The sequence below is a fragment of the Hemicordylus capensis genome, chromosome 12 (assembly GCF_027244095.1).
Source record: "Hemicordylus capensis ecotype Gifberg chromosome 12, rHemCap1.1.pri, whole genome shotgun sequence".
Classification (NCBI taxonomy): Eukaryota; Metazoa; Chordata; class Lepidosauria; order Squamata; family Cordylidae; genus Hemicordylus; species Hemicordylus capensis.
The window spans coordinates 3,146,351-3,216,483 of record NC_069668.1 but is presented as its reverse complement, the minus strand read 5'-3'; the positions used below and the strand labels follow the sequence as shown (position 1 = coordinate 3,216,483).

General features: G+C 51.1%; 4 protein-coding genes and 1 pseudogene across 4 annotated transcripts in view; 3 read left to right on the top strand and 2 right to left on the bottom strand.

The window, feature by feature from the left end:
• Positions 1–28,368: 28,368 nt before the first annotated feature.
• Positions 28,369–34,908, top strand: METTL27 (methyltransferase like 27). Its single transcript, XM_053275290.1, has 5 exons — positions 28,369–28,494; positions 31,359–31,487; positions 32,275–32,410; positions 33,343–33,435; positions 34,572–34,908. Exons 1-5 carry the CDS (start codon positions 28,369–28,371, stop codon positions 34,796–34,798), a joined length of 711 nt encoding a protein of 236 aa, XP_053131265.1. The 3' UTR covers positions 34,799–34,908.
• Positions 34,909–38,787: 3,879 nt separating this feature from the next.
• Positions 38,788–45,247, bottom strand: LOC128336117 (claudin-4-like; annotated as a pseudogene).
• A 1,111-nt stretch (positions 45,248–46,358) lies between these two features.
• LOC128336005 (claudin-4-like) lies at positions 46,359–46,988 on the bottom strand. Its single transcript, XM_053275044.1, has one exon. The coding sequence runs from the start codon at positions 46,986–46,988 to the stop codon at positions 46,359–46,361; it is 630 nt and encodes a 209-aa protein (XP_053131019.1).
• An 18,167-nt stretch (positions 46,989–65,155) lies between these two features.
• Positions 65,156–67,130, top strand: LOC128336004 (claudin-3-like). The gene has a single exon (XM_053275042.1). It carries the CDS (start codon positions 65,156–65,158, stop codon positions 65,798–65,800), a length of 645 nt encoding a protein of 214 aa, XP_053131017.1. The 3' UTR covers positions 65,801–67,130.
• Positions 67,131–69,847: 2,717 nt separating this feature from the next.
• The window catches only part of LOC128336116 (claudin-3-like), a 723-nt gene continuing 437 nt past the window's right edge, over positions 69,848–70,133 (top strand). Inside the window, exon 1 of the mRNA XM_053275289.1 lies at positions 69,848–70,133. This exon is cut by the window's right edge and continues 437 nt beyond it. Coding sequence (XP_053131264.1) covers positions 69,848–70,133 — 286 coding nt within the window.

Genomic DNA, 70,133 nt, shown 5'->3' with positions numbered 1-70,133 from the left:
GCTGGGATGGCCTGAAAAGCAGTTCCGGACACAGTTAAGAATTTAACACAACTTTCACAGTCGCCCATATTTTGAGCGTCGGAAAGCAGGGATGCTTTTGTGCCCGTGGAGGACCCATTAGGGATGGAACCCGAGCTCAGAGGCAGAGCATCTGCTTTGCATGCAGAAGGTCCCAGGTTCAATTTTTGGCAGCATCTCCAGGTAGAGCCAGGAAAGACTCCTGCCTGAAAGCTTGGAGTGCTGCTGCCAGTCAGCGCAGACAATCCTGAGCTCGGTGGACCAAGGGTCTGACTCAGTAGTCAGCAGCTTCCTCAAGAATGGGGCCATAACTCAGTAGTTGAGCATCTGCTTTGCAGGCAGAAGGTCCCAGGTTCAATCCCTGGCAGCATCTCCAGGTAGGGCTGAGCAGGGATGAGAGCCCCTGGTGGCGCAGTGGTAAAACTGCTGCCCTGTAACCAGAAGGTTACAAGTTCGATCCTGACCAGGGGCTCAAGGTTGACTCAGCCTTCCATCCTTCCGAGGTCGGTAAAATGAGTACCCAGAATGTTGGGGGGCAATATTCTAAATCATTGTAAACCGCTTAGAGAGCTTCCAGGTATAGAGCGGTATATAAATGTAAGTGCTATTGCTATTGCTAAGTGCTATTAAGGCACCAACAGGGGAGGAAAGGGCCCACCCTTTCACCGGAGCAGGTCTTGGGGACTGATCTGATAGGCAACATAGAATCATGGGAAGCTGCTTTCTACTGAGTCCACCTGGCTGAGTATTGTCTACCCTGACAGGCAGCAGCTCTCTGAGCTTTCAGTTAGGAATCACCAGCCCTAACTGGAGATGCTGCCAGGAATTGAATCTGGGACTTTCTGCGTGTCTAGCCAAATCTCTGCCACTCTATGGATGCTTTTGATGAAGATATGAAGCTGCCTTCCACTAAGTCAGACCCTTGGTCCATCCAGCTCAGGAATGTCTACCCTGACTGGCAGCAACTATCAAAGATTTCAGGCAGGGGTCTTTCCCAAGCCCTACCAGGAGATGCCTCCAAGGATTGAACCGAGGACCTTCTGCCTGCCAAGCAGGCCTGTTCTGCGTGGTGCACAACCAGCGCACCACTTCCCAGACGCTTGCCAGAGACATCGACAGTCCTCTGCGGCGGGAGCCAGACACTCCCGATGGCTGCCAGGCGCACACCATAAATCCACACCACACGTCTTCTCGGTCCGCACACATCCTCTGCGAAAGCCCCCGCCGTAGACACGCGGCGACCACTCAGCACGCCAGCCCCTGCCCACAAGAGACAGCCAGAGGGAAACACCTAGCTGTTCTGGCGTTTATCTGCCTGACACTTGGAGACTTGGTTGGGCCCGGCCCTCTCAAACACTGCAAAATCCACACGCACCCGCAATGATCTATGGGCTGAACAGTGGAGGACGCCCTGCCCTCGTATATCTGAAGAGGCACATGCTGATAGCCTGCCTGTAACGGAGAGAGCTGGGAGTCCTTTTGGTTTTTTGCAACCCTCTTTGGCAGCGTTGACCAAAGTTCCCCCCTCTCCCGCCTTCTGAAAAAGCCCCAGATGCTGTAGCCTAGCCACCTAAGGAAGGTGCTCCAGGCCCCTGATTGTCTAGGTTGCCCTCTTCAGCACCTTCTCCATTTCTGCAATGTCCTCCTTAAGATACGGTGACCAGAATGGTACACAATACTCCAAATGTGGCTGCACCATAGATCTGTATAAGGGCATTGTAATATTAGTATTTTTATTTTCAGACCCCTTCCTAATGATCCCTTGCATGGAATTGGCCTTTTTCACCGCTGCCGTGCACAGAGTCAACACTTCCAACAAACTGTCTACCACAAGAACCCCAAGATCTCTCTCCCAGTCAGACCCCATCAGTGTCTATGTGAAGTTGGGGTTTTTTGCCCCAAGATGCATCACTTCACACTTGCTTACATCGAACCACGTTTGCCATTTTGTTGCCCGCTGACCCATTCACTCTTTTCTCAGTTAGCTGCTGCCTGTCAGAGTCAACGGAGCTAGCTGGAGCAAGCGTCTGATTCCGTATACGGCAGCTTCTTATGTTTCTACAAAAGAGTAAGAGTAAAAAGATGAAATGCCCCTCTCTAAACACCCGACTCAGAATGTCACAAAACTCCACGATACGTTCCTTTCACTGCCGTCCCCCCCTCCAGAACAAAAAAGACTCCAGAAAGTTCTCTTCCAAGAAGCCATGACCGTCCATGACTGCGCAGCGGGAAAATGGCAGGGACCCAGGTTCAAATTGTGCTGATTGTGTGTCTGGGTTCACTTTCAGTGAGGTGTGGACGTAACGCCCTTCGCAGGCAGTGGAAAACTTACATCTCGGTCTCTCCCCTTGGCTGGGGAGACATAGGGCCTCTCTAATTGCTAAGGAAAGGGTGGTTATTTTCCACGTGTGTCCCCCCCCGCATGCCCCCCGAGAGTCTTAGACTTGCCCTTGTCTGCCTTGAGAGCAATCATGTCCAAGGCATTTGCCAAGAATTCCAGTCGAGACGATGATAAGTGGATGACGGGTGGGGATGGCCCATTCTTGCTGACCACAAACCCAGCTCGCCTGCAATACGATCCAGTTCGATCTGAGCCACAAGGCGAGGCGAGAAGAGGCAGTCTGGGGGGGAGGCCAGGGAAGAGGCTAGCCACAGTCTAGCCACCAACCGCAGAACGTGAGCTTTGGTTGATGCTTTTTCTCCCCAGGGAGAGGGGGCAAGGGGGAGGAGAAGCTGGTCCTCGGGTGGCAAGCACGAACCATCCTCTTTGCTAAGCATAGTCTGCCCTGGTTTGCATTTGAATGGGAGACTACCTCTGAGCACTGGAAGACATTCCCCTTAGGGGATAGGGCCACTCTTTGAAGAGCACCTGCCCGCTTGCATGCAGAAGGTTCACATTCCCTCCCTGGCAGCATCTCCAAGATCGGGCTAAGAGAGACTCCTGCCTGCAACCTGGGAGAAGCCGCTGCCAGTCTGTGCAGACAAGACTGAACTAGATGGACCAATGGTCTGACTCAGTAGGAGGCAGCTTCCTAGGTTCCTAAGAACGATCCAGTGCCACTATTATGTTTCTCCTCACAGGCACGAGGCGTTTTGCAGAGAGGGAGCGACCGTCTGGTGCATTGGGTCATGCAGACAGCTGGTTGTGTTCAGGGTCTGAACGGCAGGGCAGGAACTGGGAGCCCCCCCAAAGCTGCAGAGATGTCACTGCAGATGAGCTCTCCGCAGCCCGCCTTGGCCCGTCTCCCACCTCCCTTCATCTCCTTCCATCCTACACTGTTGCTCAAGATCCAAAATGACAGAGCTTTGGGTTCTTCTCCCGGACGTTCACTCTCCCCCTTCTCCTTGCTATTTGGACGATTTATTTGCAGGGCCTTAGAGATGGGGTCATAGTTCAGTGGCAGATCATCGGCTTTGCATACAGAAAGTCCCGGGTTCCTTCCATGGCAGCATCTCCAAGTAGGCCTGGGAGAGACTCCTGCCTGAAACCTGGAGAGCTGCTTCCAGTCAGGGTAGACAATACTAAGCTAGACAGACAAATAGTCTGACTCAGGGAAAGGCAGGTTCCTAAGTTCGTCGGGAGCATCCATGGTAGGAACATAGTAACAATAGGAACATAGGAAGCTGCCGTATACTGAGTCAGACCACTGGTCTATCTAGCTCAGTATTGCCTTCACAGACTGGCAGCAGCTTCTCCAAGGTTGCAGGCAGGAATCTCTCTCAGCCCTATCTTGAAGATGCTGCCAGGGAGTGAACTTGAAACCTTCTGCTCTTCCCAGAGTGCCTCCATCCCCTGAGGGGAATATCTTGCAGTGCTCACACATCAAGTCTCCCATTCGGATGCAACCAGGGCAGACCCTGCTTAGCTATGGGGACAAGTCATGCTTGTGACCACAAGACCAGCTCTCCTCTCAGATCAGATGCTCTGCACACAGATTCAGTTCCTGGCAGCATCTTCAGGTGGGGCTGGGAAAGATTCCTGCCTGAAACCCCAGAAAACTGCTGCCTTGAAGGTCTCTCAGTGGTGCATTCATTGCTGTTGTGATTGAGCCCATCCACCTTGATGCTGGTCGTCCTTTTCTTCTCTTTCCTTCCACGTTCCCCAGCATGATGGACTTCTCAAGGGAGCTGGGTCTTTGCAGAATGTGTCCAAAATATGATAGCTTGAACCTGGTCATTTGTGCCTTGAGTGAGAATTCTGGATTGATCTGTTCTGTGATCCATTGGTTTGTTTTCCTTTCTGTCCGGGCTCCCTGTCCACAAAGGGCTCCCAACTTAAAAAAAGAAACATAAGACACACACCAGCAACAGTCACTGGAAGGACGCTGTACTGGGGATGGAGAGGACCAGTTGCTCCCCCCGCTAAATAAAGAGAATCACCACTTTTAAAAGGTGCCTCTTTGCTCAGTCAGCAGGGGTTAGCAACCCACATTCCTCCTAGGTTCAAACGATTGTGTGGACAAACCCAGTACTTGTGAAGAGGAATAGGAACCTAGGAAGCTGCCATATACTGAGTCAGACCATTGGTCCGTCTAGCTCAATATTGTCTTCACAGACTGGCAGCGGCTTCTCCAAGGTTGCAGGCAGGTATCTCTGTCAGCCCTAGCTTGGAGATGCTGCCAGGGAAGGAATTTGGAACCTCGATGCTCTTCCCAGAACGGCTCCATCCCCTAAGGGGAATATCTGACAATGCTCACACGTAGTCGCCCATTCAAATGCAAACCAGAGCAGACCCTGCTCAGCTAAGAGGACAAGTCATGCTGGCTACCACAAGACCAGCTCTCCTCTCCTGTTTTGGTCCCAGTTTCTGAAGAAGTGTGAAAACAAAACCCACTTCTGCCCATCGGGGATCCCCGAACAAGTCAATTCAGACAATGGCCCCCATTTTTCTTCAGGGGCTGAGCTGGCAAATCTTGGCTGGCTGGCTGGGTGGGTGGGAGGCCTCGGCTTCCTGATGTCTGTCGACAGGGGCCAGAGCTGAGCTGTGCGGCTCCAGTCAAACCTCATTTAGCTGGAGGCCTCGGCCAGCCGAGAGCTTGTGTGGGGTGGCCGTTGGCCAAAGCAAACACATGACGGAGCCTCAAAGCCGCACGGCCAAGAAGGGAGTGGAGGGACAGACACCTGCCACTTTGAATCCACTTTGTACTCTGAAGACCTTTTGGCTGCTGGGGCAGTCACGCCTCTGGTACTCAGATTCCTGGGAGAGGAGAACCAAATGTCCGTTCCTCCAGCACTGGTGTGTCTGAGGAAGCTGCCATATACCAAGTCAAACCATCAGTCCATCTAGCTCAGTGTTGTTTACCCAAGCTGGCAGCGACTTCTCCAATGTTGCAGGCAGGAGTATCTCTCAGCCCTATCTTGGAGATGCTGCCAGGGTGGGAACTTGGAACCTTCTGCTCTTCCCAGAGCGGCTCCATCCCCATAAGGGGAATATCTGACAGTGCTCACACTTCTAGTCTCCCATTTAAATTCAAACCAGGGCAGACCCTTCTTAACAAAGGGCACCATTCATACTTGCTACCACAAATCCTGGCATATCAGTATCTATAAGGACTGGGATCTGGGAACTGAGATTATCAAGAAGCCGAATCAGGCAGCAGATAAGAACCCTGAAGATTTAGGAAAATAGGAAAGTGCTCAGTATTGTCTACCCAGGCTGGCAGCGGCTTCTCCAAGGTTGCAGGAAATAATTGCTCTCAGCCCCATCTTAGAGATGCTAGGAAGGGAACTTGGAGCCTTCTGCATGCAAGCAGGCAGGTGCTCTGCCAGCATGGCCCCATCCCCTAAAGGGAATATCTTACAGGGCTCACATGTCTCCCATTCAAATGCCAACCATGGTGGACCCTGCTTAGCAAAGGGGACAATTCATGCTTGCCCCCACAAGACCAGCTCTTCAACACTGTGTCTCACCAGACTGCCCCCCACCCACCACACCAGACTGTCCACACCCACACTGAACCCACACTGTTTGGTTCAGTTGCGACGTTGGCTTAAAACCATCGGCAATCACAAAATAAAGATAAATATATACAGTACCTATCCCTGTGGTTGATTTTAAAATACAATAAATTGAGGCAAACAAAAACAGACTGTGATCAAAGCGTCTCCAGGTCACAGGGGAGTATAAAGGGTGTGCACATGTTTCTGTCTGACCGTAAATGTGGCAAATATTGAAGTTTGATAGGAGGCATGTTTGTCCTGCTGCACAGAAGGAGACAGATTTTTTAGGTTTTCAAAGGATTGAGTTTGGAGCGAACTCATGAGTTATTCCCTCCAGCCTTGCACAGTTTGGGGCATTTTTGCAGCCCCTTTCTGAATGGTGGTCAGCATCCACTGCCTCTCGAACTCTGTGGATTTGCCATGTGAGGCGGGTGGGGGGGGCACATTCGCACATAACACGAAACCGCAGTGATGTGGGGCAGAGGTTGGAAATGGTGTACATCCGAATGCATGCAACCACAAGTTCACAGTGAAAACGACCTGCAGTTTTCCTCGCCGAACTCCACTTTGAATCTTCGGTTTGTAGTCAGTTCTGCCACCCCAGCTTGGGGGCGGCTGCGTTATGTCCGAACACGGACAGTGAGAGGGAAAGAGAGAGAGTTTTGCTGAGGGCGAGGTCTGTGCAGCCCAGCGCACCACAATAGCTAGAAGTATTGGTGTCCAGCCAGGGCTGATTTAATAGGCAAATCTGGGACATGGAGAAATATCGCCAAGAGACATTTATCTTCTCCTCGTGCAACGATGCAACATTTCTGGAGGCGGCCGGGGAGTGGGGGAGACATAAGTCTGTGTTCTCTTTTCTGGAAAGAAAGAGGAAAAAAGCAAAGCAAGTCTGATTTGCTTTCTGTAATATTCTTGTAAACATGCTCCGGGGTTGTGCAGAACGGGCTGCTCCGGGTTTGTATCATTGGCATTGGATGGTTCTGGCATTGGGGTTCTCAGGCCCTGATGGCCTTTGAGACTGTCCCGAGACACTGGGGTGTATTTCGCTCCGTACCTGTCTGCTTTTTCCAGCTTGGATAAGGGAGAAGCCTCCTCGTGCTGGCAATGATAGGTCTGAGCTTGCCAGACAGCCGAAAGCAATTCTAGGATACTGAAATATTTGGCTGATGTTTCTTAGGATTTCTACAACCTGTAGAGATGATACTGCTGAGGAACAGAGAAAGCTGCCGTTTACTGAGTCAGACCATTGGCCCATCTAGCTTAGTATTGCCTGCACTGACTGGCAGCAGCTCTCCCATGATGGACTGGGACAGGGGAGAACCGAGTTCCAATCCGCATTCAGCCATGAAACTTACTGGGGACTCTGGGCCAGTCACTTCTCTTTCAACCTAGCCTACCTCACAGGGTTGTTGCGGAGATCAACATTGCTACATACACTGCTCTGAGCCCTTTGGGGAAAGAGCGAGATATAATTGTAAAAATAAATAGATGCCTGGAGACGTTCCCAAGGAATGAACCTAGGACTTGCTGCATTCCAGCCGGCCGGCCCCTAAATCTCTACATTTCTCTATGCCTGCCTTCTTTAAATGATTTGCTTCTGCTGCATTTCTGTCATTTTAGAGGTTGTGTAATTCCCGCCCCCCTGTGTTTTTGAGTGAGTTTTGTAAGCTTCTGTGAATTCATTTATGAAGCATGGCAGCATAATAAACCTTTAAATAAATAGATACATATGTTCCAGATTGCCCCATATCCCAATGTTTCTCCATGAAGATGTGAAAAGGGATCCCGCTTTCCCAAAACCCCCGATTCGGCTTCCCCAAACATTGCATTTCCCGAGGCTTTGCATCTAGCTGAGAAGCCACATTCTCCATAATAAACCCGGATGTAAAATCGTAGCTGGCCTCTGCACTCCCAAAGTTCGGAACATAGGAAGCTGCCATATACTGAGTCAGACCCTTGGTCATTCTAGCTCAGTCTTGTCTACCCAGACTGGCAGCGGCTGCTCCCAGGTTGCAGGCAGGAGTCTCTCTCAGCCCTATCTTGGAGATGCTGCCAGGGAGGGACCTTGGAACTGGGATGCTCTTCCCAGAGCGGCCCCATCCCCTGAGGGGAATATCTTATGTTGCTCACATATGTAGTATCCCATTCAAATGCAAACCAGGGCAGACCCTGCTTAGCAGAGGGGACAATTCATGCTTGCCGCCACAAGACTAGCTCTCCTCTCCTGGGAGTGCTCTGCGCCTTCCAAGTGCCTGTTTCCCGTCCCCCGACGCGCCTACGTTTCCACAACGTACGAGGCTTGGCTTTCCCAAGAGAATGAAGGGACAACGAGTTACGGAAACGGTGCCTCCACGCCTTCGTGGTGTCAAAGGTTGCTGCCCGAGCCAAACTGCAGGATGGAAAAGCTGAGCAAACTCCTCTGGGATCAGGGGCTGGATTCCGGGTGCGATTCTAGCCGGGGATGCTGGTGGGGGAACAGGGCCCACGGTGGGACGGAGCACGTCCTGGTCGGCAACCTTTGGAAACGAAGCCCGTGTCGCCTTTGGGAAATTCGCTCATTGCTCAAGAGGGCATTTCCTCTTCCTTTCTCTCAATTGTTTCCCCGACCGTTGGGGCCACTTCCTCAGTACGTTGAAACTCAAAGGGTGGGGGAAGAGAAATGTGGCCTTCCCGGTTATTTTGCCCTTTGTTAATTCGTCAACATCATCGGTCGGGAGGGAAGGCAGTTCTTTTTCTTCTTCCAAATTTAAGCTGTTCTGGTGGATCCGGCCCAGGCCCCATTTAGTCCAGCATGCTGTTTTCCAGAGTGACCCACCAGATGCCCCAGGGGGAAGCCCACAGGGAAGCGGTCTCTGCATGCCTTCTCTCCTGCTGTGGCTCCCCTGGTATTTAGAGGCATTGTACCTCTGAGGCTGGAGGTGGCCTATAGCCATCAGGAATTGTAGCCACAGATGGACATGAGACCCATGAATATGGCTAAGCTGCTAACTGGGCAAAGAGGCACCTTTTTAATGTGGGGACTCTATTTAGCAGGGGGCGAGTAACTGGCCCTCTCCACCCCCAGCACAGCGTCCCTCCAGTGACTGTTGCTGGGGTCTATCTTGTGTTTCATTTGTGTTGCATTTGTCCCCTGGGATGGGGGGATCTGGGAGTCGATCCCCTACGCCCCTGCGGCCACCAGCACGCCGTCTCAATGCTATTTTCCCCGCAATCCAATTCTCTCTCAGCCCCTGGCTCCAGATCAGGAAATCCAGAGAAGAGGACAGAAATAACCCATGGGAGCACGGGAGGCGGGTGTCTCTTCAGGACACCGCCATGGGAGGGGGAGCCCCCAACTGCTGCAGAGGACCTTGGGAAAGCAGTACAAGTTATTTCTGCATGTCTCTTATTCCACATTTCTTTGGAGGATCATAGGAACAGAGGAAGCTGCCATATACTGAGTCAGATCCTTGGTCTATCTAGCTCAGTATTGCCTTCACAGACTGGCAGCGGTTTCTCCAGGGTTGCAGGCAGGAGTCTCTCTCTCAGCCCTATCTTGGAGATGCTGCCAGGGAGGGAACTTGGAACTTTCTGCTCTTCCCAGAGCAGCTCCATCCCAGTACTGAGCTAGATGGACCAACGGTCTGACTCGGTACAGAAGGCCGCTTCCTTTGTTCCCTGGGAGACAGCCAGGGGCCCAGATTTGTAAGCCGTTCTGACGAACCGTTCTGACAGCAAACAGGCTGAATGCTCCCAGGGGTAGATTAACCTCTTTGCTGCCCATAGGCAAGCAGGCTTTTGCCACTGCGGGGAAGGGGGCGCGAGGGGGAATCCCCCCCTTTGCCGCTGCCAGTGGTGGGATGGAGCGCAGTGTTGGCAGTGGGCTGCAGTGAGGGTGGGGTGGGGTGAGGAGGGAAGAGTGCCCCCGTTTTATTTGCCGTGCCTCACATTTTGCTGCCAAGGCAGCTGCCTCCTCTTGTCTCAATCCGCCCCACATTACGCTCCAGATCTCTCCAGCCGGCTCGGAATCGGCAGCCAATTCGGAGGCGTGGTTTCCTGTGCTCCCCCGAAGGCCACAGGGGTCTCAGCAGTCGCCAGGTGTATGGCACGGCTCCTGCCTCCACATTGCCTCCCGGCTTCCTGAGTTCCACCAGGGCAGGTGATGTCAGCTTTCCGACAGATTCAGAGCCTGGTTCGGGCCTGCCAGAAGTGGTGCCCAGGGCCTCGTTCATCAAGTAAACAGGTGCAGTTTCCATGGGGGCATTCTTCCAGGGGTAGCAAGCTGGCCACCGTCCAAGGCAGCCCCTGTCGCTGCTGGCTTCGGCCGCGTAGGGCATGATGAGTAGCCGTTTCCCCACCACCACAGCATGAGGGGGCTTCTGTGCAAGGCAAGGGCCAAGCTGGGCCCTTTCCCACGAAGCTGAGCTGGGCCAGGTTGGGATGGAAAGCGAGGGTGATAGCGAGTGTGAATTGCCCCCTTTGATAAGTTTGCATTTGGTCGGGAGACCCCATGGAACATAGGAACATAGGAAGCTGCCATATACTGAGTCAGACCCTGGGTCCATCTAGCTCAGTATTGTCTTCACAGACTGGCAGCGGCTTCCTCTAGGGAAGGAGTGGAGCTCAGCTTTGCGTGAAGAAGATCCCCCAGGTTCAGTCCCCAGCATCTCCAGATAATTTGGGGAAACTCCCTTCTCTGCCTGAAACCCTGGCGAACTGCTGCCAGTCTGAGCAGACGGGGCTAGCTGGAGCAAGGACCAGACTCCATGTGGCAGCTTCATCCAAGTACCAACTGCAGGATCCGGCCTCACTCGGGCTCTCATCCCCAGTGCCCCGCAGCTGCCCCCTCGAGCACGTGACCCACAGACTGGGCCCCAATGCATCGGGAGAGGGGGCCAGAGCGATAAATCTCCGCAAACGTGGGACCTGAGCTGGCCTGGGCTTGCAACTTTGGGCTGTTGCCGTGAAACGGCGGCCAGAGGGGCAGGCAAGTAAGGAGCTGGCTGGGTCCGCCGTGGACGCAATCTGTCTGCAATGTTGTTCCTGCGGCGGGAGGGGATATTTATAACCAGCTTTCTTCCCCTCTCCTCGGGACAAAAGGAAATGGTTGGAATACTTACATACCTGGCTGGGTTGCCAAGGTCCCCTCCATGCCAAGAACCATACACATTCTGCCGGGGCCAGCAGGCCTTCACATCACAGCTCTCTCCGGAGCCCGGCCAGCCGCACCCTGGCCCACCCCGTTCCCCTCCCCGGCGGGACGCTCGGAGAAGTACCCTGTTTATCTCTGCGGACCCCCTGTCGAAATCGGGAGCCCTGCCGGGGTCTCCAGCCAGGGGCGAGCTTCCTGCTTTCTGTCCGCAGCCGATATGTTATGTCCCAAGCAGAGGCGTAACTAGGGAAAACGGCGCCCGGGGCAAGCACTGAAATGGTGCCCCCCCGCCGCCCCCCCAACATACTACATTATACTTAGGTTTTTCCTCACAAGCGCCTGCCGCCGCCGCCAAGCCAGGCCACTGACTGGCCGCCAGGCGCCAGCAAAGCAATGGGGGGGGGTGCGGGCGGCGCGGAAGGGACCGCTCGTGGGGGAGGGGGCGCCGACGCGCTCCCTTGACTGCTGCAGCGCTGCTGCACTGAGCAGGAAACATTTGTATTAACAAAAAATTTTTAAAAAAATTAAAAGAAATTTTTTTGTCATGGCGGCGCCCCCCACGTGACCAGAAAAGATGGCGCCCGGGGCACGTGCCCCCCCTGCCCCCCTATAGTTACGCCTCTGGTCCCGAGCCTGCGAGGCGTTCCAAGCCGCGAGGGAAAAGGACATCGGGGCGTACCCTGAGTGACGGCGGGTTCAAGAGTTCTTCGCTGCCACAGGGAAGCTGGTTGTAGTGAAGTCTGAGAAGCCCCGCGGGGTACAGCTCAAGACGCAATGAGGGAGGATGTTACCTGGAGATGGGTCAGGCGAGGGGCAAAGAGGAGGATCAGGGTGGCCCTTTGATGAGTCCAGGCCATGTGGCTGCCTCAAGTGATGGATTAGTGGGGTGATGGCCGGGTTGGCAAAGTATCATAGGAAGATAGGAAGCTGCCATATACTGAGTCAGACCTTTGGTCCATCTAGCTCAGGATTGTCTACCCAGACTGGCAGCGGCTTCTCCAAGGTTGCAGGAAGGAATCTCTCTCAGCCCTATCTTGGAGATGCTGCCAGGGAGGGAACTGGGAACCTTCTAATCTTCCCAGAGCAGCTCCATCCCCTGAGGGGAATCTCTTCCAGGGCTCACACTTCTAGTCTCCCTTTCATATGCAACCAGGATGGACCCTTCTTAGCTAAGGGGACAAGTCATGCTGGCTACCACCAAACCAGATCTCCTCTGCACCAAATCCAGAAAGAGAAGGAAGCGGCCTTATACCAAGTCAGGCCCTTGGTCCACGTAGCTCAGTATTGTCTGCACTGACTGGCAGCAGCTTCCCCAAGGTTTCAGACAGGAATCTTTCCTGGCCCTACCTGCAGAAGCTGCCAGGGATTGAACCTGGGGCCGTCTGCATGCCAAGCAGATGCCCTACCCCTGAACTATGGCTTCTCACTGATGAACTCAAAAAACAGCTTTCTACTGAGTCAGACTTTTGGCCCATCTAGCGCAGGACTGGCAGCACTGACTGGCAGCATCTCTCCAAGGTTTCAAGCAAGAGCCTTTCCCAGCCCTACCTGGAGACATTGCCAGAGATCAATCGATCGGCTTTCATTTACAGTCTGAGACCCACAAAACAAGATGCAATAAGTACAGTACAACACCATGCTCTCAATGGTCCCAAAGACGGAATACATGGTTATTAGCATTATTGCTACAGGGTCCAACAGTTGACTGACATTCTCAAAACTTAATAGAACGTTACATTATCTCCAGCTGCCATGCAGAATTTAGCAACACTGTAAGTCAAGATTGGCTTCTGGTTGGCCCAAAGAGGATGTGCCCAGAAATCTTCCAAACGTCCTGGTATATTTGCTCAAATAGGATTAAACCTGGGACCTTCTGCAAGATAGAGCCCTTCCTTTAAGCACTGTTTTGGGGTAGAAAACAGCTCCCCAACAGTTTCAGGATACTTTGGAAAGGAGAGCTCGTCTTGTGGTAGCGAGCAAGAATGGTCCCTCTTGCTAAGCAAGGTCCATCTTGGTTTGCATTTGGATGGGAGACCACAACACAACAATTTACATACCATTTTTTAACAAAAGTGTCCAAAGCAGTTTACATAGAGAAATAACAAATAAATAAGATGGCTTCCTGTCCCTAAAGGGCTCACAGTCAAAAAGGAAATATAAGATAAACAGTTAGACACCAGCAACAGCCGCTAGAGGGATGCTGTGCTGGGGATGGATAGGGCCAGTTGCTCTCCTCCTGCTAAATGTAAGAGAATCGCCATGTTTAAAAGTTGCCACTTTGCCTAGTTAGCAGGGGGGCTGCAAGTTATTTCCCTTAGGGGATGGGGCCATAACTCAGTGGAAGAACATCTGCTTGGCATGCAGAAGCCCCCAGTTTCACTCCCTGGCAGCATTTCCAGGTAGGCCTGGGAAAGACTCCTGGCTGAAACCACGGAGAGCCACTGCCAGTCCGTGTCAATGACAATACTGAGCTAAATGGACCACTGGTCTGTCTCTGTATAAGGCAGCGTCCTCTGCAATAAATAAATCCATCAATCTGGAGGAAGCATGTAGGCTGCACATCTGGTTCAATTTTGCAAGGGTATTCAAACAAGGACAGGTTCCTTGCAAAGTCCATCCTAGCCCAACGCTAGAGCTAATCCCCGTTGGCAGCTCCACAGGCTGATGCACTCTGGATCTAAGCTTTCCGGGCGGCAGCCCAAAACAATCGCTGCTTGCCTGCGCTGTTGGGGATCGTGTTTTGCTTCGCACTTGCAAAAACGGTGCAAAGTACCACCTGGAGTCCTCCCTGGGTCTCCATGGTGCCAGGCGGAACCGTGGGCCGCATGGGATTCCTCATTAATCCTTGTTGTACCCAGGGGCGCACCTCGGGGTTTTGAGAGCCCGGACCTAAAGGACTTTGGAGGCCCCCTCAGCCATTTTAGGGAAAGCTGGGCTGGAGGGTGGGGGCGGATTTATTTGTTTGCAAAAAAAGGAAAGACACCTGCATTCACTCTCCTTTCCCGGGGGGTGGGGGCAGGCCTCAAGGTGTCCTGGGGGGCCTCTGCCAGTCTGTGTAGAAGAAGCCACTGCCAGTCAGTGTAGACAATACTGATGGAACAAGAGTCTGACTCAGTATATGGCAGCTTCCTCTGTTCCTATGAGATATGGCCCCATCCCCTAAGGGGAGCACAGTCTCTGACTATGCCCCCCCCCACGGTGCACTGATCTTTCCAGTTTTCACCACCATGTGCATGACTCCTGCCTGCAACCTTGGAGAAGCTGCTGCCAGTCAGGGTCGACCATCCTGAGCTTGATGGACCAAGGGTCGGACTCAGTATGAGGCAGCTCCCTATGTCAACCCTTTTGGAGCCATGATCCATTGATGGTGATTCATTCACACCGCAAGAATTGCCAAGCCTTGGGTGGCTGCCTCCCTGGCCCTGGCGATGTCTTCTGGCTGTGAAGATCATTGGCCAGACTCCTCTGCTCTCAGGTCGGCTTCCCCCGTAGCTGGGCCTGCAGCGCCCACAGCCTGGCTCCGCGAGGAAGGCCTGCCCTGGCCCTCAGGTGCCCCCGACCTCCGCTCAGCACCGCAAGCCCCCAGAGAGGGCTGGGCGGCCGCCCGGATTCCCAGCTCATCAATCCAGACATTCCTGCCCCTGCTCACAGCCAGCGCGGCTGTCACAGAAGCATCCGCACTGGCTTCCCACACCCTTGTGGCTGCCGACCAAGTAGCGAGTGGGACGAGGCTGTAAATCTGCCCGGAGCGGGGCTGCCTATGTAGCCAGCAGGACTAATGGCTCGCGCGCTCTCCGGCAGGCCAAGCCGAACCGAGGGCTGGCGACCAGATGTTCCAGGGGAGCATCCCACCCTCTCCTCCTCCGCTGCGCCAGCTCATGTCTTCAGGCGCCCCGCTGTGAACGGCGCACCTGCAACCGGCAGGTGACGCTTGGAACAGCCAGTCTCAGTCTGGTCCCTCCCTCTTGTTTGCAGGACTGGTGGTATTCGGAAGGTCAGAAGCTGCCTTCTACTGAGTCAGACCCTTGGGCCGTCCGGCTCAGGGCTGTCGACACTGACTGGCAGCCATCCCGTCACCACCCATTCAGGCTTTAATGACATAGAGACATCAGAACGGTGGAAGCTGGCAATGGAGTCAGGCCATGGGTCCGTCGAGTTCAGGATTGTCGGCACTGACTGGCTGCGGCTCTCCAAAGTTTTAGTGAGGGGTCTCTCCCAGGCCTACCTTGAGATGCTTCCAGGGATTGAACCTGGAGCATTCTGCGTGCAAAGCAGATGCTCTACCATTGAGCCATGGCTTCATCCCCTAAGGAGAATATTGCAGCGATCATATGTCATCTCCCATCCAAATGCAAACCAAGGTAGACCCTGATTGGCAAATAAGGAGGGAGGGCACAGGTCAAAGCCAGCTGGGAAGGGGAAGCTGGAAATTGTGATCGCTCAGTGGAAGAGTATCTGCTTGCATGCAGAAGGCCCCAATTTCAATCCCTAGGGCCAGGAGAGACTCCGGCCTGAAACCTTGAAGAAACCGCTGCCAGTCAGTGTCGACATTACTGCGCTAAATGGACCAATGGTCTGACTCAGTATATGGCAGCTCCCTATGTTCCCAGTATTAAAAATCCAGTTGGAAAGGACAGGGATTGTACAAGAGTATGTTCGCCGCTGAGTCCCCTGCTAACTGAGCAAAGAGGCACCTCTTTAACATGGTGATTCTCTTTATTTAGCAGGGGGAGAACAATTGGCCCTATCCACCCCCAGCACAGTACCTCCAGTGACTGTCACTGGTGTGTGTCTTGTGTTTCTTTTTAGAATGTGAGCCCTTTGGGGACAGGGAGCCATCTTATTTATTTATTTTTTATTTCTCTATGTAAAACTTTTGTTGAAAAGCGGCATATAAATATTTGTTGTTGTTGACGTCACAGGCACTATCCAATGGGTGCCTTCCACGATAGCACTCTTATGCAGTTGATCTCAGCGAGGCTCACACAAGACAGCATCCTAGGGGGTTGTGCCCTGAAATGTCCCTTTCTCTCTCTCTCTCTCTCTCTCTCTCTCTCTCTCTCTCTCTCTCTCCACCAAGCTCCGCTTCCCCTCTCAAGCCTTGGATGGCTCTTGATAATGCTCTTGGAATGCCTGCTGTGAGTTATTTCTGGGCCTGGAAGAACATGAGGTCATCCGCGAGGCTCCAGCGCCAGATCTTATTATATTCCTGCCCTATAAAAGACTCCGTGGGGCAATAAACACCGCAGCCAGGCCAGGCCTTGGGATAAAAAGGACTCCAGAGATCCCTTATTAGATGTCCCAAAGCCTCCTCCGAGGAGACTTAACAAAGCCGTTGTTGATGCTAATGAGACGGACATGTTCCCAGCTGAGCGTGGAGGCTGGCGAGGAACCAACAGGATTGGAAGTGGTTTGTGAGGGGATTGACTTCTTGTCATGCATGTGTACACACACACACACACACACACACACACACTACTTCTGCTCCCTTGCGGCGTGCAAAAGCCTGTTTGTCGTAGGCCAAAGTGGCACACACCTAGGAATGTAGAAAGCTGTCGCATACTGAGTCAAGCCATTGGTCCATTGAGTTCAGGATTGTCTGCACTGACTGGCAGCAGCTCTCCAGGCAGGAGTCTTTCCTGGAGATGCTGCCAGGGGATGAACCTGGGACTTTCTGCATGTTAATCAGACGCTCTTCCACTTTGCTACAGCCCCATCCCCTAAGATGAGTATCCTAAAATGCTCACATGCCATGATCCCTCTAACTGGGCTCCCCAGATGTTGTTGACTACAACTCCCAGAATCCCCAGCTGCAATCGTGTTTGCTTGGGGATTCTGGGAGTTGTAGTCCACAATGTCTGGGAATCCCTGTTCGAAGGAATACTACTCATGTGTTGTTGACTACAACTCCTAGAATCCCCAGCTGCAATGGCGTTTGCTTGAATGGGCAACTACATGTGAGCACTCTAAGCTATTCCCCTTAGGGGCTGGGGCCATTACTCAGTGGAAAAACAACTGCTTGCACGCAAGTGGTCCCTGGCAGCATCTCCAGGTAGGGGTGGGAGAGACTCTCCGACCCTGAAACTTTGGCGAGCTGCTGCTAGTCCGTGCAGACAATCCTGAACCAGTCGGAACAATATCTCTCTCAGGATATGGCAGCTGCCAATGCTCCCTTTGTGAAGGAGAGCGAGTCTTGTGGTAGCAAGTACGAATCGTCCCCTTTGCTCAACAGGGCTCTGTGTCAGTTTGCATTTGGATGGATGACTACGGGGGAGCACCGTAAGATAGTCCCTTTCGGGGATGTGGCTGCAGCTCAGTGCTAGAGTGTCTACTTTTTGCATGCAGAACCTCACTGGTGCAGTCCCTGGCAGCATCTCCAGCTAAGCCTGGGCACAGCTGCTGTCGGAAGCCTTGGGCAGCTGCTGCAAGTCAGTGTAGGGAAATACTGAGCTAGATGGACCAATGGTCTGACTCCGTTTAAGGCAGCGTCCGATGCTCCTAAGCCTGGAATGTTAACGAAGCCACAAAAGCTCCTCTTCCGGAGCCTTTCACTTCCCGCCTCGGATCGCCTTCTGGCCGTGTCGCTGGTTCCGTGGCGATCTTGTTTTGCTGCCGTGTACCTGAGCCGTCCCTTGCAGGTGCTGCTGTGGCTGAGAACGGAGGCACCCGCCAGCCCCTCACCGGGGCATCTGGGCTGCACGCCCTGGCTTCCCCTCCGGCCCTCCTCTCGATTCGGACCGAGTCTCCAGCCAGTTGGCGTGGCGGAGCTGAGCCGAGCTATTTGCACAGCTGTGGCTGCCCGAGCCGAGCGCCAACTCAGGAACATGATGTCGGAGTGAGTGCCAGCTAATCTGAGAATTTCTCAGCAAAGGCCCAGCCTGTCGGAGGGACCGGCCCAGGAATGTTTAGCCGGCGAGGCGAGCCAGGAGTCCAGGCTGTGTCCAGCGGTGGAGGAGGAGGAGGCGGCGGCCGCTTGGATGGCGCGATCCTCGCGCTGTTGATCTTGTAAGAGGACCCGGGGACTCAATTAGCAATGGAAACAAACTCCCGACGTGCGAAGTAGGCCATTAAAGTAATGGTTTTCGAGGCCAGCCGGACAGCGAAACGGAGGCTCCGATTGCCATGAAAGAAGGCCGGGCAATCCGATACGCAGCGAGTCTATGTTTGAAGCCTGGACTGACCCCAGCGGGGTGGCAGGGCCTTTTCTCATCCCCCCGACAAACTCTTAACTATTATTGTATGTATTGAGCAAATTATTGTACGTATATTGATACTCTGTCATGAGCCACCCAGAGAAGAATTTGTTATGGGGTGGCTAACAAATGAAGAAGAAGAAGAAGAAGAAGAAGAAGAAGAAGAAGAAGAAGAAGAAGAAGAAGAAGAAGAAGAAGAAGAAGATTATAATGATGAACCACATGGGGCTGAAGCCTGCCATATAACCCTTCCCCAACGTACTTCCAAGCTCTGGAGCACAACTCTCTCTTTTTCCAGGGAGCGCCAATCCCACACCCAGAAAAGCACAAAGATGCCAGAGGGGCAACCTTCAATTCCGCCCCCTCCCCTTAAAAAAAAACCAAATTCCTTTCAAATGCAAAAGAGCTGGAACACACTGGTCTCCGGAAACCCTTCGCAAAATTTCCTCCGAAAACACGAATTGGGGGGTTGTTTTTCTGTTTGTCCCCCCCCCCCCCGGATGTGCGGATATTTGGTGAATGTTTTATTTTCAGGATCAGACTCGGGTTCCACTCGTAAGCGCCTGCAGTTTTGTTCTTTTTCTTTTCTGCAGTGTGTGTGTGTGTATGTGTTTAAGACAAAGAGCTTTTCAGGATGAGACCAATTGGTTCCATTCAATCGAGCATCCTGCTTCTCACAGTGGCTAACCCAATGCCCCCTGGGAAGTCCACAGACAGACCATGAAGGCTCTCTAACTATTGCTGCTCAGTAACCGGAATTCAATGATACACTGCTCTTAAATATGGAACTTCTATTCCTAACAGTTGTGGCTGATAAGCACTTAAGAGGAGCGAGCCCTTCTGAATCAGACCAAAATCCAGCATCCCCCCAGTGGCAAATGGATATGAAACGAGCATGCAAAAGTTCTTCCCAGTGACTTGTCCCCATTGGCTGGTCTCTAGAGGTAGGCTTAGAGGTATTGCTTGGATGGATGGACCAAAAATGGCCCACCTAGTCAAGACCCTTGTTTCTCACAGTGGCCCATCAAATCAGATTCCAGAGCATGGTCTAAGGCTGCACAATCTGATTGAATAGAGGCATGCTGTGTATAGTCAGATTGAATAGAGGCACGCTGGCCAGATGTTCCGATGGCCTCGTTCACAATCTGTGTTAGACAGGCAGAAAAACTGTGGGACTACTCTGCCCTCACAGGGGGTCATTAGTTGTTCAAAGGCTCTGGAGAATGATCCCAAATTATGGGTCGAGGGTGCCCTCTCCTGGCCAACAGGCAGACTGCTCCTCTCAGAGACCTACCTTTGGAGAAGGTAGACATTTGCAGAAATCTTTATTTCTGATGTTTCATTCTAGAGAAACTTGAGATAGCTGCATACCCCAGCTAACTTGGCAAAGAGACTCCTATTAACGTGGTGATTCCCTTTATTTAGCAGGGGGAGAGGAACTGGCCCTATCCACCATATATATATGAAAGATGCATATTTTTAAGCTGCACACAGAACTCCATGTTAGTATATTTTCTGGATTCCAGAAGGATGGTATTAAAAAGAATTGTCTAGATTTACAGCTGATTAACAAACAGAAAAATAATGTGCAAAACATTTTGGCTTCTGCCTTCTGCCGTTGCTCTGTTTCTTTAAACAAACATATTATCTCTGTTATGGCCAGGTTCTGTTATATTATTTGTAAAATACGTACTGGTTTATTGTAAACGTTTGCTGGTCAATGACCGAATAAACCTATCTCTCTCTGTTAAACAAACATCAGGGCCACTGAATATATATTATTTCCTCCCCACACTTTTCATCCAACATTCCAAAATGGCTTAGGGCATAAAACTCCAGACAACCATATTAAAAATGGTACAAAAACCAGAACGTACCAGGATAATTCACATGACCACCATCCAGGTGGGAGAAGCCCCCCGCCTGAATCGGATTGCTGGATGTGTCCGGCTGTGTGCTTACATTCAGGTAGGAGGCGCACTAAAATGACATCACAGTTGGCGCCATGACTTTCATCCAAGACTGCCTGGAGTTGTGAAGCCACCACCCGCTCAATCACCTTGGCCAACCTAGTGATACGTATAGAACAGTGTTTCTCAAACTTTTTGGAGTCAAGGACCGCTAAATTCTTCGTGCAGCGTTTCAAGGACCGCTACATTCTTCATGCGCAGTTTCCCGGACCAGCAGTTAGTAAAGGGGTTTCAAGTCTGTCTATCTGTCTGTCTGTCTGTCTATCTATCAGACTTCTATACTGCCCAAAACTTGCATCTCTGGGCAGTTTAGAATGAAAATAATATAAGCATTAAAATAATTAAATTTGGAATCTTTTGCAAACATTGGATATTAGGGGTTCTTAACCTTGGGTCCCTCAGTTAAACTCCCATAACCTCCAACAACAATGGCATTTGGCCATTATGGCTCGGGATTATGGGAGTAGAAGTCCACCAACGTCTGGGTACCCAAGGTTGAGAACCCCTGAATCTAAAAGCCTGGGTGAACAAATTTGTCTCCAGTATGTCTGGAGTGGAGGTGCTTGTGATTACTCAATGGAGAGGGGATGCTGGGCCATTGGAAAAATTCAAAAGCTACATGGGGCCAATGAAAACAACATACAAGCAAGCCCCACTGATGCAAGAGGGAAACAGCGTTCCCTCTCAAGGCGCCTTGACCACAACAGGCAGCTGGGTTTCAATCAACCAACCTTGGGCTGCAAACAATGAGCATGCAAGAACCAGCAGCCCTTCAAGTGGCGCCCACTGCCATACTTTTTCCTCCATGCCCCCGCATCGCATACAGTTTGAAGCTGTAAAGATAGGGAATAAGATAGCTGTAGGAAGATCTCAGCAGCACGTGGAGGCAAGGCACAAGAAGGGTCCCATGCCTCCGTGATACTCTTCCTCTTCCGTGCCATGTGCAAAATTGAGGAAGTGAGTGCCTTGATTTCAGTGGGGGGGGGGTGTTGACTCCCAGTCAGGGACCGGCACTCAACCCTTCGGGGACCGGCAGCGGTCCAGGGACCGGTGGTTGAGAAACACTGGTATAGAATCACTAGGCCGTATCGTATACATATCACTACACGTAGTGACATGTACACGTGGTGATATGTATAGTGATATGAGAGATCTTTCCTCGCCCTTTTTGAATCCGAGATGCTGGGGTTAAAGCCTGGGGTCTCCCCCCATGCCAAGCAGGGGCTCTTCCGCAGAGCTACAAGCCTGCCCAAGATACAAAGCACACAACCGAGACAACTTTCAGTGCAGTTTATTGCATGCCAGTTAGGTTCCTTGCTCTTGCCCAGGGAGAAGGGCTGGCTGTGATTGGCTCAGGGCCACAGCGGTCTCCTCTTTCTCTTCTCCTTCATCCTCTCCGGCTACACTGGCCACTTGCTCAAAGACAACCTCGAGGATCCGGGCAACATGGCAGATGGCCCAGATGAAGGAGCAAACCGGACCCCAGGCCACATGAGTCAGGAGACCCTCCAGGTAGCTTCCGCAGCTCCCCAGCCAAGAGATCCCCCGGGAGAACTGCGTCTCCAGAAACTGGCAAGAAAGAGCACCCATTTAATGACATCGAGACATAGGAATGTTGGGAGCTGCCAAACTGAGTCAGACTATGGGCCCATCTAGTTCAGGGTTGTCAACAGTGACTGGCAGCAGCTCTCCAAGGTTTCAGGCAGGGGTCTCTCTCGGCCCTACTTGGAGATGCTGCCAGGGACTGAACCTGGGACCTTCTGCAAGCAAAGCAGGTGATCTTCAACTGAGCTACGGCCCCATCCCCGAAGGGGAATATCTTACAGTGCTCACACATTGTGTCTCATCCAAATGCAAAAAAAAAGGCGGATCTTGCTTAGCATGGGGGGCAATTTATACTCCCTACCACAAGGCCAGCTCTCCTCCAAGAAAGGAACATAGGAAGCTGCCTTTTACTGAGTCAGACCCCTGGTCCATCCAGTACTGTCTACACTGACTGGCAGCAGCTTCTCCAAGGTTTTAGGCAGGGGTCTCTCCCAGCCCTACCTGGAGATGCTGCCAGGGATTGAACATGGGGGTCTCTGCATGCAGGTGCTCTTCAATGGAGTTATGGCCCCGTCCCGTCCTTTACAGAGAATATCTTACATCGCTCACGTGCCACCCATCCAAATGCAAACCAAGGTGGACCTGCTTAGCAAAGGGACCCAATTAATGTTTAAATGGAATCCTGGCGGGAGCATCTTGGAGTGGAACAGTGGGGAAAGGCCCCAGGTCCAATCCTGGCAGCATCTCCGGGTAGGGCTGTGAAGGACCCCTGCCTAAACCTTGGAGCACTGCTGCCGGTCAGTGTTGACAATGCTGAGCTAGATGGACCAAGGGTCTGACTCAGCGGACGGCAGCTTCCTGTGCTCTTCGATCCTCCTCTTCCTGCCCCTCAATTAACTGGTGGACCTTAGAAGGTTCTTAAAGAAACCACCCTGGGAGCCAATGCTGGTTCGTGACTCTCCCCTTCCAAGATGGTCCTTTTCCGTCGCCCCCTCACCATGCACCGAAACAGCTGTCTCCAGCCGCGCTGCTTGACACCATCGTAGACCTTCCAGGCCAACAGCAGGCTCATCAGACAAGTCACGAGGGGTGTTTTGCGCCCAGCGGAAAAAGAGATCCGTGGCCACCTCCAGGGAGACATGGATCCAGTGGAGTACGTCCCACTGGATGTGTTTGAGGCAGAAGTACCAGCTGAGCAATCCCACCCGCAAAGACAGCAAGTGCAGGTTGAGGGTGCCTAGACCCCCTTGAACAGCTCCCTGTAAGCTTTTGCCGACGGCTTCCAGAGAGTCGGGGACGATCTCTGGGGCTTTGCTAGAAGGACGCTGGATCTCTGGGTGGTCCTGGAGGATGTCGGACTCCATTGGGAGCCGCGTCGTGAGGGACGGTGTGGCGTTGCATGCTGAGACAGAAAGCTTGGACTGTGGGAATGGAAGGCGACAAATCGTTATATACCGCTTTTCAAACAAAGTTCCCAAAGCTCTCTCTCTGTGTGTGTGTGTGTGTGTGTGTGTGTGTGTGTGTGTAGGCTCCCTGTCCCCAAAGGGCTCCCAATCTAAAAAAAGAAACATTAGACACCACCAACAGCCACAGGAGGGATGCTGTGCTGGGGATGGACAGGCCCATTTGCTCACCCCCGGGAGCTTTTTCAGACGGCGACTTTACCACGACTTTACTTGGGGAGGGTGGGTGTGCGTTTACATATCAGCCAGATTGACCGCGAAGTCTTGAGTGATATTTCAGAGAGTGCTATCTCACAAATGATTGGGGTTTTCCCCTCCATATTGGAACCTCGCCTGATTTATGTCCAGGGTTTAAAAAAATCCTCTTTTTGTGTCTAAGTAGCCATTATGCCCCGAACTCACAAAAAACCCACAGTAAAGCCTCCTGCTAAATCAAGAGAATCACCACTTTTAAAAGGTACCTGTCTTGTTCAGTTAGCAGGATCCAGTGGATCCCACACAACGATTCCCATAAATATGGACATGCCACTTTTAAACAAAAATGTTCAAAGCCGTATACAAAGAACTAGCTTTCCCTCAATTCTTTCCCTAGATGGAGAATTGCTCACGCAGTTTACTAACTGCTGCTACTTTGGTCATAACAAGAAAATGGAAACTGACTCACGGGGAAAACAGTTGGTTAAAACGTGGGATCTTGTCATCACGGTTAAACCAACTATATCCAAATTCTAGAGGGTAGGCAGCGAGATCCTCATTTTATCCTGAACTTGAGTCTTTATTTATTTTTACTACTACAAATATAGGTAGCCATCTAATAGTGCAGCAGGGAAATGACTTGACTAGCCAGAGGTTGCCGTTTCAAATCCCTGCTGGTCTATTTCCCAGAATATGGGAAACTCCTTTATCAGGCAGCAGCAATACAGGAAGGTGCTGAAAGGCATCATCATCTCACACTGCGCGGGAGGAGGCAATGGTCAACTCCTCGTCTATTCTACCAAAGACAACCACAGGGCTCTGTGGGCACCAGGAGTCGATACCAACTCAACGGCACACTTTCCTCTCCTTTCCTTTAGTCTCCTCTACTCTACTCTACTTTACTTTACTACAAATATTCATTTTTATACTGATAATCCCATTCTCCCTCCAAGGAGCCCAGAGCATGCTTCTGTTTCTCTGCACAACAGTCATGTGAGGTAGGTCAGGCGGAGAGAGAAGTGGCTGGCCCAGAGTCACCCAGAGTGTTTAACGACTGGACGGGGATTTGAACTCAGTAGGCTTGTCCACATGGCTGTTAAGTTAAGCCTTGGAGTGCTGCTGCCAGTCAGTGCAAACAATACTGAACTAGCTGGACCAAGGGTCTGACTCAGTAGGCAGCAGTTTCTTATGGTTGTGTATCAGTAAGGAACAAGGTAAGTGGCAGGGAGCTTGATCATCTGCTCAACCTCCATGTCCACGCACTGTTAGAAACCAGTGGTGCATACTTTGGAATACTGACCTGTTGCTATTTGCAATGGGAACACGGTGAGCGAGGGTCCCGATCCAGGCATCAACGGGAGATCTTGGCCCGACACAGAAACCCCTTGGGAACGTCAGGGCGGGGCTGAAGTGGGCTTACCGGGTGGTGGTATATCCGCAACTTCCTTGGAGCTTCTCTCACAGGTGGGATGCCAAATGGTCTCATGAGGCTTAGTTGCAGGGGCCTGGCTCGCCCTTCTGTGACATCACGGTGACAACATCGCAGTGTGACATCACGGCTGACCAGGCCCATCCACATTGCTGCTGTGGTTTAATTGTGTTGTTGTTGTTGTTGTTGTTGTTGTTTTAATGGTGCTTTATCGTTTTTCTTTGAACTGTTGACGGATTTTCATGGCTTTCATGGTTTTGTTTTGAATTGCAAAACGCCCCGGGCCATTTTGGAAGGGCGGTATAGAAACGGAACAAGTCCATCAAAAGAAACTATAAACCAGCAAATGCCAGCCCAGCCCAGTTCAAATCTGGAGCCCTGCTCACTGGGCCGAGAGGGGGACTTTTTCAAGATGGCGGCTCTCTCATACTCAACAGGGGGAGAGTAACTGTCCCTATATAGAGCCAAGCATGGCAACCCTCCCTGTGGCTGGGAGCTTCCTTGGTTCCATGACCTCTGCAGTTAAGGAGCAACTAGAGAGATGGCTTTTTGGGCTGTGGCATCTCTCTCTCTCTCTCTCTCTCTCTCTCTCTCTCTCTCTCTCTCTCTCTCTCACATATTTGTATACCGCCCCAAAGGCAAGTCTCTTTAAAGCCCCCTCTTCCCTTCGGAAGGCTCACTAGGTACCATAAAGGTACACAGGAAGCTGCCATCTACTGAGTCAAGCATTGGTGCGCCTAGCTCAGGATTGTCAACCCTGACTGGCAGCAGCTCCCTAAACCTCCAGGCAGGAGTCTCCCTTCCCCGCCCCCACCCTACCTAGAGATGCCGCCAGGGACTGATCCTGAGACTTTTGCATGCAAAGCAGGTGCTCTGCCGTCGGCAGCCCCGTCTCCAACATTTTAAAAAATGAAGCTGGGCCTGATGTCTTGAGAGAGCATGATCAGGCAAATATTATTTCTTAGATGTCTTCATAAGGGCGGTGGTACTCATCTCTCACACCGCAAGCCCTTCTTAGAGTATTCTGCACCAATGCGTGGGCTCTTCAGTCTGTCTTTGGGCCCTTCCGATACTGCTTCTTCTGATTTCCCCAGCAAAAATCTCACAGGATGCAGACGTGCCACTCCAATACAGGGAAATGACTTTGCATTAAGCATCCTAACACACAACAGACCGTTTCACCTCCGTTTTTTATTCAGGGCCATGGGCTTCTCCCAGTCCCACCGAAAGCCCCCATTTCTCCCTTTCCACCCCCCGCCCCCATGCTTGGGCCATGGAAATGGACTTTGGAGGAGACCTTCCTGCTTGGATGAATGAGGTAGAAGCTAGAGAGCCGTTGCCACGGAGACGGGTACCCTGCTACCCTGGTTGCCATGGGAGCGGCCTGAGAGTTCCGTTATCCCAGCCTCCAAGGATGCTCATGGAAGCAACTCTTAAACAAGGGCTCCAACATGAACAGCCTTTCTGGGCAAAGAGAAGCCAAAGGCAAAGTCCACTTGCAGGAAAAATGGAGGGTTCAATCCTGCCCTGGAAGCCACATCACAGTCCTGAAGTTTTGCCCCCCTCAACATTTGGGAATCCTTCCTTCCTTCCTTCCTAGATCAGATCTTTCTCATTCTTTTCTTTCTTTTTCTTTTCCTCCCTCCCTAGATCAGATCTTTTCCTTTCTTTCTCTTCCTTCCTTCCTTCCTTTCCTTTCCTTTCCTTTCCTTCTCTCTAGATCAGATCTATTTATCGTTCCTTCCTTCCTTCCTTCCTTCTTTCTTTTTTCCCCTCCCTCCCTAGATCAGATCTTTCTTTCTTTCTTTCTTTCTTTCTTTCTTTCTTTCTTTCTTTCTTTTCCTCCCTCCCTTCCTAGATCAGATTTTAATTATTTATTTTTCTTCTCTCTCTCTCTTTTCCTTTCTTCCTTCCTAGATCAGATATTTCTTTCTTTCTCTCTCTTTCTTTCCTCCCCCCCTCCCTCCCTTCTTGCAGTCCAGTCCTATGCATGTTTACCCAGAAGTAAGCCCTGCTGTGTTCAATAGCGCTTCCTCTTAGGTAATGGTGCACAGGATTACCGTTTTAAGAGTATCTATTTCTCCTCTGCATGCCACAGCTTTTCCTAAAAGATCCTCTGGATGACTCTCGCCAGTTCCAACCATCAGACCTTCAATTTCGTACTCAGTTTTGACACACAAATACCTTCCTTTCAGATCCTTGCAAGGATCTACACTCTGGGTATAAAGGCTCAAATATTTGAGCACATAGGCTCCATACTGAGAGGAACACATCTCTTCTCCCCAGCAGGCAAAAGGAAAGTTCTCTGTAAAAGTGAGAATGAGAACCAAATATTGACTTCCGAATAGTCCGATTAAAATCAAATAGTCCAGGGAGTTCTCAAACTTGGTCTCCAGATTTTTTTTGGGGACTTCATCTCCCATCATCCCTTGCCAAAGGCCATTGGGGCAGGGGATGGTGGGAGTTGTAGTCAGGTGACAGCTGGGGATTCAAGTTTGTTGAAGCCCAGAGAGGTCCTTTAGTTTAGAGCTACTCCTGAGTAGGGCTCTCTTGAGTAACTTAGGCTGGATGCCAGCCATGCATTCTAGAAATCATCCCAGAGAAAAAGCATTTGGGTGTGTGTGTGTTTGCATTCTTAATAACAATCATCACCATCATTGCAAAACTGACCATGCTTAATAGATGCCTGAACCAAGCAGAATCCACTTCCTTTGGGGACAGATCGCAGCAGACCTTACATAGGAAGCCGCCGTTTACTGAGTCACACCCTTGGTCCATCTAGCTCAGTGTTGTCTACCCAGACTGGCAGCGGCTTCTCCAAGGGTGCAGGCAGGAGTCTCTCTCAGCCCTGTCTTGGAGATGCTGCCAGGGAGGGAACTTGGACCTTTGTGCATGCAAGCAGGCAGATCAGATGATCTTCCCAGAGCAGATTCCCAATCCCATCCCATCCCCTTAGGGCAGAGGCGTAACTATGGGGGGGCAGGGGGGGCACGTGCCCCGGGCGCCATCTTTTCTGGTCACATGGGGGGCGCCACCATGACCAAAATTTTTTAATTTTTTTAAAAATTTTTGTTAATACAAATGTTTCCTGCTCAGTGCAGCAGCGCTGCAGCAGTCAAGGGAGTGCATTGGTGCCCCCTCCCCCACGAGCGGTCCCTTCTGCGCCGCGTGCACCCCCCCCCATTGCTTTGCTGGTGCCTGGCGGCCAGTCAGTGGCCTGGCTTGGCGGCGGGCGCTTGTGAGGAAAAACCTAAGTATAATGTAGTATGTTGGGGGGGCGGCGGCGGGGGCGCAGTGGGGGGGCGCCATTTCAGTGCTTGCCCCTGGTGCCGTTTTCCCTAGTTACGCCTCTGCCTTAGGGAATCTCTGACAATGCTCACACGTGGAGTCAGGCAGGAAGAGGGAGGGGAGCCAGGCAGGCAATGGGGTGGAGGGGAGGGTTCAGCTGGGTGGGCAGGGCAGGGTCCGGCCCCAGTTAGCCATGGCCGCCCCCAGCAGAAGCAGGAACGTGGCTGAAGTGCAGCGTCGCGTGGCGCAAGTGCACCACTGGGCCGATCTGGAGCAGCAGTTCCGCTTCTACGATTCCTGGGCCTCCGACTACGAAGAGGTGCCTCCTTCCCTCCCCACACTTACTTCGGCGTTGCTACTGCTGGCGTGCATCGCATCCCCTCCCGGCCTCCCCAGCTCCCCGGAGCTTCTCTCCCTTTGAGCCTCGGTGTCCTTTTTCCAGCTCCTGGAAGGAAGGATCCAAAGCATGCACACGCCACCTAGTGGCGCCGCGGGGAAATGACTTAGCTAGCAAGCCAGAGCTTGCCGGTTCAAATCTCCGCTGGTCTGTTTCCCAGACTGTGGGAAACTCCTATATTGGGAAACAGCGATATAGGAAGGTGCAGAAAGGCATCATCTCAGACTATGCGGGAGGAGGCAATGGTCAACCCCTCCTGTATTCTACCAAAAACAGCCACAGGGCTCTGTGGGCGCCAAGGGTCGATATACCGACTCGACGGCACACTTTACCTGTACCTAGGCACATCGGGAGCTGCTTTTTACTGAGTCCGAGCCTTGGCCCATTTAGCTTAGGATCCTCTGTACGGACTGGCAGCGTCTCTCTAAGGTTTCAGGCGACCCCAAGGTTTCAGGAGTCTTTCCCAGCCTCCCTGGAGATACCCGTAGAAAACTGCCTGAGACCTGACAGAGGAAGCTGCATCTTACTGAGTCAGGCCCTTGGTCCCTCTGGCTCAGGAGTGCCTACACTGACTGGCAGCAGCAGTTCTCCAAGGTTTCAGGTAGCAGTCTTCTCCCCTCCCCCCAACCTGGAGATGCTGCCAGGGAGTGAACCTCGGCCTTTCTGCATACAAAGCAGGTGCCACAGCTCCTGAGCATAAGCACAGTTGCGTCCCCATGGAGGAATTCTTGCAGCCCTCCCTATGGTATAGCCCCACAAGGCACGGAGGACTTTTAGGTTAGCCTTTTTTTTTAAAGGGCAAATCTATCAGCTGGAATACCTAAAAAGAACCTCCATGTACAGAACAGTCTGCCTCTGAATACCAAATGCTGGGGACAAACGGGGCAGGGCCATGGCCTTCAGTTCCCAGTTGTGGGCTTCCTGTGGAGACCCCTCTGCCTGGCAACCTTTGGAAGCAGGAAACTAATATCCGTAATAATGAAATGGCGCCTCCAACTTCAGAGGCAATCTATTTCTGATGGGCCAAAGAGGGCCGATTTGGGGTCCACCTTCATCAGGGAGTGAGGGATGTCAAAGAGTTCATTAGCAAGAAAGTGCAATCTTTAATCCTGCTTCTGCCACCAGCTAAGGTGGCACCTAAGGAGTCCACACCCTTCTATATTGACCCTTTCATCCTGACCACTTAGTCCAGAGGAATCTGCAGCTCATTGGCAGGAGCTCCCGTTCTTTATGCAGAAGGCCACAAGATCAATCCCTGGCGTCTCCAGGTCGGGCCGAGCAAGACCTTTCTCCATCTGAGATCCTAGAGTGCTGCTGCCAGTCAGTGTTGAAAGCTCTGAGCAAGATGGACTACTGGTCTGACTCAGGATAAGGGAGCTTTGTATGTTCGTTTGGAGAAGGACTCCTGAGTCGAGCACATGCTTTGCACACAGGACCAGTCCCTGGCAGCATCTCCAGGTAGGGCTGGGGAACCCTGAAACCCTGAAGCGCTGCTGCCAGTCAGTGTTGGTAATATTCCCCTGGTCTGACTCTGCAGGAGGCAGCTTCCTTCCTAGATTCTTAGACTGGGAAAGCCAACTGATTACAGTTTTAGGATTATAGCCCTAATCTCAGCCAAGGCTCTCGGGATCAGGATCTGTTTTCCAACCTAGGACTCTGGTACATTTGAAGCAATAAAGTGTAAAGAATTCGGTTTAGACGTGGGAGAACAAAGTTCAACACCCCAGGCAGTCGTAAAAGTTCTGCGAATGACCTTGAGGAAGCCTCGCCTCTTTCTCTCAGACGGATATCCTTTTGTATTCCATGTACAGTAGTCTCTGGATGAAAATGACCAACCTGGCTCAGTGTACACAGGAACATAAAAACTGCTGCCTACTGAGTCTGACCTTTGGTCCAGCTAGTTCAGTATTGTCTGCACTGACTGGCAGCAGCTCTCAAAGGCTTCTTTCCCAGCCCTACCTGGAGATGCTGCCGCCAGGGATTGAACCTGGGACCTTCTGCATGCAAAGAAGATGCTCTTTCACTGTGGCCTCATCCCCTAAGAGGAATATCTTACAGCAGGCAGTGCTGACACGTACTAAGTGATATTTTCAAAATATTGCACCTTTCGTGGTATCTGTTTTCTGTGTGCTTGGTCACACAAGTCCAATTCTTGTTCCGGTAGATGTGGCAAATCCAATAATGTTAAAGCGGTCATTTCCCACCTGTTCTGGAGTTGCCCATTGACTGCAAAAATTGGCGGGCGATGAAAGAAAATTAAATTACAGGCTCTTCTCTTGATGAGTCTCTACTGTCTCTTTTCGCCTAAAAGACGAAGTCCCGGTTGATCATCTACGATTAGTACTTTCCCGTGTATCTGCAGCAAGGATATGAATCACAGCTCTCTGTTGCTGTAACAACTTTATTACGTTGAGAGAGAGACTGGGAATGATCTCGATCAAGACCATTCTTTATTACGGTCAATGACCAAAAAAGCCCAGTAAACGTTACAAAAGATTAACAAAACAATTTCGAGGAAAGAAATGTTTATTTACTCAGAATGGTGGATGTATTGATAATATTTACTCACCCATTCTCTTTGTTACATAGGAACCTAGGAAGCTGCCCTATACCGAGTCAGGCCATTGGTCTATCTAGCTCAGGGTTGTCTTCACAGACTGGCAGCGGCTTCTCCAAGGTTGCAGGCAGGAGTCTGCCTTTGGAATTTGTTGTCACTTGTGTGAAGGATTACCTTTTTCATAAGGAAAATAAAAGCATTGAATAACCAACCGGCTCTTTTTTTGTAGGATGTGACAGTGCTGCAGTACCGAGTGCCCAAGTTGGCTGCTGCCTGCCTAAGTTCTGCATTCCAGGGACTCCTCGGTGATCTTCTGGTGCTTGACGTCGCCTGTGGCATGGGACTTGTAGCCCAGGAGGTAACTGCACCATTCTGGTGACTGCATCTTAAAAAGGATGTTATTTATTTATTATTATTTAACATATTTCTGTACTGCCCAAAACTTGCATCTCTGGGCGGTTTATAGTATGTTGTGTATAGAGCTGGGAAAGGTGCAGAAAAGGGGCCCCAAAATGATCGCGGGGTTGGAGCGACTCCCCTATAAAGGAAAGGCGACCATGTCTGGACACTTTCAGTTTAGAAAGAAGGCAGGTAAAGCGGGGTGTGATAGAGGTGTATCAAATCATGCATGGTGCGGATCAAGTGGATAGAGAGAAGTTTTCCTCCCTTTCTCCTAATATTAGAACCCGGGGTCATCCGCTGAAGCTCAGGACACACCGAAAGGAAGCTCTTCTTGACACCATGTGTCGTTAAACTGCGGAACCCACTGCCACAGGATGTGGTGATGGCCACCGCTCTAGACTGCTTTAAAAGGGGATTAGACCCATTTGTGGATGGGGATGATGGGTGTTGTGGTCAACAAGGTCTGGGAATCCCAACGCCCAACATTCCCAGTTGACATGTCCTTTGGATGGGCATGATGGGTGTTGTAGTCAACAAGGTCTGGGAATCCCAACGCCCAACATTCCCAGTTGTCATGGCCGTTGGATGGGCATGATGGGCGTTGTAGTCAACAAGGTCTGGGAATCCCAATGCCCAACATTGACATGGCCTTTGGATGGGGATGATGGGCATTGTAGTCAACATACAACTTGGAATCTCTGGGTCAGGGAAAGCTGGTCATCTGACCTATGCTGCCTTCTCAGCAGCAGGCAAAGGGCTTCCGTTGCCTGCACGGCCTGGACGGCAGCCCCGGCATGCTGGAACACGCACGCTGGAAGGGGCTGTACCAGGACTTGAAGCAGTGCATGCTGGGCCAGGACGCCTTGCCAGACCCAGCAGGTAACGCAACTGGATTTGGCCCCAGAAAGAACCTGAAAGTGAGGCTGGGAGGGCTGGTACCCCACCCTGCAGGATTTCAAAGGGAGTAGGGGGCTGTCATCCCTGCTCCTCTCTAGGGAAGTAGAGCTGGTCTGGTGGGAGCATGCCTGAGTTGCCCCCTTTGCTAAGCAGGGCCCACCCTCGTTTGTATTTGGGTGGGTGACTACACCCATCAATCCATCTTTATTTCGGGCTGAGGCCAGCATAAGAACCATTTTAAAAAGAGAAGGGGAAAAGACATACGAATGAACTCAAGCAGAGGACTCTAGATTGTAATGAGAATCACTGCAATTGCTTTGTTGGATTCAGTCTTTTCCTTTCCTTTCTTTTTTCTGCCTCTTTTTTAGTCTTCCTTTTCTCCTTTCTATTTTTTTTCTTAAGTTTTTCTGTTTGTACTATAGATAAAAATAATACAAATATTATTTTTTAAAAAGACATAAGATACCGGCGAGGAGTGGGTGAGCCATACAATGTAAAATATAAAATATAAAACTCCTGTTACGGAGATAGAAAGCATTGGGTAGTAGTGAAGTGGAAACAAATTTTAAATTTTAAAATATATAGTATATAAATTACTAAGGCGGTCTATGAGAGAGAAGTCTTGAGACTAATAAGCAGTAGGCCAGGGGTGTCTACATGTGAACACTGTTGTAAGATATCCCCCCCACACACACACCTTAGACAATGGGGCTTTGCATTTAGAAGGTCCCAGATTCAATCCCTGGCAGCACCTCCAGCTAAAGCTGGGAGAGACGCCTGCCGAAAACCTTGGAGAGCTGCTGCCAGCCCGTGCAGACAGTCCTGAGCTAGATGGAGCAAGGGTCTGACTCCATAGGCAGCAGCTTCCGATGTTCTTCAGTATGTACCAATCCCTGTGTGCTCATCCTGCCCAGGTTGCTACGACGCTGTTCTGATTGTGGGTGCGCTCAGCGAAGGACAGGTGCCTGCCGAGGTGGTCCCCGAACTGCTTTGCGTTGCCAAACCAGGTGGGGCTTTGGCAGGAGAACAGAATCTTTTCCGCCCAAAATGTAACGATACTGAGCCTTGGTTGGCCTCGGATAGCCAGGCCAGCTGGCCCGGTGCAGAGAGCCGTCCGCCTTAGGAGAAGTACGCAGCTGGAAGGGGGCCGCCTCTTGCTCGTAAGACACCGCACAAACCTGGTGCTAAATCATCCGTAGAAAGGGATTGCCTTCCCCGGTGTGGGTGCCCAGCAGCTGGCCGCCTAAGGTAGACTGCTCCTGACCAGGGAGGCTCCATGCCAGACCCTGGTTCGTATGGTACATACTTGAGCTGTTTAGGAGGGTAGCACCCTCAAGTATATGAGGTCATTTAGAAAATAATGTGTGTGTTCGTGGTGGGGGCGGGGGGAGGACACACACTCTACTCTCCCTGGCACTGTATTCCTGAGCTTTAGATTGCTGTACTTGATGTATTTAATTTTAGAGTTAGAAGGGAGCTGGGAGAAGCTGCTCAGGGCCAGAATCCAATCACCCAAGGGATGAAAATCTCTCAAGAAGGAGAGTCCTCCATTTCATGAGGCAGACTGTCTCACGGTCTAACAGTCACTAGAGGGCACTGCTGCCTTGAGATGGTTTCTAAGCAGGCCAGGGAGGGGAAGGTCTGCTTGGAAGGAGGGGCTGCAGAAAGAGTCAGCTACCATCTGGTGTTTGGAAATGTTTTCCTTGGCAGATTTCACACATGCCATTAAAAAAGCGTGGAGTGATCGAGTCGGAAGGGACCTGGGGTGGCTGGGGGCTAATCCAGCCCCCCACTTAGGGTGTCCCTGGCAGATAGCCACCACCCAGCCTCTGTTCGCAGACCTCTTCAGCAGGATCACCCACCTCTTCATGAAGCAGGCAGTTCCACGGCCAAACAGCCCTTGCAGTTACAAAATTCCTCCCCATCTCTAGCCTAAATCTTCTCCCTTGTAATTTCAACCCCCTGGTTCTGCCCCTGCCCTCAGGAGGGACAGAGGACAAATCTGAGAGAAGGTGTGTTGTTTCACCTTCCACCACAAGGCGCCCATTTGACAGAGACACTGACCCGGCTCCTGTGAAACTGGCGGGCCCCCTGCCCGCCCTCGGTCTCCTCAATTATATCCCACGACCTTCTTGCCTCGCAGGGGGCTACCTGTGCCTGACCACGCGGGAGAACCGGACCAACCTGCCGTACAAGGCCCGGCTGGAGCAGCTGATGGACGACCTGGAGCAGCGGGGATTGTGGGAGAAGGTTGTGATGCAGGAAGTGGGAAACTGGGAGAGGGCGAAGTCGGAGGAGGAAGCCGAGCAGGGCTTGGACTATATCTCTGGCGTGGTCTATCTGTATCGGAAGAAGGCCGACCCCAGCTAGCGAGAAGGAATCATGTCCTTCTGCTCCAGGGTTGACTGCAAGGGGTAGTGGGTGCCCCCCCTCCCCACAATATTTCCCGGTCTCCCTTCCACCCAACAAATTGTCTGACAATACAGAAAGGGAGGGAAATGTCTCTCCGTCCACTCCCTCCACGCCGTGCATAATTTTATACATCTCGATGTCGCTTTATGATGACATCTACCAATGCCTCCCAACAGTGGAACAGACCAAACTGAAATGCAAAAAGCTTGTTTACATTTTCCCCTCTGTGACCCTCCTCAAAATTATTATTATTATTGATCCGATTTCTCTACCGCCCTTCCAAAAATGGCTCAGGGTGGTTTACACAGAGAAATAACAAAAAAATCCAACCTTTCCCCTGACACCTTAGGCAAAGCCCTCTCTCAGGTTCCTATCCTGAAAGAATAATGGAAACCAGGCTGAGTGAATATTGGAGTCTTCTCTCCCCGGAGACGTTGACGGAAAGAGGGCCTGAAATCGGAGCGTTCTTGCCAAACGGCTTTGCTCTTTGGGTTGATGGCGGCTCAGCTCCAAGCTATAAAACTGGTTTGCTCAGCAAATAATGTGGTTTATGACTCTACACACATCTATGCCGGGGAGGAAGAGAGAGCTCTGAAGGGAAGGGTGCCCTCCATCAAGGGCTTAAAAATTGGTTGGCTTAGCCTACTGGAGAAAACTGGGCCCAAAGAACAAATCCTGGTGTTTTAATACAAAGCACACAAAACGGTTAGGCAGGATTGCCATGCAAGGGACGTGCCCTCTGGGGAAGAAGGGATAGGTTAGTGTTTAGAAAGAGACCGATTAGAGTAAAGCCCCAAATAAATATTAGGCTGGTTCTCCGTTATGGGGGGGAGAACTGGTCTTGCGGTAGCCAGCATGAGTTGTCCCCTTTGCTAAGCAGGGTATGCCCTGGTTTGCATTTGGATGGGAAATGTGTGAGAACAGTATAAGATCATCCCCTTAGGGGATGGGGCCGCTCGGGGAAGAGCCCCTGCCTGCTTGCATGCAGAAGGTTCCAATTTCCTTCCATGGCATCTCCAGATAGGGCTGAGAGAGACTCCTGCCTTGGAGAAGCTGCTGCCAGCCTGGGAAGGCAATACTGAACTGGATCGACCAAGGGTCTGGCTTGGTAAGAGGCAGCTTCCTATGTTCCTCATGACCAATAGCTGCGTTGAAGGAGCGTCAAGCCAGGCTCCAAACCCCATGTTTGTTCCTGAGAACAAGTGGGGAGTTCTGTGTTCCCTGATAGTTTGGTGTTCCCTGATAGGCTTCCTGGTAGCCGTGCCTCAAAGACAGCAGTGGCCAACCCGTATCAGGTACCCAGCACTGTACTGAGGGTGAAGGAAAAGTATGCCCTGCCCTGCCCTACCCAAATCCCGGCTAGCAAGTGATCACTTCCTCCTCCTCTCTTGATTTTTACTGACACACAGCTGGTTTGGGTGAGCATGCACTGAGCTTGGAGCCTGGCTGGCTGCTCCTTCTACCCAGATGTCGGTTGTGAGAACGAGCCTCTTGCCTCCCCAACTGAGGTTGCTTGCACAGCTGGGCAAAGTTCCCTTGAGGGAAATCCCTAGCCAGGGAGACTCCCTGATAGGGAGAGCTGAGTTTTGTGTTCTCCAAAGAGGCTCCCTGGTAGCCTTGTCTCAAGAGAAAGAGATGAGTTCTGTGTTCCCTGATAGGCTTCCTCTCAAGAGAAAGAGATGCGTTCCGTGTTCCCCCTGATAGGCTCTCTCTCAAGAGAAAGAGGTGCGTTCCATGTTCCCTGATAGGCTCCCTCTCAAGGAAAAGAGATGAGTTCGGTGTTCCCTGATAAGCTCCCTGGTAGCCTTGTCTCAAGAGAAAGAGATGAGTTCCATGTTCCGTGATAGGCTCCCTGGTAGCCTTGTCTCAAGAGAAAGAGATGAGTTCTGTGTTCCCTGATAGGCTCCCTCTCAAGAGAAAGAGATGCGTTCTGTGTTCCCCCTGATAGGCTCTCTCTCAAGAGAAAGAGATGCATTCCATGTTCCCTGATAGGCTCCCTCTCAAGGAAAAGAAATGAGTTCGGTGTTCCCTGATAAGCTCCCTGGTAGCCTTGTCTCAAGAGAAAGAGATGAGTTCCATGTTCCGTGATAGGCTCCCTTGGCCTTTTCTCAAGAGAAAGAGATGTGTTCCATGTTCCCTGATAGGCTCCCTCTCAAGGAAAAGAGATGAGTACCGTGTTCCCTGATAAGCTCCTCTCAAGGAAAAAAGATGAGTTCCATGTTTGCCCTGGCAAACAAGTTTCATTCACTTCATTTGCATTTGCCCCAGTTAATGATGCACTGCATGCAGGCTTCCTCGAGTTTTTTCGGTTTTTATGACAGGCTGAAATGTTTGTTTTAAAACACTAAAGCATACACCTCTAGAATATTTTATTTGCTGTAATATATCTGGGGTGTGCAAAAGTCCAACAACAGCCAGACCTCAGAACAAACTTTTACAGGCCCTCGCTGGACTGTAAAATAGGTGGATACGTGCAAAAACCAGATCCACACCAGGAAACGATACCGTTCTTCGGCAAGATAGAAGAACAGGCCCATGGGGGCAGATATTCTTTAAAATGCACATTTAATATAAAAGAAACAAATTCATGTAGGAAAGGAGCAGGGAGGCGGTCAGGAGGGCAGGCACTGTAAAGCTTTCCGATATTTATTGTGTACGCCCTCACAACAACCTTGTGAGGTAGGCCATAATGATCTCCATTTCACAGGTGGGGAACTGAAACGGAGAGAAAGCAACTTGCCCAAGGCCACACACCAGGTTAGTGGCTAGATTGAACTCGGGTCTCCAATTCTTACCTGACCGGGCAACAATTCTTCACTGGGGACGTTTGCTATTACTAATAGTCAGCTTGGTGGATGTAGCGTCTTGGGCAGGGGCGGGCAACCTTGACTGTTGCTGGACTAAAATCCCATCATCCACTAACCAGTGGTGGGTGGGTGATGGGGTTTGTAGTTCAGCAACCGCTGGAGAGTCAAGGCTGCCTATCCCTGTTTTTAGGGCATATCTGCCCTACAGGCTTAAATTGGTTTAATAACTGAGACGATTAGTTTAGATAGCTTTAATGATGGAGGAGGAAGAGAGCATTCTATCCATTGCTGCTAATCATGATGGCTATACAGAAACCCCATATTGGGGAGCAGTCTATCCAAGCTTGTGCTCTAAGAAGGGCTGGGTGAGTTGGCAGCATCATGCTTGCAATTTGTTATCTCCCTGCCTCGGTTGGAATTCTGGTGAAAGGATGAGCATCCTTCCTTTAATCTGTGGGACTCCCTGCAACAAGGTAGGCTGGCAGCCACCGGCACAGATTGCTTGAAAGACAAGTTCTTGGAGGCAGGCCTATCAACGGCTACTACTCTTGATGGCTTTGTGACACTTCCATGCAGGGTTGCCAACTGTCCCTCATTACGTGGGATGTCTCTCATTTCAGGGATGAAATGTTGGTCCCTATAGGGACAGCATCTGTCCCTCATTTTGGTGTGGGGTGAGCCGTGTCTTATTTTGAGATGTTTTTGGTTGAAAAGTGGTATAACTTGAAGATGTCCTAAATAATAACAATGCTGGCATTATTCAATATAATATAATTCCATTACATATATGTCAATGATACTCAGGCTTTTGATTACCCCTGCATACCCCTCCCGCCCCCCAAACTTGTGTCCCTCATTCTGGCAATGAAATGTGGGCAACTCTCCTTCCATGCTCATTCCAAGAACATCAGCTTTGCATGCAGGCGGCCTCCCAGCGGTTCAGTCCCAGGCAAATATCTCCAGGTAGGGCTGAGAAATCGCCACCCGGAGGGCTGCTGCCAGTCCGTGTTGGCAACAGTGAGCTTGTGGAATCAAGGGTCGGACTCAGCAGAAGGCCGCTTCCAATGTGTTCTTCTTCCGCGGCTTCTTCCGAAGATTTCTCCCCCGCAGTTAGCATCTCTTGAGACATGCCGCGAGCAGTCAGACGCAATCCTTGCAGGCATAGCTGCTTGGGTTGGAGGGTTTGCCTACCCAATATCTCACTGGGTAGGGCCCGTTGCCTTCCTGGGGCAGCAGGCAGCACAGCATGGCGCCCCCCCAGCCCCAGGAGGGCACTGGCCACCCAGCCCATGTAGAGCGAAATGCCCAGCTCCCACTTCAAGGCCTCGGGCACCAGGGGGTTGTAGAAATTGCTGACGATGGTGCTGACGGACCAGGAGACGGGGACCAGGAGGGCCAGGCCGGCCAAGATGAAGACCACACCGGCCACTGCTGAGATCTTGGCCTTGGCGCCTTGGTCATCCATGCAGCGGGTGTATTCGGCCCCGAAGATGGCGGCCAGGAGGGCCAGGAGAGAGGCGGCGATGGAGACCACCACCAGGGCCCGGGCAGCCTGGAGACTGGCCGGGAGCTCCAGCAGCGAGTCGTAGATCTTGTACTGCATCTGGCCCGTGCTCTTGTAGACGCAGCTCATCCACAGGCCCTCCCAGAAGACCTGGGCCACGGCGATGTTGGAGCCGACGAAGGCCGTCACCTTCCACATGGGCAAGGTGCAAGTCAAGATGGCGGCCAGGCAGCCCAGGATGGAGAGGGCCATTCCCCCCAGTGAGGCAGACTCAGCTTGGTCAAGAAATGGTTAATAGGTTTGCAAACTGCCTTAATTGCAAATTGCTGAACCCACCATAAATCTGTCTTCTGTTGGAATTTAGGCAAAGAGGCCCCTTTTGGTATCTCTAGATAGCTGGGCACTAGCTACGACACCTTCAAGGACACATCTGGCTAGGAAAGGAGTGAAATAGCTGGAACAAGATAAAGGGAGGGATGGATACTCAATTATAAGCTAGAGAAAATACTGCCTAATTGTAATAATAGCAATGATTACAATAATTGTAAGATGACGATTAAGTGATGCCAACCAATGAGGAATGTATCCACTGAATGTAATTAAGATGAGTATAAAAACTGGAATGTGATAAGGGGCTCAGCTTTTTGGGAGTTATCCCACTGAGTCTATTGCTGGCAATAAAGGTCTGTTTTCTCTCAACTGATGTCAATCCTTCACTTTGAACCCGGGAGGGAATTCTGCTACACCAGCTGTAGGGCCGGGACCACCATGGCGCACCACCTGCCGGGGAGGGGTGGGGGACACAGGGGCGGATTAGGGCACATCTCTGAAAGCTCAATGGCAGTGTGAAGAGCAATACAGGAATGTGGATATTTCCAGACCACTCTTCCATCAATGAGCCACCACATGGCGCAGTGGGGAAATGCATAGCTAACAAGTAGAAGGTTGCCGGTTCGAATCCCTGCTAGGAGACTATATTGGGTAGCAGCAATATAGGAAGATGCCGAAAGGCATTATCATCTCATACTGCGTGGGAGGAGGCAATGGTCAACCCCTCCTGTATTCTACCAAAAGAAAAGCACAGGGCTCTGTGGGCGCCAAATTGACTCGATGGCTCACTTTTACCTTTACCTTCAATCAAAGTTCCCACCGCGGTTTACATAGAAAAATAAATAATACATAAATAAGATGGCCCCCCTGTCTCCAAAGGGCTCACAATCAAAAAAGAAACATATGGTTGATACCGGCAACAGTCACTGGAGGAGTGCGGTGCTGGAGATGTCTTACCTGTTTACTATATTTACCTGAGTCCAAGACTCCTCCCCCCAAGTTTTTTTCTCCCCTTCCCAAGTTCTTTGCTACTAGAAATCAAGAGGTCATCTCAAATACATAGTCCTGTTCCTTTTGAGTAAATGCAGATGTAACCTGGATGCCACCTCTGCTTTTTCAGGGGGTCGTCTTAAATTCAGAACCGTCTTCGATAGGGGAGGAGAGCTGGTCTGGTCATAGCCAGCCTGACTTGTCCCCTTAGCTAAGCAGGGTCCGCCCTGGTTGCAGATGAATGGGAGACTAGAAGAGTGAGCACTGGAAGAGATTCCCCCTCAGGGGATGGAGCCGCTCTGGGAAGAGCATCTAGGCTCCAAGTTCCCTCCCTGGCAGCAACTCCAAGATAGGGCTGAGAGGGATTCCTGCTTGCAACCTTGGAGAAGCCGCTGCCAGTCTGTGAAGACAATACAGAGCTAGATGGACCAAGGGTCTGACTCAGTATATGGCAACTTCCTGTGTTCCTATGTGGCGGAGAGCTGGTCTTGTGGCAGCAAGCATGACTTGTCCCCTTTGCTAAGCAGGGTCCACCCTGGTTTGCATTTGAATGGGAGACTACATGTGAGCACTGTAAGATACTCCCCACAGGGAATAATGGGGCTGCTCTGGGAAGAGCATCGAGGTTCCATGTTCCCTCCCTGACAGCATCTCCAAGACTGGGCTGAGAGAGAGGGCCTGCCTTCATCTCCTGCTTGTGGGCTTCCCAGGAGGCAACTGGTGGGCCACTGTGTGGAATGGGATGCTGGGCTTGATGGGTCTTGGGCTTGATCCAGCTGGGCTGTTCTGATGCCCTTATGGCTTTATGTTTGTTAAACTTTGGTTAATAGAAACCAGGGTCCTGTATGTCTGAACCAGCCCATGTGGCCTCCAGGCTTAGCCCAAGGAATGGGGGGCAGAGCTTTTGATGGCTACCCAGGCAAACTAGCTCCATGGAGCATTGCATTTCACAGGACAAACAACCCGGCTATGCCTGGGAGTGGCTTTGGCTTTGATCTGCAAGCCAGGTGTCATCGGCAGAGGAGAAGCCGTCCTGCAAGAGGCTTTGATCTCCCAAGTGCAACTTGTGCAAGTTGTCAACTGCCTGGTGTGGTTAGCTTAAAGAGGAAAGGGCAGATCTTGGCTCTGTTCCTCGTAGATAATATTTTGAGATGGGGCTGCTCGCAGCTAGAACATCTGCTTTGCATGCAGAAGGTCCCAGGTTCCCTCCCTGGCAGCATCTCCAAGATAGGGCTGGGAGAGAGACTCCTGCCTGCAACCTTGGAGAAGCTGCTGCCAGTCTGGGTAGACAAGACTGAGCTAGATGGGCCGAGATCTGACTCAGTATGTGGCAGCTCTCTATGTTCCTAGAAGTTTAGGAAATGATAGCAAATCGAGGATGGGGCAGCACATCTGCTTTGCATGCAGAAAGTCCGAGATTCCATCCCTGACATCTCAAGGTACACTTTCTCAAGCCCTGGAGAGCTGCTGCCAGTCAGTGTAGACACTACTTGGATTGATGGACCAATGGTCTGGAGAAGGACTGTCGGTCAGTGGTAGAGCACCTGATTGCATGCAGAAGGTCCCAGGTTCAGGGAGAGACTCCTGCCTGAAATGCTGGAGAGATGCTGCCAGTCCGTGTAGACGACACTGAACTAGATGGGCCCATGTTCTGACTCAGTAGGCAGCAGCTTCCTGTGTTCCTGCGATTGCTTGGGCTCTGCTTGTGGACTTCTGAGAGGCATTGGGTTAGCCATGAACAGAAACAAAACTAGACCCTGCTCCTTGTTGCCTGAGCAGGTGTATTCCTAGTTAGGAACAATCCGAACGAAAGTGAAGCCTCCCCATGCAGACACAGTCTACCCCTGCACTCTGTGTGCTAAGCACAAATTGCGAGGGAGGGCTGTTCCTTCCGTGCCCTGCTGCAGAGAGAGAGGAGAGCTGGTCTGGATTTGTGAGCACTGTGAGATATTCCCCTTAGGGGATGGAGCCACTCTGGGAAGAGCAGAAGGTTCCAAGTTCCCTCCCTGGCAGCATCTCCAAGATAGGGCTGAGATAGAGTCCTGCCTGCAACCTTGGAGAAGCCGCTGCCAGTCTGGGTAGCCAATACTGAGCGAGATGGAGCAATGGCCTGACTCAGTAGATGGCAGCTTCCTCTGTTCCTATCGGAATAGCTGGTCTTGTGGTAGGAAGCATGACATTTCCTTTTGCTAAGCAGGGTCTGCCCTGGTATGTATTTGAATGGGAGACTACCTGTGTGAACACGGGAAGAGATTCCCCTTAGGGGATGGAGCCTGTCTGGAAAGAGCATCTAGGTTCCTGGTTTCCCTGCCTGGCAGCATCTCCAACGAGATAGGGCTGAGAGAGAGTCCTGCCTGCAACCTTGGAGAAGCCGCTGCCAGTCTGTGAAGACAATGCTGAGCTAGATAGACCAATGGCCTGACTTGGTATATGGCAGCTTCCTCTGTTTCTAGAGTATCCCAGAAGCATCTCAGAACAGAATGTCGGCCCTCCTGCATGACTACAACTCCCATCATACCTGACTATTGGCGACGGCAGCTGGGGGTGATGGGAGCTCAGTCCAAATACATTTGGAGGGCCAAAAGTTGTGCAACCCCAGAAACCGGAGAGTGTTTTTCGTCCTGAAGGGTTTCCTTTTCTTCTTGCTCAACCGCCCTCTCTCTGTTCCAGTCTCCCAAACCAGTTCCTCCAATTTCCCCCCACCCCAATCCACCTGCTGCAGGGCGCCTTCTTCTTGTGACAGAGAAACAAAAGGCAGGTGTGCCCATAAAATACAACCAGGGCAGACAGACTGGCTAGAAAAATATCCTACCACACACGTTTCTGCGGGAACTGGGAAGATGGGTGTCGCCAAAACTGGAATTAAGAACATCGGGAGCTGCTGTATGCTGAGTCAGACCCTTGCTCCATCTCACTCAGTAGCGCCCACACAGGCTGGCAGCTCTCTAAGGTTTCAGGGAGGAGTCTTTCCCAGCCCTACCTGGAGATGTTGCCATATATTGAGCCTGGGACCTTCTGCATGCAAAGCAAACACTCTCCTGCTACCTGAACAAAGAGGCACCTTTAAAAAGTGTCGAACTTCTCTATTGCACATGGGGAGAGCAACCGGCCCTATCTATCCCCAGCACAGCATCCCTTCAGTGGATGTTGCTCTCTTAGGTTTCTTTTTTAGATTGTGAGCCCTTTGGAAACAGGGAGCCATTGTATTGGTTGGTTGGTTTTGATGGATACAAACCGCTTTGGAAAGTTTTGTTGAAAAGCGGAATATGAATATACGCTGAGCAACAGTCCTTCCCTGAGTGTCATTACCCCATGAAACTGTTTGGCTGGTCAGCCAAGGGAAAGTACGTTGCCACAAAGTGGGTAATTAGCTTTTGGAACTCACTGCCACAAGGCATAGTTGTGGCTACTGGCTTAGAGTTTTAAAAAGGAATAAGACAAAATGAGCTGAAATAACTGATCTCACACACACACACACAGAGGCAAACACACACACGCAGATTAACAACACAGCCTTAGGCATGTTTACCCAGAAAGCAAGCCCCACTCGGTTCTGTTGGCTTCCTCCTTAGTAAGTGTGTTAAGGCTTTAAACTTTGCAGCAGCTGCCAGATGACAACGGATCTTATGATGTCACTTACTTACAAAATGGGGAAAATTTCATTGTTTCCCCTTGGCGCCAAACAGATTAAAAACAAAGATTTTTGCGTAGGCACACACAGAAAGGGAGAGAGAAAAGCACACACTAGAATACTTCAGGTCCTAGTATATACATATATTTATTTACTGCCACTTTCCTGGAAGCTCAAAGCAACTTACAAAAAGAGCAAATATCATGCGATTGCAAAAGAGATGGCTGTTCCTCCCACAACATCCCAGATTCAGAGAGACAGAGAATCACAAACTCCTGCCATGCAGAGGAGTGTATGGACGTTGCCGGCCAGTGCATGTCTGAAAACAGGATGCTGCCTGCCTGGGCATGTGTGCAAACACACCTGATGATGCTGCCGGCCTGGGAATGCATGCAAACAAGACCGGAGACCTCTGCATTTGTTGAATAAAAGGCACCAAGTGTTATGCCTCTGCCTGGAAAGCCTCCCTCCCCCCAAACCAGATACAACTCTAGGGTTTTTCAGTGCTTTGGAAATGACACTCTGTGCACAGAGGCCTTCCAGGTAAATTCCTGATATCCAGAATAGGTTGATTCTTCAAGAAAATATATCATTTCTAAAATGGCAGACCCACCTTGACAAGCACCAGGCTGGAACGCCCTGCCTTTCTAATCCCCAAATTGGGAGTGGGGCGCAGTCTGATGGAGTTTCCTTGGAGGCCGGGGGGGGGTAGGCACTCTGCACATGGCTAGAGACACGTCTCTGAAGCTCAGCAGCAAAGTCCTGGCAAACTGCTGCATTCTTATTCCTTTTGCTACACAAACCGCTTTGAGACCTTTCTTGCTCAAAAGTACATACCTACACACACACACACACACACACACACACACACACACACACACACACTTATTATTATTAGCAATAAAGAATTGACCTTTCTAATGGGCTATTTTGGAGTCATCACATTGGACAAAGGTTTCCATGCCTACACCCAGGATGAACCGGCACTGTGCAATCCTGTCAATTTCTTTCCCCCTTTCTTGCACAATTCGAATCCGTGGCTTCGGCTCCAAAAAGAGCAGCCTTTCCAAACATGGGCCTGAGTTGGCGATTGAATCGCAACTCTTTTTCGACCTGCCTTTCTTTTCTTCCAAGATGGGCACCATCAGCTAAGAGATGGAACTGAGCTGATCACTGAGCTGCCTACCCTCCAGGAACGTCACCAGGGGGTGACCCAGGGGCCCCGAAGGAATGGCTCAGAGAGCCCCGAATCTCAGCAGTTACCTCCCACCGCTGTGATTTCTTCCAGAAAGAAAGGACAGCAGTGGAGATACCTGAAAAGAGCATGTCGGAGAGGTCTCCATCTTTCTCATTGCTGTATTATAACAAGGACTTTAAAAAACACGCACACACAATCATTCTTGGCAGGGTACAGCTGGGTTTAATGATCAAAAGCAGGGTGGTGGGGTCCGCCTCTGGATCTTTTAGGAACCCAACCGCGCCTCTGCTTATGCCTGAGAAAAGCGTCTCCCAACACCACTTTCAAAAGACGACGGATCTCACTTTCCCCACCGGCCAGATTTCCGCCCGGCTCCCAATTCTCTGTATAGGTCTAACCCACCCCCAAAAAGACACATTGTCAGGCCAAACGCAATGTGCATGAGCAAGATCAGAAGATCGGAGACTGAGCAGGACAGGTCTGAAGGGCTTTTGCGTCTCTCCATCCGAAGACACAAGATAACACAAATATTCTTACGGGGTCCTGGCCTCTGTGTCGACGCTCCCGATTCTGCTGGGAAAGAAAGCCACGTGTCACCATTACTCAGCAATCAGGGAGCCATCTTCAAATGATCACTAAAAAATGCCCTGGTCCCCACACAGAATGCCTCCCAAGTTTGCCCCATTGCTTGCAGATTTTTCATCCAAAATGCAGTTCTCTGCCCTGTCTGCAGAACCGTGAACTTTGAACCTTGCTTGTCTTCCAGTGGCATCGGAGTTTATTCTTGGCCCTTTTGGGGGGCGGGGAGAAGAACCCCAGTCGGCCCACCCCGGGGGTATCCTTTGGGGCCTGGCGTTGGCATCTTCTCAAGGGGGTGAATAGGTAGGGTGAGGCTGCTTTCTGAGTGAAGGTGGAACCCGCCAGAACTCAGAGATCAGGGTTGAGTTTATGGGCTGGTACCCGAAGATCCATCGACTGGGAGGACATCTTTGGTCACCTAGGTACGCCTTGCAGGGCTGGCGTCGGGACATCCCCAGTCCGGCGGGGAGGGAGGGTCCTTAGACGTAGTTACTGTTCTGCACAGATCGGGCCGTGGTGTACTTGGCCGAATAGGGCTTCTCGTTCCTGGGGGGGCAGTTGCAACAGAGCAGGGAGCCTCCGATGAGGAGAAGACCGCAGGAGGCCCAGCCGATGTAGAGGGAAGGCCCCATCTCCCGCTTCCGGCTGTCCACCACCATGGGGCTGTAGAAATCCCGGATGATGGTGTTGGCCGTCCAGCAGAGGGGGATGAGCAGCATGAGGCTGGAGAGGAGGAAGATCACACCAGCCCCGATGACGATCTTGGCTTTGGTGGCCTCGTCCTCCACACAGTTGGTGCACTTCCCGCCGACGATGGTGCAGAAGATGCCCAGCATGGCCAGGAGGATGGAGATGATTACCATGGCCCGGGCGGCTTGGATGTCCTGCGGCATGGCCAGCATGGACTCGTAGGAGTTGCACTGCATCTGCCCGGTGCTCTGGACCACGCAGTCCATCCACAGGCCATCCCAGATGATCTGGGCCACCACGATGTTTTCGCCGATGTAGGCCGTGGTCTTCCACATGGGCAGCCCGCAGCACAGGATGGTGCCCAGCCAGCCGATAACGCAGAGGGCTGTGCCCAGGACCTGCATCCCCATGGAGCCCATGGCGCTGAGTTCCCCACCTCACCCCGGGCAAGGCCGGGTGTCGTTCCTGCGAGTGAAAACCGGAGAAAGTGGCAACAGGCGGAAAGAGGGCTGAGAGGACGACTCTGCGGCAGGTGGCAAATTTGGGGAAATTATACACCCCGGCTGTAGGCGGAGTTTTGCCGACCGACTCCTTCCAGTCTGAACTCAAACCAGTTCCCCGGGATTCCTCTCCTGACTGTCCTCCTCAGAGGCTGGGAACGTTTGGCAGGATCAACTGGGAGGGCCAGATTCTCCTCTCCACACAGAGGAAAAGAATTTGCCTCTTCGGCCAGGCTGTGATGGGGTGATGGCATGAGAAAAAGGCTCGGGTTTGGGCCAGGAATGGACGCGTTCCCCCCTCCTGTGCTTGGCCCCCCCTTTCAAAAGCAAAAACCAAGCAGCTAGTCCTCATGAGGGCAGAAGGACTGCTTGGCTGGAGTAGACTAGCGTTTAGCCTTGGCAGTGGTCAACTCTTTGGAAGCCCACGAACGGGGTTCTTCCTTCTTGGTGCTCCGAGAGGTAAGGGGAGGAAAGCTGATCTCGTGGTAGCGAGCACGAATTGCCCCCCTTTGCTAAGCAAGGCCCACTTTGGTTTGCATTTGGAGGGGTGACTACATGTCTAGGCTCTGTAAGGTCATCCCCTTAGGGGGTTGGGGCTGTCACCGGCTTTGCATGCCTGGGTTCAATCCCTGGTAGCATCTCCAAGGAGGGCTGGGAGAGACCCTCGCCTGAAACCTTGGAAAGCCGCTGCCAGTCAGTGTAGACAATTCTGAGTGAGGGTCTGACTCAGTAGAAGGCAGCTCCCCATGTTATTAGGTGGTCTGCCTCTGGCTGTGGCAGCTCCATTCCAGTGAGCTGGAAAAGAACCCACCACAGTAGAGCGGCCTAACAAATGATGATTTGAAATCAGCCGTCACGGAGTGGCCACACTCTCTTTCCAAGTTTCCGGCCCTGCAGTGGTGTGTCTTGTGGCAATGAGCTCCAGGGGCTTAAAGGCGCCTTGTGTAGGGAAAAGTCCCCCCCCCCTTCATGTTTCCTCCAGACACTTTCTTCTTCAGTGATCCAGAAAGGACTCCCAGCTCCACACAGGGCTCCTGACAGTATCTTCTGTGGGCGAATCGCTTCATCTTTGGAGGATGCAGTGTCCAGAGGCAGCCCAAACACGCCCTTGCCACTGAGTGGAGCAAACCTGTCGGTACAGTCACTGTTGCCACACCAAACATCCCTGTGCCTGAGAGGCTGGGGGAAGCAGGAGGTGGAGAGGTGGAGGTGATTTCCGACCATGCTGCATTTCTACCCGGCCCCCATGCAAATTTTCCGCCTTCTTAAAAGATGCAAGGGCTCATGTAAGCCTGGGCGGGAGCCGCAAAGGCATTGAGCCCGACAGAATCCTCACACTGGAGAGCTGGGGGGAACTCTTGAGATCTTCTAGACCAACCCTCTGCTCAGTGCAGAAATCGGCTTGGGGAGGAGAGCTGGGCCAGGGGTAGCAAGCAGGAGTGGTCCCCTTTGCTAAGACAAGCTCTCCTCCCATAAACTCCCCCATCTCGGTTGCTTCCCCAGCACCCATGCCAGCTTATCAGCATCCTTCGCAAACTACAGTGGGTACTGATCAGCCACAACAAGCTTTCAGGGGCGGCCGTTGGCTTCAGGACCGGAACTTCCTCGATATTTCGAACGGGCCTCTCGGCTGTCTTGTGACTCGCGTGCAGGACCATCAAGGGCTGGGCAGGGCAAGGCGCTCCAGTGCAGAGAAAAGGAGCCTGTCCTTTGGCACTGGCCAGCTTCCAGAGAGAGAGACACACACACACAACAGGATTCTGTTGGGCAAGCAAGGAAACGTCTGAACTCTCTGGGGAAAGATGTGCTCCCTTCTGCCAGCTGGGGTTCCAGTATTCCACCCCACACGCTGATTTTTTTAGAGCCAGCGTGGTGTAGTGGTTAGAGTGCTGGACCAGGACCAGCGAGACCCGAGTTCAAATCCCCATTCAGCCATGAGACTAGCTGGGTGACTCTGGGCCAGTCACTTCTCTCTCAGCCTAACCTACTTCACAGGGTGGTTGTGAGGAGAAACTCAAGTATGTAGTACACCGCTCTGGGCTCCTTGGAGGAAGAGCGGGATATAAAGTGTAAAAATAAATAATAATAATAATAATAATTTTTTGCTTTGCTTTCTGCCTTGCAGGAAGGGCCTGTCCACTTGAGAGACCTGGGTGGCTGTCTAGGACAGCAGTCCTTAGGGGGTGCATAAACAGTGCCAGAAGAGAGGCCTGCCAATTTCCCCCCCCCCTCGTGTGGCACAAGAAGGAAGGGAGAGAGCTGGCCTTGTGGTCGCAAGCATGGCGTGTCCCCTTAGCTAAGCACGGTCCACCCTGGTTTGCATTTGGATGGTGTTCAGTTTGTCCACAATGTGTAAAGATTAAAATTCTTTTTCTATTCCACCATCCATGGAGGAATATATATTGAGAGATGGATTCACATGTCAAACTAAAAGAGTTATATACATAGACAAATGTCAATGTAATTTGTTTTACACAGGTAAAACAATCAGGGCAGTGAAACAGAGGATAGTTAAGACTTAACTTATCTTAAGACTTACCTTAAGACATATCTGTTTGGCCTGGACTTCCAGGGTTTTGAAACTGTTGTAAGGGTTTTTTGTTTTTTGTTTAAATGTTCTGGGTTTTTTAGGGTTTTTAAATGGTTTTTTAACCGATTGTTTTATGGTATTTTAAAAGTTTTTGTTTTTATTGTCGACTGGTTTTAACTGTTGCCGTTTTGCTTGTAAACCACCCTGAGCCAAATTAGGAAGGGTGGTATAAAAATTCAATAAATAAATAATAGTTGGACACAATTGCTGCATAAGGAGAGGTATTTTACAGGCTCCTCTGGTTAGATGTTTTAAGGAACATGAACCTAGTGCAAGCATGGCGTGTCCCCTTAGCTAAGCAGGGTCCACCCTGGTTTGCATTTGGATGGTGTTCAGTATGTAAGACATAAGGGTTTGGTATATTGAGAAAAACAAGGGATGTAGTGGAAACACTAACAAATGGCTTCTAAAAAGGGAACTGTTCTCGATCCATACCTTCAAAACCTGGACCCCCATGGGACTGAATGAGGATATAAATGGGGCGGGGGGGTTATGTTATGAAATCTTGGCATCTTTTCTTTCTGCTTGGGGTCCTTTGATCATGTGGATGTATTGTGGACTTAGCTACATTGTACAGATTGTCAGGAACTATCCTTGTGGTCAATAAGAACTTCAGTTTTTGTAGAATTGGGTCCCCTAAGAGCTACATGGGGATATATCAACCCACAGCAGCTGGGGTTAACTTGTTCATTTTGCTATATATTCTGCATCAGTGCTGAGCATTCATGCTTACCAATTTCTGAAGAAGGCAAGAGAGAAAGGTTTACAATGTGAGGTTATTTTTCACTTGGAGAATGATATGTAAGTAGTGATATTGATTCTTTATAAGCTTGCATGGGTAATTTAAAGGTGCCCAGTAAGAATTAATATTTTGAGTGGCTTCAGGATGTGATATTTCTGCAGTGATGCCTTGGAGGAAGGAGTTGTAGGAATGCTGTTTTAAATGCCACTGAGGAGGGCCAAGAAGGTTGCAGTGAGTTTGGCAGAAACAAACAAGCTACATTGATTATACACTCTTCAGGCAAACTCCAGTAATAAGAGGATAAACATTTGGCAAGGCTTAACACTCACAACAGTGCGTTTTCGTCACCATGTACTTTGTGGAAAGGGAATTGTGGAAAGAATTGGAAGTGTAACTGTTTTATGAGGTTGCATTTTACTTGATTATTGTTAATTATTGTGACTTTATATGATTGTCATTTGTATAGTGAAAATAGATTTCTGGTTTTCATACTTCTAATTAATACATTAGCATGTATGAGATAATATGGAGTGGGTGGGTTGTTTTTTACACTCTAGCGGACTCAGTATAGCTTCCTATGTCCCTATGTAAGTTCTGCACCGTGGTGGAAGAAGGGAAGATGCAATCCTGCCCTCTGCTGCCCAAAGGGCCTGCACACTCTGCACCCCCAAATACAGTTGTCTTGGCTCACAGCCTCCCAGAAACATCTGGTCCCGTCAGCTGCTCTCTCTTTTGTGAAGATGAATTCCCTGCCTCCACATTCATTTCCAAAAAGCAATGGTCGCTGACTTGGCTTCCGCATCAACAGCAGCCTCTTTTCATCTCTGAAGGGTTAGAGTTCTTGCCCCATCATAGACTTGGGAACTCTCTCCCACTGGATTCTCAAAACCAGAGTGGGCGAGTCATTGACTGGTTGTCTGCATGGTCTGGTCGTTTGACCTCGTTAATAAGCAGCTTCAAGTTAAAGCTCCTCAGCTGGAGATGGGGTGAGGGTGTGGGGTGCAAATCAAACTTCACCCAAGGTGTCAAAAGTTCTAGGGGTTGGCCCTGCTGTCATGCCAAGATTCACTGAATTCAACCCACAGGATCAGGGGACTTGCCCAAAGGCTGTAGGTGGAGGATTTGAACTCGGAAGTCCTGTATCTTCATTTGAGACTGAGCCTCCAGTCATAGGTTTCCCATTGGGTTTAATACTGGCTTTATGCCGTGTTCCCTGCAACAGGGGTTCCCCAAAATTGTTGACTACAATGCCCATCACCCCCCAGGTGCCATGGCCTTCGGCTGGGAATGATAGGTGTTATAGTCAATGACGCCTGGGAATCCATCTGGGAATTCTTATGTTAGTGTGTGTTCTAATTTTCTTTTTCGGCACTTTTAAAACTGGCTGTATTTGTTGCCACGGCAATCAGGTCACTTTGAAATTAGAGACAGGTAGAGCCTCTTTCTAGTAGGGCATGTGTGTCAAATTTCAAGCGATTTGCTCAAAAAATGTCCTATTTATAAGCAAGGCCATTTGGTGGCTTAGAGTGGCAGGACCTTTTTTATTTTTATTTTTGTTTGTTTGTTTGATTGATTTCTATATCGCCCTTCCAAACATGGCTCAGGGCGGTTTACATTATATTTTGCTGCTCTCCTTAACTTAGGAACATAGGAAACTGCTTTCTACTGAGTCAGACCATTGGTCTATCTAGTTCAATATTGCCTTCACAGGCTGGCAGCGGCTTCTCCAAGGTTGCAGGCAGGAGTCTCTCTCAGCTCTTTCTGGAGATGCTGCCAGGGAGGGAACTTGGAACCTGGAGCAAGCAGGCAGGTGATCTTCCCAGACTGGCTCCATCCCCTAAGGGGAATCTCTTACAATGCTCGCATGTAATCTCCCATCCAAATGCAAACCAGGTTACACCCTGCTTAGCAAAAGGGACCATTTGTGTTGGCTACCACCAGACCAGCTCTCCTCTCCTGTTGCCCTTTAATGGGAATCTGTATGCAAATTTATCCAAATTAGTCAACCCAGTTTCATCCCTCATCATGTTACTCGCACTTTCCCTCCTTGTCGAACTCGCCCTCACCGTGCAAACATAACTGTAAATAAACTTCAGGCAGCCATTTCGACTCACTCCCCGACCACATCAAATTGTAAGCTCCTGAGGGCAGAGACCTCACCCGGTAAAGCTCTGTTCAATGGTGCCGTGCCAATCAGGATTATTTCTTATTTCCGTATGTGTGTCATCGTATTTATAAACAGAGGGCACAACCGAGCCCAAGTCCTGGAGAGCTGCGGAATTACTTCAGAAGGGATTTAAAGTTTGGCTGAATCACTGAGTGAACTCAACCGCAGGAGAACGTCGTACTTACATTCAGATACTATGATCACAAAAATAGAGCTGGCAGTCTTTGGCGCGCTCGCTGACTGCACTTTCTTACTCCTAAAGGAATCGCTGATGTCAAAAAGAAAAAGAAAAGGAAAAAAGTTCTCAACAGCTCAGAAGCTGAAATTCCATACATGTAACCTGAGACATTTGGATTACTAGGAAAGTCTGAGAAAAGAGACTTCTTTGTGCGTTTTGTATAAACCTCATGCCTCCCAAACCGAATTGTAAGAATAGCCAGCAGAGAGAGAAAGAGAGAGAAAGAGAGAAAGCTGCTGTATACTGAGTCAGGACCTTGGTCCATCTAGCTCAGCATTATCTACCCTGACTGGCAGCATCTCTCCAAGGATTTGGGCAGGAGTCTCTCCCAGGCCTACCTAGAGATGTCATCAAGGACTGGCAACATCTACCTAGCGATGTCGCCTGGGACCTCTTGCTCTGAGCAAAGGAGAGGAGAGCTGGTCTTGTGGCAGCCAGCATGACTTGTCCCCTTTTGCTAAGCAGGGTCCACCCTGGTTGCATTTGTATGGGAGACTCCATGTGTGAGCACTGTAAGATATTCCCCTCAGGGGATGGAGTTGCTCTGGGAAGAGCATCTAGGTCCCAAGTTCCCTCCCTGGCAGCATCTCCAAGAGAGGGCTAAGAGAGATTCCTGCCTGTAATCTTGGAGAAGCCGCTGCCAGTCTGTGAAGACAATACTGAGCGAGATGGACCCAGGGTCTGACTCAGTAAACGGCAGCTTCCGATGTTCCTATGTTCTGATACCGAGGCGTGATTCAGAGACTGGAGTTCTCAAGCGATAGCGCATCGGAACAGTTCCTTTTGCCCAACCTTTGAGCTGAGCTATTCTGTGTCTCCCAGGAGGAAGGAAACTCCATTTTGTTTGTTTACTTAGCTTGCAAAAGCTTAGCCTATTTGCTAAAGGCCTTGAGGAGAGCCGGGTTTCGACCCAGCTGGGGTTTGCTTTTATTGCGGGTTTGTCCCGAAACCATGGCGATAACGCGATCCGAGAGGTGGCCAAGCGGTTCGCCACACAGCTCCGTTTGAGCAAGCTCAGTCCTCCAGCTGAGCCAACTGCAGTGAAAATGAAAGTGTGTCTCTCCTCCCACACCGCACCCACTCCACCAAAAGATCAAAAGTCAAGGGTTTGAAGGGAAGAAGATTAGCGTTCTAAGACCCAGAACTGGCAGTTAAATCCCTCTTTCCAAGTTGGAGGAAATGAAGGAGGTGGGATCTCAGTGGCAACGGAGTGAGTCAGTGCACTCAGTGGCCTTGAAGTTGCTGTGAACCCAGTGGCCTCCAGGATATGTGCGGAAAAACGTCTGCTCTCAAAGGCCCCAATCCTCAGGCGAAGGGTCATTGCTCAAGTGGGCATCCCCCACCCACAGAGACCCTTGCCAAAGACGATATCCGTTTCCTTTGCACTTGTGTCTCTGCCATACAAAGATGAGCATACAAAGGTGCCTTCTGCTGAGTCAGACCCTTGGTCCATCTAGCTCAGCCTCGTCAACTCAGACTGGCAGCGGCTTCTCCAAGCTTGCCGGCAGGAATCTCTCTCTCAGCCCTGTCTTGGAGATGCCGCCAGGGAGGGAACGTGGAACCTTCTACATGCAAGCAGGCAGATACTCTTCCCAGAGTGAATTCATCCCCTAAGGGGAAGATCTTACAGTGCTCACACGTGCCGTCTCCCCTCCAAATGCAAACCAGGGTGGACCCTGCTTAGCAAAGGATACAGTTCATGCTTGCTAGCATAAGTGGCGCAGCAGGGAAATGCTTGGCTAACAAGCAGAAGGTTGCCGGTTCGTATCCCCGCTGGTACTATATTGGGCAGCAGCGATATAGAAAGGGGCTGAAAGGCATCATCATCTCAGACTGCGCGGGAGGAGGCAACGGTCAACCCCTCCTGTATTCTACCAAAGACAACCACACGAGTCGACACCGACTCGACGGCACAACTTTATCTTTACCACAAGCCAGCTCTCCTCCCTTTTTGATTTTGGGAGAGGCATGCCAACCAGAAAGTTGGCAAGGAGATTGCATTAAGAGGTGCTTGCCTCAGACCCCCAAATGCAGGGCAGGATTCGGTTCAGATCTCTGGCCCTGAGACCCGTCTGCCTTTTGTGGCTACAGACGCGATTGAGGGAGCCGTAGCACAGCGAAATATTGGCCTGGGGCCTTGTGGATGGGTCACGTGGTGGGTTAGAAGTGGACGGATTCGAGCTTGGACTCACCTGCTGAGTTCTCGGCGGCAGCCAGCCAGGGAGTGAGAGATCCCAAGAGACAGTGGCGCGAGGGGGCTGGCTGGCAGGGGTCCCTGAGCATCGGGTGAAGCCACCGGACAGGTTCTTGGAGAGGGGAGGCTGGGCCAGGCAGGCAGCCAGGAAGGCGGGGAACATCATCAGGTCCGAGAGTGCAGAAAGCCACAGAGCTGCCTTTTTACCACCCCCTTTTTGGGAGTGGGGGTAAAAATATGCTTGGAAGACAGAGGAGTTGGGGTGTGTGTGTGTGTGCATTGTTTGGGGAGATCGGGCAGTACGTGGGTGTAAGAGAGACTGCAGGTAACTCGAACACCTGTGCAGGTGAGGGTAAGCACTTCCTCTGGGTTACAGAGGAATCCACCCACCCACACCACAGCAAGATAGGGCTGAGAGAGAGATTCCTGCCTGCAACCTTGGAGAAGCTGTTACCTGGGAGACCCCAGTTACCACAAACCAGACAGACAAGGATGATTGAAGGAAGCAATAGTCACCATTTATTGAACCAAAACCAGCGCTGGTGGCTCTTTCCTGTGCCTCGTGGCCTACCAGGAAAGACGCGCCAAATACCCAGTGCCTTGGGGTTTTATACCTTGGCATTGTTACACAGCTGGGCGTCCCCCATTCAGCCCGAGGGACCAATTAATTCATTACATTTACACATGTGTTTGCCTTGAGGCTGGACTTTGCCCTAAGTTTCGGTTCTTCAGCAGACAGATAAGCAAATTAAGAGAAGATTCTTTCACATTCTAAGAAGCAGGGCAGTTTGGAATAAGCTGATCATTCGATGCCTATGCTAATGAAGTTTGCAACACCCGTACCCTCTTCCCCCACCCTGTCTGTCCTTGGCAGATAAGTAACTCAGCAAGGAATTTTCCATTCCACACTTGCAAACTCTATTAACCATTTCTTGACCAGTGCAAACCTGAGTTCTGTCTCACTCTTTTTGCAAAGACACTTTCCCATTCCATGAGAACAAAGTAATTACAAAGCAGCTTTCAGAAAAGGCATTTCCCCCTCATTCCACATTTCCCCCCTTAGAAGCCATTTTATGGCTCCTCTTCCTGAGGTACATAGCCATTATATGGGGAGCAGTTTCTTTTCTTACTATCGCTGAGATAGTGGATTGCAAAGCACTGGTTATACATAGTATTATGCAGGGCAACAGTAGCAGTATTAACACAACAATAGGAAAGATCATAAACGCAGATTTCAACCAGTTTAGATCCAGTGAGCCAATTCCATAAGTCCCAGTCTGTCACACTGCCGATCCTCTGAAGGCTCCCCTTCCTTTCACTTGACCACTGCTTTGGTCTGTAACAGAAAGACATCCCTCTCGGGAGAGACAGTTCAAGGCAATCCTGCTTATGCTAGAAATAAAAGACAGATGCATGTTTTACCAATTTCCCTCCCCTGGGTAGGGACAACATGCTGAAACTGAGTTCCTGAGTAGCCCAATACAATAATTAAACCTGAGGCTATTTTCAATTTGATCTTTTGGCATTTTCTTTCCAATTTATGTTTTTGTTTTCCTGCTTGCCCTCTTTTCTCCCCCCGAAGTCCAAAACAGAAGATAATGTCCTCATTTACTTCACCTGATGAGCAATCCTGAGCAGGAGGCAAAAACAATGAAAATCAAAAAGAGAAAACAATAATGTTCACATCCATACCCCCTTGTGGGTTTGTTGACTGTAAAGGCATTAAAATCCGACAGGTCAAACAGTCTTGTCTCTCGAGAGGCCACAACATAAGCTCCAGTGCTCGAATATCCAGCTGTTTCTCCAAAAAGTCCAGAGCGGTGTACTGCATAAGTCTGCTCTTTCACAACAACCCTTCGAAGCAGGCCAGGCCGTTTAAATAGCTGGCCCAGTGTCACCCAGCAGTGTGGTCGAATGAGGATTCAGACTCAGGTCTCCCTGGTCCTAGTCCACCACTCTAACCACTACGTTGGCTGCCTACATACTTACAGACTTCTGTCAGGGCAATCAATCTCCATCCAGTGTATCTGACTTCATGATTCGTCAGTGACATCTGGCCTTTGGGATTTTAACTGCCCCCATCTAAGCCACGTGTAGGTAGTGTTCCAGCTCTCCATCTTCAGCCTCATCACTAGCAAGCTTGGTAGGGCAACAATATCCTCAGAAAAACCTATAAAAGAAACAGTCCTTGCCCCCCAAGAAAAATACTATACCTATTGAAACAGGATCAAAACCCCTTACGTGAGGTCCAATGTCTCATGAAACAAACAGGCTTCCTAGTTAAAAGACAGCATCAAGAAAAATGTCCATAGTTTCGCCGAGGAGTGAAGCCTGTGATAAACACAGTCATTATCCAATCTCTAGTCAGGAGCTGTGAAAACAGGGTACGGATTGTACGACAACACACAAACTTGATTCCTATTAAACTGGGAGGTTTTCCAGATAACATGCAAACTAGTCTTGTGGAACTCCCTTCCACTTGCAGGAGTGGCAAAACAAAATTCCTTTCACCAAATCTCATGTCTGGGATCTGGAATTTCAAGATCCAGTTGCTGTGAAGGCAAAGCAGGGCTGGCGGTGGGACGAATTTATAAATTTTGAAGCCTCAGACCCATTGATAATAGTTTACAGCAAAATCAATTAGCAGAAACATTTCATACATATTACAAAAATATAAAACAATAACTGCATTTGACTATCTGACTTAAAATCTCTTTTCCTTCTTACCCACAATGACAAGTTGCTGTTCAGAGATCTTCCTTTTCACTCAATATTGGGAGTGAGGAGACTACACTCCAGTCATAATTTAGCATTTGCATGTTGGAAACACTTTTCCATGTACAGTCTATACAAAAACAACTGAAACAGAGTTAGAGGAATCTAAGAGCCCCCTCTTTTTAGTCAAGCAATTTCATTACAGCCATAGGCCATACAGAAAATGTAAAGAAAATTAAAAGTATACATTAATACAGAACTTTTCTCCAAGCTCCCTTTAGCTCAAGAAAGTATTACAAGTTTGTAATAAGGAAATCACCATAAGCCAATACTACAGTATAAAATCACATTTGGCAAAAACAATTGCATCTGAATGACAAGGACACACACAATCAGACATTTGGGAGAATGGAGTGGACAGAACTCGCCCTTTCTTCAGCATATATATACAACCCAGCCTCTATATAGCAAATTACCAAAACACTCTCACATATATGACAAAAAAAACACCCATCAGCAAAACAAATAGGCAGAAAGGCAGAATACCCTCTGCATTTTATCAAAACGTGGAATTTCACACAAAGCCTAATAGAAACAGAACTGAACAGAAATAAAGTTCTCAGGAACAGAATCTTCACAGAAGCATCTCTGGACACCCATAGAAACATACACACATATACACACCCACAGCTCCCCTGAAATTAGCATCAGTCACAGTTAACATTTAAACAAACATTTTTGATGGAAAACAGGGAAGTTCACATTTTAAATATCATTTTAAAAACACAACAAAATAAACAGCTACATATTTCAAAATGCATTTAAACAAAATAAACTGTGATATAACATTTAAGTCTGTTTAGGGCTTAACCCATGAGCAAGTTAACCAGTCAAGCGGAACAAAGAAACCCCAAGAAAACACAGTCACTAGCAAAATGGTCTATAAATCAACATTCTTTTCATTCCGTTGAAAACTTCCCTTTTGTCAACACCCCGTGTTGGTGTGAGCAGGTGCAGGGACTTGGTGAACTGTCCCTGCCCCAGGAAATCAGTAAGTCAATTTGGATATACTCAATTAGGCCTGCCTCTACTACCTGAGCCCCAAGGAGCATAACGGGCTCCTATCCTGGCACATGTCACGTAACGTGCACAAGCTTTTTTCCCCTAAGTAGACATGTTGCAGACATGTAGGGATTCCTGCAGTAGCCTTGCGGGGCCATTTCTTCCCCTGTGGGTGGACTGATGGTAGTGTTCTACCAAAGTGTGTCCCAACCCTCTGGGCATTGCCTGCCTGCTGTCTGGCTGAAAGGACCAGCCCTGGTCCCTGGCTGGTGACTCAGCCATCCTGGTTCCATCCTCTGGGTGTTCTGGGTGCTGTGAGTCCCAGAGATCTGTGAGTTTGGACAACAGGATCCCCTGTCGGGCTGGATCTGCTTGCAGACCCTCAGCCACTCTTTGGGCTGCCTGGTCAGCCCTCCTGTTGCCTTGTGCCTTCCTGCCATCCCCCCTTTGGTAGCCCCTGCAGTGCATAACAGCCACTTGCTGGGTACACCAAACAACCTTGGGCAGGCAGAAGATCTCCTTACTGTGTCTCATCTTCTGGCCCCTTGTGCTGATGGTAACCGGTTTGTCCTCGCCCTCCTTGGGGAGGCCAGGCTGACAAAGTCTCCTGGCTCCTGCCTCTCGGGGGCCCCTGTGATGGTGGTCTTCCAACACCTGTCCCTGTGGCATCCTTCTGCCAGACTTGTTGTGACCACCGACCTCCCAGGCAGGAGTTTCCGGTTTCTCGTGGGGCACTCCTTCCCTTCCCTGTGACCCTCCTCTCTATCCTGACCTGTTCCTTCTCCTGCTCAACTTACCCATGCCTTCTGAAGTGGTGGCCGCCAAAAGTTAACCTTTTGTCTCTGGCCATGAGCCTTTCCTTGGGCATTCTCTGCCCAAGCCTACTGGAAGGCTCCCGGCTTCGTCCTGCGCTATCAGGACTTTGGTGGCCTCCGGTTTCCCGTCCCACCACGCCTTCCACTTCCTTTCTATCTCCTCTCCCCTGTCTGCTGCTTTCCTTCTCTGCTCTCCTACAACCCTGCTTCTCCACCTTCTGTCTGTCCCTCCTTGTCCTACAACCACCCAAACACTACCTTCCTGGCTTCACAACAAGCAACTCCAAACAACATGCCAAACCTTCAGTACTTCACACTTTTCCTTTTCCTTTCCTTAAACCAGCCTCTTTCCATCTGCCTTTCAACAATTAACCAGCCTTTACATCACATGCACCAAATAAACCTCCGGAAACGTCTCTACCTCTCTGCACCTTTCCAAGTGAATCTGTGCCAATCTCCTGCAACTTGCACTTCTCCTCTTGAGATTTACCTCCATCTCTGCTGGGCAAATGGTCCCAGCCTGCTTGCCTGGGCCTCTGCCCTCATGGCTACTCAGAGGGTTGCCTGTTGCTTGCAACAGCTCCTGAGCCATGGGGGAGGGCATTTGGTCTCAGGGACCAACCTGGTACCTATGTAGGGGTTTAGCCTGGGTCCCCTGTACTATATTCCACACCTTCTGGGTTACTAACATCTTCAGTTGGCCAGGATCATGATGATCCCATAATCTCCTGCCTTACTGATTTCTGAGTTGGGGGAGAGAGCCAACTGCCTCCTTCCTACCGTGTTCCTAATTCCCACTGGCCTTGGGGATACGGAACCCCAAGTGCTTCACACGGTCCTGGCAGGCTTGGGCCTCTGGCTCTCGGGACTCTTGTAGCCTGAAGTCCCTCAGAGCCCCCCCAAGCCTGGCTTGAAGCTCTTCAGCATCGACCCTTCCCCTCCCATTGTTTTCCCAGAGGCGTGCTCTCTTACACTCTGAACAAACAGACAAGTGGGGGGGGGGAACGGACTGCGGGTAAGGGATCCACGCAGTGAGGCACAAAAGGATTTTAGACAGACAAATTCACACTTCGCACCTCCAGTTTCCGCTCTCCTCCCGTCGCCGGGACAGAAAACGTACTCAGGAGTCCCGCCTCTGCCAGTGCAGGGCCACACTCGGGGTGGGTTTCCCCCTTTGGGGTCCCCCTCTGCACTCACCAAACTTTCAAACTGCACACATTCACACCAACTCCTCCCTTGTTCCTCCTCCCAGAGCCTGTCCTGCTTGTAGGCAGTGCCCTCTGCCCACAGCGGCTCTTGACCTAGGGTGGGCTATTCCCTTGGTCTCCTACCCGTCCCGGGACTCCCAATACTTCACCTGTCCGGACCCCTTGCGTTGGTGTGCCTCGTTCCGCGCCCGTCTTCGGTGGACTTGGGAGTCTGGGTCTCACGCCGCGGGGGTCAAAACCTTCCTTCTTACAATGGGAGAAGTGGCGCCGAAGGGTTGCTCTCCCACGACGTGAGAAAGGGACCCCCAAGTAGCCACCGATGGGCAGGTAAATCACCAGCAGACCATCCGAGTCACGGCACCAGTTTATGTTACCTGGGAGACCCCAGTTACCACAAACCAGACAGACAAGGATGATTGAAGGAAGCAATAGTCACCATTTATTGAACCAAAACCAGCGCTGGTGGCTCTTTCCTGTGCCTCGTGGCCTACCAGGAAAGACGCGCCAAATACCCAGTGCCTTGGGGTTTTATACCTTGGCATTGTTACACAGCTGGGCGTCCCCCATTCAGCCCGAGGGACCAATTAATTCATTACATTTACACATGTGTTTGCCTTGAGGCTGGACTTTGCCCTAAGTTTCGGTTCTTCAGCAGACAGATAAGCAAATTAAGAGAAGATTCTTTCACATTCTAAGAAGCAGGGCAGTTTGGAATAAGCTGATCATTCGATGCCTATGCTAATGAAGTTTGCAACACCCGTACCCTCTTCCCCCACCCTGTCTGTCCTTGGCAGATAAGTAACTCAGCAAGGAATTTTCCATTCCACACTTGCAAACTCTATTAACCATTTCTTGACCAGTGCAAACCTGAGTTCTGTCTCACTCTTTTTGCAAAGACACTTTCCCATTCCATGAGAACAAAGTAATTACAAAGCAGCTTTCAGAAAAGGCATTTCCCCCTCATTCCACAAAGCCACTGCCAGTCTGGGTAGACGATACTGAGTTAGATGGGCCAGTGGTCGGACTCGGTCTATGGCAGCTCCCGATGTTCCGATGCAATCCATGGGGATGGGAAGCGTGTGGACTCAAGAATGAAACACTAGAGAATATGGAGATGTCCTTCTCTCACCCAAGCTGCCCCCCTTCTGCACTAGGAAGAGGGAAATCAAGTCCATGAGGCAGGCCAACAAATTTTGGCCATGGGTCCCATCTTGGGGGGTTGTGTGGGGAGGAATGCTTCTCATGATTTTTGGCAGTGTCTTCCCCACTAGGGATGGGCAAGAGGCGATTGCACTGATCCTGCCTTCTTTATCCCAACCGCCACACAGTTAGGGGGAAACCGCAGCCCTCTTTCCCCAGAAGCAAGGGACTCCGAGCAGTAATGAACCAATCATTGTCCCCTCTCCCTGGGGTCCTCTTTGGAGGATCGGCCTGCCCATTCCTTGAACAACGGTGATCACACTTTCTGGTAGCCTTGTGACTTCAAAACTGTGGAAAGAACAGGGCCAGTTTCGCCTCTGCAGGACAATAAAAGCGCGAGAAAACCCTGCGAGTTGGATGTCTTGCCCTGCGACCCTCTCTCTTCCATCTCTAGGGTTGTAGACCTTGTCAAAAATCCCCAGAAGCGTTAATTCTCCCCGAAATGGTACCAGCCATCCTCAGCTAGCTTTGTTATTTTATAACACAAGAACAGCCCTGCTGGATGAGGCCCATCTCGTCCAGCAGCCCGTTTCGCACAGTGGCCCACCAGATGCCGCTGGAAGCCCACGGGCAGGAGTGGAGGGCAGGCCCTCCCTCCTGCTGTGACTCCCCTGCAACTGGGACTCAGAGGCATCCGCTACTGGTTTCTACGAGGGACCACAAGCTGGCCTCCCATAAAAACGCTTGACCACGATCCGTCCTTGGTAACAAGGGTGATGGCGGTTTGTTTCCTGGTTCCCCCACCCTGCCGCCGGGTTTCGGCCTTGGGACGAAACTGCCGTCTCGCCCTGGGGTCCTGATGCTTCCTGGTCCTGAGCAGGCTCGGTGCTGCTGAGAACCGGAGAGGCGCCGATGAGGCACAGCCTGGCCGTGTGTACTCAAGAGCAGAACAAACACCCCGGCAAACAAGACTCCTTTGCAGAGGAGAGCTTGTTAAACACAGTCATGGGCGTTATATAAACGCCAGGGTTTATATAAACTTCCAAGGTAGGGCCGAAGATCGATAGCATTTCCTGCGGGAGATTACGCCCGGTTTGGGGCTACAGGTCCCATCACCTTTAATGTTAAGCCACTGGGACGGGACGATGGTGGTGTAGTAATTGTCACTTTATTTCAGTAGCAAGCATGATTTGTCCCCTTTGCTAAGCAGGGCCTGCCCCAGTTTGCATTTGGAGAGATTACATGTGTGAGCACTGTAAAATATTCTCCTTAGGAGACAGGAGTGGAGAGCTGATCTTGTGGTTGCAAGCGTGACTTGTCCCCTTTGCTAAGCAGGGCCTGCCGTGGTTTGCATTTGAATGGGAGAGTTGATGTGTGAGCACTGTCAGATACTCCCCTCAGGGGATGGAGCCGCTCTAGGAAGAGCAGAAGGTTCCAAGTTCCTTCCCTGGCAGCATCTCCTAGATAGGGCTGAGAGAGCCTCCTGCCTGAAGCCTTGGAGAAGCCGCTGTCTATCTGGGTAGACAATACTGAGCTGGATAGACCAAGGGATAGGACTGAGCTGGATAGACAAAGGGTCTGACTCAGTATATGGCACCTTTGTATGTTTGTCTTTGTACGGCAGAGAAACAATTGCAGCGTAATTGTTCCTATCTCACCATTTGAGTTGAGGGAAAGGATAAGTTTTTATTTAAAGGTGTTGATTTGTAATGTTGTTTGTTTCCCCAAACAAAGGATCATAAACCAGGAGCGTGACACATGAATCATACAAATGACACACTGAATGCTTCCCTACAGGATGAACATATACAGGTTCCTAGGCTGAGTCCTTGAATACTGAATCATTTATTTGGAACTGGTGGCCATTTTCCATGTTTCAGGGCTTGGTTCTGGCCCTGCTCTGGTGATGGGACAAAAACCGAAAGCCAGAGTGGCGGTATTTATACAGAACCCGGCCAATCTAGACGTTGCATGTGACCTGCCAAACACAGGGCCCTATGCCACACGATGCTATTCTGATCCACTCCTAAAGGCAGCTCAGAGGACACATGTAGTCCATGAATGAGGCCCATAGATTTTGGCCATCGCTACCATCCCAGGGGATGAATGCTCATCGTGATTTTTATCAACATCTAACCCGCTCTAGAGAGGGCAAAGAGGCATTATTGTGGAAAATAGGCATTATTATTATTATTAGATGGGAAAGAGTGCATTATTGCACTTAAAGCTTTCTGTGTATGATCACCCTTTACCCTACCCCACAAACAATACGGGTCCAAGGGCAGCCATTTTTTGAACAGAGCAACTGGTTAGGGTCAGAGTGAGGGTAACCAGTGACCAAATGCTTGTTCTCTCTTCATGGAGTCCTCTTTGGAGGATGTTCCTGCCAATTCTCATTTCCATTCCTTTGACAACATCGATACAACGTGATAGTTGCTTTTTGTGTTTTTAGAATCACAAGGAGCTTTGGTCCCCCAGATGGTACTGCTGACCATCCCTGCTGGCTCAGGGTAGTCGGCTATGCTGTCCCAGCCTCAGCCCATCCAGTTCTAGACTCCAGTCCCAAATCCCTGATAGATTAGGATTAGTTCTTTGGCAGCAAGCTTGCTGAGAGAGCCAAGATCATACATTCCGAATCGGGTATTTTGCAACTGAGAAAGCCAGGACTGTACACTACAAATCGGGTATTTTTCATCTGAGGCCGGGCCAAGGAAGCCAGGATCTTACACTATGAATTGGGGATTTTGCAACTGAGGCCAGGCTGAGAAAGCCAGGGCCGTACACTACGAATTGGGGATTTTGCAACTGAGCCTGGGCAGCAGCTGAGAAGCTGAGCTTCAGCCAAGGAAGTCCCAGTGAGGAAAGGCCCCAGGGAAGGCATTTTGCCTTCTGCTTGTCAACCTGAACGTCAGCCCACGAGTCACGGCAAATGACTAGCTGGAATCGTGGGCCCGTCCCCAGCCTCCCTCTTCCAACGAAGCCTCCATCTCTCAACCATGCCATCTCCCCAAACAAACAATGACGCCAGTACGAGGAAAGGGCAGGGTGGGAGTCGGTTGGCGAGGCCCCACCCCGCTTGAGCTAACAACCGCCCGCCCTGGCTGCAGTAACAGTTATAAATCAGCCCCGAGCTCGACTTCACTTGGAAGCCACCTGCCAGCGACAGACCGTCCCACGACTCAGCAAGCGGCGACTGCAACCGTTCCGGCGGCAAGATGTCGATGGGGCTGGAGATCGGAGGGGTGTCCCTGGCCACACTGGGCTGGGTGGGCTGCATCCTGTCCTGTGCCTTGCCCATGTGGAGAGTGACGGCCTTCATCGGGGCCAACATCGTCACGGCTCAGGTCACCTGGGTCGGGCTGTGGATGGAGTGCGTCTTCCAGAGCACTGGGCAGATGCAGTGCAAAGTGTACGACTCCATGCTCTCCTTGGCAGCCTACATGCAGGCCTCTCGGGCTCTGATGGTCATCGCTATTGTCCTCGGGCTGCTCGGCATCCTGGTCTTCCTCATGGGGGCACAGTGTACCCGCTGCATTGAGGACGACCGCACCAAATCCAAGGTCACCATCGTGGCTGGCATCGTCTTTCTGCTGACTGGCCTCATGACCCTCATCCCCGTCTCCTGGTCGGCCAATTCCATCATACGTGACTTCTACAACAACTACGTGCCGGAGTCCCGGAAGTGGGAATTGGGGGCTTCCCTCTACATCGGTTGGGCCGCCTCCATCCTCCTCCTTTTCGGAGGGGCCCTGCTCTGCTGCTCCTGCCCCCCCAAGGAGGAGCGGTACTGTCCCACCAACGTGGTCTACTCCGCGCCCAAGTCCATGATGGCCAGCTATGACAAGAAGAACTACGTATGAAGCGGTGGATTGCCGCATGTGTGTGTATGTGCGTATGAGTGAAGTCTGATTGCCTGTTGCCGTTCACACACCCGGACACTTCTGATCTCCGCCTCCTCAGGGGAACAGGCACTCAGACGTATCCTCAGGGATAAATGTACAGATACAAGATGCGTTTGCTTGCGTTTCCGGGATAACTGCTTGTGTATCGTGCCAGACTGGGACTCTCTCTGCCACCAAGAGCTTCTGGAAATCTTTCCTTCCCTCCCTTGTGGATATTTTGACCCCAAACACACCCCAACCTGCCCTCCTCGGACTTCCATCCTGGCGGATCGGACTTCGATTTCCACCGCTTGAACTTTGTCTCGGGTCGAGGACGGTTCGCAGAGAGTCGGGGCCTGACTGTCGAGATAAGCCTGGCAGATTTCCAGCAGGTGGCGTCTGGGCTGTCACGCCTTTCGTGCTAAGTCCTGAAGACTTCTCCAGTCTGGAAGAAACGCGAGGTGCTGCGAGGCCTCTCTTTTGCCCCACTCCTGTCAACCTTTTTGAGGGGGCTGCCTGGGGGATGGATTGATTAAAGGGTGTGGGGAGGGGGAGGCCTCTGGCTAGTGCGTGCACGAGGCCGTGACCGTGGAGAGAGACGTCATCCGCACTTGGCTTGCTTGAACGGAGATGACTGGGTGGGTGACACCGAGGGATGGAAATGAAGATAAACAAGCGCTGTCTAAAGTTAGGAGGGCAGTGTTCAGGCATAGGAAGAGGCAGGATGGGGCAAAGAGGCTGGGCTTTGTGCGGGTGGCAAGTTTCCCGGGAAGAAGGCAAATGGCCGCCCATTGAGGCTGAGGCAAACATTGAGGTGGACAAGTCAGCCTCAAGCATTTGAGACCTAAACGGCTCCATCCCCAGGAGGAGGAGGCCGCTGTGGGGCAAAGGTGGAAGGCTGTATCGAGGCAAGAAGCTCACAGTGGGTTGTCAGGCGGAGGGATAAAGATGGCCGCCACCCGCGGTACGCCCTGCCCTCAAGAAAGAGAAGGGGCTTCTCCTACCTAGAGGGAGAATGTGCCGGCCTATGCACCATTTTGGACCTTCTCCTGGCTCCTTGGGCGGGGCAACCAGAGGCAGGATTTGGAGGGGAAGTTCAGCAGGGGTCCCTAGCCCCTCGAGGGGGAGCGGCTTTCCTGAATGACATTTCCAGCTCTTCTCTCCGAAATGCTTTAACTGGAGGTGGCAAAGAGGGTGGATCTTGGCCAAGGGGTGGGGAAACCTTTGTTACATACAGCGACTCGAAGACAACTGTGATTTCTCCCTCCTGTTTTACGTTTGTACAAAGTGATTTGGAGTTTCCTTCTTCCTTTCCTCCCCACCCACCCCAATAAAACTCTGCTTTCGTAACACGACTCCACATTTGTGTTAATCTTGACCGGCAAAGGCTCATCTCCCAACAGAATAGTGGGCTCTCCGGGCAAATCATAGGGACATAGGAAGCTGCCATATACTGAGTCTGACCCTTGGTCTATCTAGCTCAGGATTGTCTTCACAGACTGGCAGCGGCTTCTCTAAGGTTGCAGGCAGGAATCTCTCTCAGCCCTGTCTTGGAGATGATGCTGCCAGGGAAGGAACTTGGAACCTCTTGCTCTTCCCAAAGCGGTTCCATCCCCTGAGGGGAATCTCTTCCCGTGCTCACACTTCTAGTCTCCTTTTTTGCTGGCCAGCGTTCAATTCTTATTTTTATTCTTTGCTCCACCTTTAGCTTTTCTGCAACAGCTTTCCTGTATACGTACAGCTTGGCTGCTTGCCTGCCCGCAAAAGCACCATGCAACTGAAATACTGTCTTAGGATCCTCATGGATAGAACTTAGTGGCCGTAGGTGTGTCCCAAGAAGCAATCTCTGTTTGCAGGGGACCTGAAATAGCAAATTTTCTCCGTAGCATTGGATTCTGCCAACCCTGATCCTGCACGCAGTGGGGCCCTACCACAAAGAGGGTCTCACTTTTCATCCCGAGGGCACCTTCCTTATGGGACAACAAGGCTACAACAATTGGGGCTTTTTAGTTAGGAAGCAAGGCAACTAAAGGGAGGCATGAAAGAGGTCTATAGAATTATGCACGACGTTAGGGAGGCGTCTCTTACAACACAAGGACCAGGAGTCGTCCCATGAAACTGATGGCCGGGAAATGTAGGGCCGACAAAAGGAAAGCCTTTTGCACACAGCACAGAATTAACCTGTGGGATTTCTGCCATCAGTTTGGATGGCTTTAAAAGGGGTTCCGACAAATTCATGGAGGACAGGTCTATGTTAACATCAGACCAGAGTGGACTGAAGCAGTGCATTCGGTTATCTTTCAGAGAATTGCATTTTAGGTTATTTTAAGTTGTGATTAGAACCGGATCTTATTGGGATATTGACACCAAACTGGTGGTTGTTGAGTATTTAAAATGTTCTTTACTACTTTGGTCTGTACCTTTTGCCATCTGGCCAGTGAGTGTAATAATAAAGACTCTGATTCTACCGGAGTACATTTCCGCCATTCAAGTCAGAGCCAGGGGTGTTTCTTAGGGGTGTGCATGGAACCGCTCTGGGCAGCTTGGTTTGAATTCGAAATGAACCTCAGATCTTGTACTGCATCTGGCCCATGCTCTCGTAGACGCAGCTCATCCACAGGCCGTCCCAGAAGACCTGGGCCATGACGATGTTGGAGCCTATGAAGGCTGTCACCTTCCACATGTGCAAGGCGCAGGTCAAGATGGCGGCCAGGCAGCCCAGGATGGAGAGGGCCATTCCCCCCAAACTGCAGGGCCAGGACGACCATCGAGCCCCATCTTCTGGGAAGTGGGAGGGACACAGGCAGATTAAGGCACATCTCTGAAAGCCCAGTGGGCCAAGAAGGAAGCAGTGTCAATAGCAATACATAAATACGGATGTTTCTAGACCGCTCTTCCATCAATAAGCCACCGAATGGTGCAGCGGGGAAATGCCTGGCTAACGAGCAGAAGGTTGCCGATGAGGGGCAGCTCTTTGGCAGCAAGCTTGCTGAGAGAGCCAAGATTGTACATTCCAAATCGGGTATTTTGCCACCAGTGTCGGAGCCAGGCTGCCACTGCGGCCCTGCTTACCTTGCCCCCCACGTCTGACGTAAGACGAGGGGGTTAGCCATGCCCCTGCATCAGATGTCAGACGTGGGGTGTGTGGTCTGGCTCCCGAATGGGGCCCCGGGGCCCCGTTTGGGAGTTAGAGCTGCGGCCAGAAGCAGCTCTTCCCTGCCTTAAAGACAGAGGAGAGCCACTTCTGGCCGCGCAGCGAACACAGCATTGGCTGTACAACTCCGGAATGGGGCTGCACCGCCCCGCTTGAGAGCTAGATTGGGGCCGGTGCTACGGTCGTGGCGCAGCCAGGAATGGCTGTGCTGCAAATGCAGCGCCGGCCATTTAACATCTGAACGGGGCCCCGCAGCCCCGCTCGGGAACTAAACCTGCACCCCCCCATGTCTGATGTCAGTGTGTGTTGGGGCCACAAGGTGCGGCCCCTGACGGGTGTCAGCCTGGGTTCTTTGAACCCATTCGGCCAATGGTGGCTCCGCCCCATTTGCAACTGAGGCCGGGCTGAGAAAGCCAGGGCCGTACACTACGAATTGGGGATTTTGCAACTGAGCCTGGGCAGCAGCTGAGAAGCTGAGCTTCAGCCAAGGAAGTCCCAGTGAGGAAAGGCCCCAGGGAAGGCATTTTGCCTTCTGCTTGTCAACCTGAACGTCAGCCCACGAGTCACGGCAAATGACTAGCTGGAATTGTGGGCCCGTCCCCAGCCTCCCTCTTCCAACGAAGCCTCCATCTCTCAACCATGCCATCTCCCCAAACAAACAATGACGCCAGTACGAGGAAAGGGCAGGGTGGGAGACCGTTGGCGAAGCCCCACCCCGCCTGAGCTAACAACCGCCCGCCCTGGCTGCAGTGATGATTATACACCAGCCCTGAGCTTGGGTCCCTGAGCGAATGCACTCAGAGGCCACCCGCCAGCAACAGACCATCCCACGGCTCAGCAAACATCGACTGTGACCATCCAAGATGGTAAAGATGTCAATGGGGCTGGAGATCGGAGGGGTGTCCCTGGCCACACTGGGCTGGGTGGGCTGCATCCTGTCCTGTGCCTTGCCCATGTGGAGAGTGACGGCCTTCATCGGGGCCAACATCGTCACGGCTCAGGTCACCTGGGTCGGGCTGTGGATGGAGTGCGTCTTCCAGAACCCTGGGCAGACGCAATGTAAGGTGTACGACTCCAGGCTGGGCTTCCCTGTCTACATGCAAGCCTCCCGGGCTCTGATGGTCATCTCTATCATCCTTGGCCTGCTCTGCATCCTGG

Bases quoted from the DNA above. Each gene is read 5' to 3' on its own strand.
- METTL27 (XM_053275290.1), top strand. From the start codon at position 28,369: ATGGCCGCCCCCAGCAGAAGCAGGAACGTGGCTGAAGTGCAGCGTCGC. The intron at 31,488-32,274 runs GTAACTGCACCA...CTGCCTTCTCAG, and splicing joins TGGGACTTGTAGCCCAGGAG to CAGCAGGCAAAGGGCTTCCG. The intron at 32,411-33,342 runs GTAACGCAACTG...CATCCTGCCCAG, and splicing joins CGCCTTGCCAGACCCAGCAG to GTTGCTACGACGCTGTTCTG.
- LOC128336005 (XM_053275044.1), bottom strand. From the start codon at position 46,988: ATGGGCTCCATGGGGATGCAGGTCCTGGGCACAGCCCTCTGCGTTATC.
- LOC128336004 (XM_053275042.1), top strand. From the start codon at position 65,156: ATGTCGATGGGGCTGGAGATCGGAGGGGTGTCCCTGGCCACACTGGGC.